General features: G+C 37.1%; 1 protein-coding gene across 1 annotated transcript; it reads right to left on the bottom strand.

The window, feature by feature from the left end:
• Positions 1-30,794: 30,794 nt before the first annotated feature.
• On the bottom strand, positions 30,795-65,146 carry TRHR (thyrotropin releasing hormone receptor). Its single transcript, XM_023223236.2, has 3 exons — positions 64,840-65,146; positions 63,418-64,294; positions 30,795-33,298 (listed from the first exon to the last, which is right to left on the bottom strand). Exons 2-3 carry the CDS (start codon positions 64,204-64,206, stop codon positions 32,891-32,893), a joined length of 1,197 nt encoding a protein of 398 aa, XP_023079004.1. The 5' UTR covers positions 64,207-64,294; positions 64,840-65,146; the 3' UTR covers positions 30,795-32,890.
• Between the last annotated feature and the right edge of the window lie 6,943 nt (positions 65,147-72,089).

Below are 72,089 nucleotides of genomic sequence, written 5' to 3'. Positions count from 1 at the left end.
TGACCGTGATGATGATGAAAAGCCAACCAAGCTACCGGAGTGGGGCTTGGACACGGGAACCCTTTGGGCCACTGGTTTTCAAAGTTTCAGCATACTGGCATCACGTGGGGCAAGGCCAACTTCATGGGTATGTGGTCTGTGTAGTCCCACAGGGTCTCATTCAAAGAAGGGCCCTGCACTCAGTTTAATGGTCTGCTGTTACCATCTTAACGCTCTTAAAATTTTAATATAAGAGCTCCATATTTTCAGTTCTCAACGGACCCTACAAATCTTGTAGCTGTCCTGCTTGGAGAATGTTTAAAAATGTTCATACCTGAGTCCCACTTTTCATCAGTTAAACCAGAATCTCTGAGGTTGAGACCACAGATTCTTATTTTTTAAAGCTCCACAGGAAGCCTTACCTATAGCAAAGTTGAGAACCAGTGCCTTAGTTTTCTGGTTGATTGACAGCAGTCCAGGAAATTTCTTGTCTCAGTGACCTATATAACCTTGGTGGGAGAAACATTGTTTTGATATGAGTTTCTCAATGCAAGAGAATTAACTTAAATTCTCCGACTTTGAAACCCATCTAGCACTAGGCTACACACACTGGGATGCCCACCATTCGCCACCTGGTGACAGATCTTAGAAAACTTAGTATCTTTAATCTGCGAAATGGGGCTGTAACACCTACATCCTAGGTGGTTGTGAGACTTAAAGGAGATAATGCATATTAAATGCTCACCAAAAAACCTGACACATAGTGTGTTCAATAAATGTGAGCTATTGTAAATGTTATGATTCCTACAGGTTTCTTTTGGTTTGATTTATACACAGATCCTTGGATGACCTAAAGACTCCTATCATGGGAATATCAAGATTATTTGTTTCAAAGGACATTTTTAATTATTCCTCAGAGTATAGAAGTATAGAAGGCATTTAGTCAGAGGAAGATGTATAATGGTCCGAGGCAAGCCACATCACAGCATGGGGACAAGTTGTGAATAATTTACTTATGCTGCCAAGCTGTCAAATGACTGTAGGGTTTTCCAAGGCAGCATCGGACCTAATTTCTCAGACCCTCCTCCTTTAAGGAAGACATGGCTAATTGGAAGGAAAAAAAATGTCCTCAGTCCTCATGCTCTGTGCACATCAGCACATGCCATCTGTCACTCTTCTCTCAGGCACTACCCCAGCCAACAGCATCTATCCATCATCAATTGATGCACGTACACTTGTTCCTTGATCATTATTTTCCTGTTTATTCTTATGTTCTTCATTTTTAATGATAAAACAAAATGGATCCTATAAGTCACTTTGTTTAGAGCCTCAAATACTGCTACAATGCACATAGATAGGTTTTAAGCCTTAAAAGGGAATGAGGACAAAAGGAAATAGAAATACTATTGTCTCAAAGCATAAACAAGCCATAAACTTATGGGCTTAATTTTGCAGTTGGAAATTTTAATATACTATTTTCCTCCATTTGAGAAATAACTGGCATTTTTTGAGTACCCTAGGGAGAAAAAAGTTATGAATGACTTTTACTGGAAAATTATAAAGAGCTGTGTAAACACTAATTTAATTAGAATGCAATAAGAAAGCCAAAATCCAGAAATGATTTGCCTGACACCTGGTTGACATGTTTATTTGGCATGTTAATTCTTAAGCTGGCAAAACTTCAGAATGACATGGCAAGCCTTTAAAAAATCATTTAAAGTGGTGGGTCCACCCATGATCAATTAAATTAGAACGCTTAGAGATGAAGTCTGGGGCATCAATATTTCAAAAATATTTCCCCAGTTGATTCTAACATGTAGCAGGGTTGACGACGTGAAATCCCTACTAGAAATGAGAGGGATCCTTGTAGAAACATCTGGGGGGCTGCATGCTTTAAGAACCTAGGAAACTACAAAAGCAGTAAAAACAAACAAATGAACCAACCACCCAACCCAACCAACCAACCAAACCAAAGAACCTAACAATAAAAAATAGCCCTATTTGATATTATGGTTGAATTGTATCTGTAAGCAAACAATAATGGTTGTATTTGGTTTTAAAAAATATATACATGAATGTACTTCCAACCTGGTAGGCACAAATAAAAATCGTTTCTTGGTAGAACTTTCTCAAAGCAACTTCAGGGTTCCCAGCTCCCTGACCCTGAGGGTATCATGACCTTAGAGAAAACTCAGGGCAAAACACATTGTGGCTTTGATTATTCATAACTTTATCTCACACTACTAGACTTCCTCCACTTAGCTAGATGTTTAGAAATCCCCTTGCATACCTCAGCTAGACCTGAGCTCCCCTGAAAAGCAGCTTCATTAATCCTCCTTTATTTCCCAGCCAAGCGTGGGATGCTTTTTTTCACTGTTTGTGTAACACAACCCCCCACCCCAACTCACTGATGCATTCATGTTGCTGAGTGACACGTACTCCTCCCAGGGACATACACTGTGTAGCATTGTCTTCTGAAGGAAACTCTTGCCCTGAGTCCCTACCTTTAGAAAACTGCCTGTACATTGTAGAGGGGATTGCAGAGGACATGTTTACCCTAATTCCTCAGAGTTTGATCAGTCTGGAACCTGCCACCTTCATCTGCCTTTTCTGGCCCCTGTCAGATTCTGGAACAAAGCAGTCCCCTAAGCTGCAAAGGCAGTCCTTCTAGGCTGACTCTATATAGAGAGACATTATAAAGGGGGAGAGAGAAGGGAGGAAGGACAGAGGTGAAAAAGCATTTAATCACTCAGTAACCCCTGACAGTGGGCTACCCAATATAAACAATCAGATTAACACTGTTTGAAGTCTTTTCATTCAGGAGCGAATGATGCTTAGTTACTTAAGTCAGATCATGTCACTCCTCCTCTCAGAAATCCCCAATCATCTCCCAATCCACTTAGAAGACAGTCCAAAGTCCTTACCATGGCACACAGACTCCAGGGGGTCTGTACCCCCTGTTTCTTGGTTTTCATCCCTTCAGGGTCCCCGGCTGTTCAGTGAAATTCAAACTTGTTGGCTTCTGCTGTTCCTGGGAAGCGCCAAGTGCTTTGGGGCCTTTGTGAGTGCTATTCTCTAGGTCTGCAAGGATTATCCCCCAGAATTCAGCAGGGTTTCTCTTTTCCTTCCTTTAGGGATAGACAAGCTGAGCCTCTTTTATTTTTAAAACTATTTTTTTGGCTTTTTATTTGCAATAATTATAGATTCACAGAAAGTCACAGATAGTGATTAATTAAATTAGTCTCTAATAAAGTTAAATATGATGTGTCAGAAGATCTCTAAAATGACGCTCCTTAGCAGATTTTTTCTCTAAAACACCAAGAACAGCTGTCCTACATTTCCGCTTGAATATCTCAGCATAGTAGTAATTGATTGTAAGACCCAACAGGGCAAGGATTCTATCTGCTGTTTTCCACGTCAATTTCTCCCCGCACCCATTTCTCCCCAGCACCCAAAGCAGTGCTCAATAAACATTTGTTGAATATATGCAAAATTGAACCCTTCCCCCTTCTTTAGCCAACCATAAATCTGGAAGTTAATCCTGATTTTTCCCTTTTCTTTATGACATACATGGAATTATATAGCTATCCTTGTGGATTGTATACCATTGATATCTATGAAATCTGTCTCTCTCCAATCCTATGGTCATCAATCTAGGTTAGGCTTTGAACATCTCACTTGAATTATTACAAATATTTCCTACTGATCTTCCTACCCTGAGTTTAGCTCCCCTCTAATTCGTTCTATAACTTGCAGCTAGAACTAAGTTTTTTTTTTTTTTTAAGTAGATCTGATTGTGTTATTTATTTATTTATTTTGGGTTAAAACCTGTTAAAGACTTCCTATAAAGTCCAAACTCTCTAATGTGGCTAATATGAATTGAATGATTGGATGAAATACTATAAATTGAATACTTTTCCTTTCTCGTATCAAATTCTGTACTGCAGACATACTGGCATTGAACTCTGTCTTAGCTTGGAAACTTTGCAGAGTGAAGTTTTTCCTGCTGTGTGACGAGGCTTATTCCCTCGTCCACATCCATACGGGTAACTACTACTACTTGCTCTCATCCCCTCTTCAAGACTGGGCTGTGTACCTTGTTGAAGCGCCTCCCTCAAACACACACATTAGTTTGTAATCCCGGTGAAGGTAAGGGTAGTGTCTAACTTGTTCTCCACTGTCTCACTAGCACCTAATACTGTCCTTGGTACATAGCAGGGATTTAGCAAATGTTTTCTGATCAATTGACCCTTGTTCAGGTATAATGATTAGGGCATGTGGTGCCTAAGAGGGCACGCTGTGTTGTTTAAGTTTAAATACTGATATGGTTTGGCTCTATGTCCTAACCCAAATCTCTTCTGGAATTGTAATCACCTGCCGAGAGAGAACAGTGATTGGATTATGGAAGTGGTTTCCCCTGTGCTGTGGTCATGATCGTGAATGAGTCTCATGAGATCTGATGGTTTTAAAAGTTGCAGTTTTTCCTGTGCTCACTCTCACTTCTCTTCTGCTGCCTGTGAAGAAGGTTCCTTGCTTCCCCTTTGCCTTCTGCCTTGATTGTAAGTTTCCTGAGGCCTCCCCAGGCATGCGGAACTGTGAGTCAATTAAACCTCTTTTCTTTATAATTTACCCAGTCTCAGGCATTTCTTGACAGCAGTGTGAGAATGGGCTAATACAAATACCTAGCACTTAGAGCAAGCCCTAAATATACATAACAGTTTGTTTCCTTAGGAGGACTGTGTAGACTGCATGCATGTATCCCCAGGGCCTAATACTGGACCTAGCACATTGTAAATGCTTAGAAAATGTTTGTGAAATGAATGTTGTATATATTATGGCAGCACTATTTTTAACTGCATTTTAGCTCAGTTCTGATAGAAAGACAAAATAGTGGCAAGAATAAGAGCTTATATAAAGGAAAAATTCAAATTATTTTGCTTTCTTTAATGTGGATAACTCGTGATTGTAGTAGAAATGGTTTTAGTACCTCATTCACCAAATAATCTCCAGTTTTACCAAATTTTCCTTTTCAAGATATCCTAAGTATTTTTTAAGGGACACACAATGTAAATATGGTATTCACAGGGTAACACACAGACACACACTATTCTAGAGTTTTAGAAAGGTAGTATAGTATAGCGGTTAAGAGGCTGAGCCTAGGAGTCAGACAGACTTAGAATTACATGTTGCTTTTATTAATTACTAGATATGGAAACTTAGTTAAATTACTGACTTTCCCAAGTCTCATTTTATTAAATTGTAAGATGGGAATAATAATAATATTACCAAAATTTTAAAAGGATCAAGTGAGATAAATGCTATACATAGCACTTGGTATATTAAATACATAGTATTTCAGTAATTGCACCTCATATTATTATGTTCATTATTATTTAAAGATAGTTACCCTTCATGTAATTGAATTCCTGTTAAGCAATAGCTCATCCTTTGTGTTTCTGGGTTTTTGTTTTGCTCTGTTTTGTTTTGTTTGAGATGGATCCTCACTCTGTTGCCCAGGCTGGAGTGCAGTGGTGTGATCTCAGCTCACTGCAACCTCCGCCTCCCAGGTTCAAGTTATTCTTCTGCCTCAGCTTCCCAAGTAGCTGGGACTACGGGTATGCACCACCATGCCTGGCCAATTTTTCTATTTTTAGTAGAGATGGGGTTTCATCATATTGGCTAGACTGGTCTCAAACTCCTGACCTCGTGATCCGCCTGCCTTGGCCTCCTAAAGTGCTGAGATTACAGTCATCCTTTGTTTTAATACCTCCCTGAAGCTCTCTAGGCATCCATTCATTCACTTTGAATTGCCTTAATACCAACTTGCAAAATATCTAAGATTTTAAGGAAGAAAATGTGAAGGATTGGCCTATAATAGTCCTAGTCAACAGAACTTCTGATGCAAAAACACAAAGATTATGCATTCTGGAAACAGAAACCCTGTGGAGATATCTGTAATGGAAACTTTAAAGTTATCAATATTGGAAACTTTATGGTGTGGGTTTTAGCTGTTTTAACATAAACAACAGACTAAGATTTGTTTTGCTATGGGGTAATTGTGTAGGTATTTTATGAACACTACCTCAGAAGATGAATGCTTAGAAATGACCAGTGGATGTATTATACATGAATGATGACAGAATGCTACACACCATTCTGTCCCTTTTACTCTCTTGAGAAAAGTGGAAAAAGCCAAAACTCACCACATAAAATGTATTAGATATATGCATATATTCACACTAATGAAATTGTATACACTAAATATATACAATTTTTATATGTCAATTATATACCAGTAGGGCTGTTAAAAAAAGAATTTCCACCAAATTAAATTTTAAAAATGTGTCAACTGATGCTCAGCAAGAAAGAGTAAAGAAACTGACTTCCTGAAAGGCATTCTCTAAGGTTCGAGTAATGAATCATTTAGAAGGAACATCTGTTGCATCTTGAAATGGACTACTGGGAGAAAAACATTCTCTGGAAAACAGAGAATTTGAACCTGTGTCAGAGAGTTTTACAGTTTCCAAGACTACAATAAAAAAGAGAATTAGATTTAGCACTCATGGCTGCCAAACCAACATTCTATGCCATCATGGCAACGTTATGGTTTTTGTTCTATTATGAGTTCTGATCTTTAAACTTCTCTTGAAATAATCAGAAATGAACTTTTAATATTATCTTATAATTTTTAAAATTATAATTAAGTGAAATCTCCTGACAAATGCCCTCGAGTCAGGACAGAGACAGAAAGCGTTATGGGTAGAAATGCATCTTGCAGCGGTCCTTTAAACTTGTGGGTGGCTAGTGTCAAATTCTGTTTTCTGATGAATAGTATTTCAGAAGGGATCTAGCGTACTTGAATGATCAGCTTAGGGGAAAAAGTTCATTAATCTTTTGTTTGACATTTGATTTGTCTGTAAAAAACCAAATATGTAAACATAATTAAGCCTGTTATTTATTGACACTTCCATGATCCAGGCACTTTTTATACACACTATTTCATTTTATCACCCCTAATTTATAGATGGAAGCTCTGAGATGAAGAGTTGGATTTTAAAACTAGTGGCAGAATCAGGGTTTAAGTCCAGCCTGTTTGATTCTAAAACCAGACATCTTTTACTTCATCACTTCCTCAAACCATTCCTTTTTCACATGTGTGAATGTTCAAGGCTACAGCATTATTTAACAATTGCTAATCAGTATATTCATATTATAATTCTACATATTTGCTTTCCTTTGCTTTGTCCTATGTTCATTTTTAACACCTGCATAGTGTCTTTAGAAGTATACATTAAATATCTACAGCTGTATATATCCTATGTCAATAAAATGGTTTACAGATTAAATAAATAATTAGAAAATGTGATCCAATTTTATGTCCAAGTTACCCAAACTCATGTTTCTAAGTTATATTCCTCTCTCCTTCTCTTCCTTCTTTCTTTCCTCCTTCCTTTTCTTCCCTCTTTTTCTTCCTCCCTTCTTCTCTCCTTCCTTTGGGCATTCTGATCCATTAAATGTTACATATGCATGTACAAACATGTATGTCTAGAAATGTAGCAAAGCACTCCAGCTGTGCATACTTACAAGTGTTAAAGTGTACCATGTCATGGAAGGACACTTTCCAAAAAAATCACAGGTTTGTAGAACATGAATAAATGATGCATGGTTGGCTGGGTGCAGTGGCTCATGCCTGTAATCCCAACACTTTGGGAGGCTGAGGCAGGAGGATTGCTTGAACCCAGGAGCTTGAGACCAGTCTGGGCAATATAGTGAGACCCTGTCTCTGAAAAAGTAAAAGAAAATAGCTCGGCATTGTGGTGCCTGCCTGTAGTCTCAGCTACTCACGAGACTGAGGTGGGAGGATTGCTTGAGCCTAGTAGTTCAAGGCTATAGTGAGACTTGATCACACCACTGTACTCCAGCCTGGGCAACTGTGAAATGCTGTCTCAAAAAAATAAAAATAAAAAATAAAAGAAGGAAGGTTGAGTTCAGAGCTTGGCTTGGAAGGGAAAGTAGATAATTGCCTATAATATGGTATAGGACATTGGAGAGCCCGTCTAATTGCCTCCACATTTGAAATGTCTATATTAAAGTTTTTCTCCTTTCAACTAAGCTGTTGCTGAATTCTAAAGCAATTTAGTGAAATAAATCATTCTGAGAATAGACTTTGTGGTGCAAGGAGTAAAGCCCCAAGGCCTGAAATCTGAAACATTAATTTTACAAATATTTATGGAGCCCGTGCTATACAGTAAACACTGAGTATTCAATGACAGAACTGATCCCTGTCTTTATGGAGCTTACAGTCCAATTGAAACAAGTATTTTTAAAATTTAGTCAGAGGGAGGAACCAGGGTGAAACTAGAGAGCTATTGTATTAGTTTGTTTCCCCACTGCTGATAAAGAGGTACTCAGGACTGTGCAATTTACAGAAGAAAGGTTTAAGTGGACTTACAGTTCCACATGGCTGGGAAAGCCTCACAGTCATGGCAGAAAGCAAGGAGGAGCAAGTCCCATCTTTCATGGATGGCAGCAGGCAAAGAGAGAATGAGGAAGTCACAAAAGCAGAAACCCCTGATAAAACCGTCAGATCTTGTGAGACTTATTTGTTACTATGAGAACAGTTTGGGGGAAACTGCCTCCATGATTCAATGATCTCCCATCGGGTCCCTCCCATAACACATGGGAATTATGGGAGTACAATTCAAGATGAGATTTGGGTGGGGACACACAGCCAAACCATATCAGTTATCCTGGTTGGATGGCCATGGTTGGGGTCCCTTTGTTGGCCTGGACAAAGAGAAGGAGCAGAGGGGAGGGACTCTTGGGGTAAGATAGCAAACTGATGCTAAGACAAACATGGTCTTCTTCCTAGTTTTACCTGTTACTAGCTCTGACCATGTGACACACATAGTATAAAATACGAACATGCATCTCTGAACCATGGTAGACTGGATCAATACCACTTCCATGTTCACTCTGTGGTTGGGCACTCCTGGGCCAGGCCAAGAGTAAAAAACCCTTCTAATTTTAGATTTGTACTATCTAAAGGAAATAAGTTATGTCTAGTAAGTTGACTGGAAGCTCTTTACTCCTTTTCCTTCTGCAGAAGCAGATATTTATTATTGAGATAAAATATACACATATATAATTTACCATCTTTATCACTTTTAAGTGTACAGTTCATTGGTAATAAATATATATATATATATACTCCCCACTTCATCCTCCCTTCTTCCTTTCCCCAGCCTCTTGTAACTGTCAATATACACTCTATCTTCATGAGATCCACTTTTTATAGCTCCTACATATGAGTAAGAACATGCAAGATTTTATCCAGTTTTCTATTTGGAAACATTTCACTAGCCATTGAACTAGAACCGTTAGGGCTTATTCATGACATACCACATAAACAGTTGAAAAATACTCTTAAATTTCTAGAAAAGGTACAAAGAGGGAGAGAATTGCAATGGAAAATGGGAAAGAAGGAAGGGTCAACATACGTACAAACTAATTGTAAAAAAGCAAAATGAAATGGATTCCAATGAAAATGGATTATCATGGATATCTGTGCTCTGGTTCTGGGCTAAAAGTTTTAGAAAAAAGAAAAATCACCTTTTTTTCTGATAAATAATTAGGAGGACATATGTTAAAACTTGAAATTAAGGTATTATTGAAAGGGAATTTTCTCTTGCCTTTTTCCATTAGAATGTCTGTGTAAAATGATTTACTAGGATCACTGGTGCAAAGGGTTCTGATTCTTTGTGTTTGGTTAGAAATTTCTCTCATTCACATAAATATCACCTGAAAACTAAAGAATTAAACTTTTGTGCAATAAAAGACATCATAAAGGCCAGGCATAGTGGTTCACGCCTGTAATACCAGCACTTTGGGAGGCTGAGGTGGGCGGATCACCTGAAGTCGGGAGTTCAAGACCAGCCTGACCAACATGGAGAAACCCAGTCTCTACTAAAAATACAAAATTAGCCTGGCGTGGTGGCATATGCCTGTAATCCCAGCTACTAGGGAGGCTGAGGCAGGAGAATCACTTGAACCATTGCACTCCAGCCTGGGCAACAAAAGCGAAACTCCATCTCAAAAAAAAGAAAAAAAAAAAAAGATATAAAAGCACATTAAAAGACTACCAAATAAAAGAAAATATGCTACAAATATACAAGGGATATTTAAAATATACAAAAAAAAAACTTCTATAAAGTTTTAAAAAATCTCAAGCAATTAAAAGAATGGACAGATGTCATGAAAAAAACTTACAGAAAATATACAAGTAGAGGATATGTAGAAATAAAGAACCTGCAATTTAAAATAATGTGCGGTGGCTCATGCCTGTAATCCTGGCATTTTTGGAGGCTGAGGAGGGCAGATCACTTGAGGTGAGGAGTTCGAAACCAGCCTGGCCAACATGGTGAAACCCAGTCTTTACTAAACATATTTTTAAAAGTTAGCAGGGTGCGATGGCAGGCACCTGTAATCCCAGCTACTCAGGAAGCTGAGGCACGAGAATTGCTTGAACCCAGGAGGCAGAGGTTGTGGTGAGCCTAGATCACACAATTGCACTCCAGCATGGGCAACAAGAGGGAAACTCCATCTCAAAAAATAAAGTAATGTGACTTTCAACCTTTCATTTAGAAAAATCTTAAAAGACTGATACTATCTAGGATGGGTGAAAGTATAGAGGAATGATTACTCTCATGTATTCTTGGTTGGGGGTATGAATAGATGTAGTGTTTTGGGAGGTCAATTTGGCAATAAAATTAAAAATGCATATGCCATTTGATTCAGCATTTCTTTTTTAAGGCTTATATCCTATAGGATTGCTGGAAGAAATGCAAGAAAAAAAGCACAACAAATTTCATGATAATGCTTACTGAAGCATTGTTTGTGATAGTAAAATGCTAGGATAAACTATGTGTCACTGATAGACGGATGTAAGTAAATCATGGTGCATCCACACAATAGAATAATATGCAGTTGACCAATGTTCTTCAACCTGAGTGATGTATGGGTCTTCTCTAAGAGATTTTTAAAAATGATTTCCAAAGGAAGCATGAAGACTGTCTTTAAGTACAGACATTAGATACTATAAAATTAACTTAAATAAGAAAAATCAAGTTACAGATTTGCATGTTTAGTACAACATTCTTTAAGAAAACAAACAAGCTATATATCTATTCTATTTCTCTGTCTCTGAATATATAGAAAAGGCTAAAAAGTACATGTACATATCACACTGTTAATAGTAATTCCCTTTTTTTTGCTCTACATGAGTCTGATTTTTAAAAATTTATTTCAATAATATTGTGTTCCTTACCAACTTCTTTAATTAATTAACCAATTTTTAAAAATTAGAGATGGGGGTCTCACTATGGTCTGGTCTCGAACCCCTGGCCTCAAGCAATCCTCCTGCCTCACAATCTTCCTGCCTCAGCCTTTCAAAGTGCTGGGATTATAGGTGTAAACCACCATGCCAGGCTGTTATTTAATTTTAAAAATGAAAGTATTTTAGAAAAAGAAACAAAAACCCTCTTATCGTAGGATTTATTTTAAAACTTTACCTTGGAATGAAATTTATGGGATTTAAGAAGTAGACCAGGCCATACTTAATCCAAATACATAAATGTAAAATGAATTTTTCATTAATGATCTCTGAAACCAAGTATGACTCAAATCAATGTGCATGAGAAAGTCAAACATTCTTTGTTAGTTTTTTTGAGGCATTGTCATGCTAGCTTGCTCTAAAATATTTATTCATTCAGCAATTTATTTGCATTACATTTAATGTAGTGCTATGGACAGAAAATGTTCAGCATTTGCTATATTTGTATAGGAAAAATGCTCCATGAGATAGTTTAATAGTAGGAATCAAGGTACCTCAAAACTCAATATAGTTAAGGCCCCAGGAATAAACCAGCGTAGAGGATAGGAAGGGTTAAATCCCATGTGAGACTTTGATTCTGACAGCACAATTAAATTATACAAATTCCTAACTTGTGTTAGATTTTGGAGTTTGCAAAAACCTACATACACATTATTCCTGTTTGTGTTCCTCGCAATCTTTTAAGATAAGGGGCACAGGAATTAATATCTCCATTTTACAACTGAAACTGAAAATTAGAGGATATCAATGAATGAAAAATCTGAGTAGCTTATCCTGCCAAGTGGCAGATTAGTTCAAGATTTCTTATTAAGTGATAAGACTTGCCAAACACTAGGAATCTGGGAAAGAAGTGAAATGTACTCAAAGAAGGATGCTTGGACCAATCTGAAAAAAAAAAAAAAAAAAAAAAAAATCAGTTCAACTGAGCGAGTAACATTTCACAGTAAGAATTAGGTTATATCAAAAATTCAGTCAATTTTTCAGTGCAGACAAGGTTAACACTAGTAGTGGTAGTGATGTGGTGGGCAGCTATCAACTTGTGAAGGGATCAGATTTGCCTGCCCAAGGAGGTTTCTTCTTTCATAGTTTCAGAAAATTCCCTTGGAGTCACTTATATTGTCATTGTCTCCAGGTGGATGTGACAAATAAATTAATGCCTTATTGGATGGTATGAAACCTTAATCACCTTTTCTCCTTTTTAAAATGGCATTTAAAACTTATAGAAATGTTGCAAGAAGAGAACAAGAAATTACTGTACCCATTTGAGAGTATGTTGAAGACATCATGCTCCTTTACCCCTAAAGGTAAGAATGCATCATGCATTTCCTAAGAATGTAAATTGTCTTAAATAACCACAGGACATTTGTCAAAATGAAGAAGTTTAACATTGACACAGTACTTTTGACTCCATATTCAAATTTTCTGAAGTGGCCTCAAACTGTCATACAGATTTTTTTAACCATGTCTAGGACTCAGTCAAGTATTACCTTTACCTATTTTTGTCTCAATAATAAATCAACTATTCCAAAAATGTTCCAGTCTTTGTATCTGTTGAGTATTGGTACAAGGTATCATAACACATAAATACAGACTAGTGTCCAAATCTCTCCTCACAGCAGATGAAAGGACGGCTGGGACTGGTTCCACCAAGGTACCCTCTTAGGTGCCAGCGTCACAGTTTGGAAAATCAGTATTTGCTAAATTTTAAGGCAAGGATTCTACCTGCTGCAGCATGGTCAGCAATCATTTTGTGAAGCAGTTAAGGTAGATTAATATCCATAATCTACAGTTGAAGAGAGATCTAGATATTAAGTGACAAAATAAAAATTTCAGCCCATGTCTTTAGTATCTCAATCCAGTTGCTTACTGATTTCCACATCACCTATCTATTCCTTTCCTAAAATCATCTTAACAAATTTTCTGCCCATTAACATTCTGTGAAGTTGTTATACTTGTTTATATTTTATGCTTTTGTCCATGAAATTCCCTTTTCTTGAAAATACTTTGATTCTTTCCTCTTTCTCGAGATTTTATTCATTTTAACAATCTTTCTCGAACATTGCTTTCTATGTAAAGGCTGTCCTGATGTCTTCAGAAAGAATGTATCACTTAGTCTGCATGGCTCTAAAGCACTTTGCAGATCTCTGTGTTAAAAAAAAATTATTTCAGTGTTAACTATATACCTGTCAATTCACAATTAAGAATGGAATGGCCTTGTCCTATCATATCGTAGGTGCCTGGTGCCTGGCATATCATAGGTGTTTAATAAATTATTACTTAATAAATGAACTTTCATTATTTATACATTCACTGACTCCAGTTGGCATGGGTCTATGAACTGGAGAAAGTGTAATCTAAACTAACCCTCAGAAGCTAATACTGTCAGGCAGCTGACATCTGAAAGATTTATAAACTAATTCATTGCCTTAAATCACAAAGTCTTATAAGAAACTGGCCTTTAAAGTCCAGCATGGCATGCTTTAATCAGATGACATCAATTTGACCATTTGGGAAATGGATTTTAGCTTGAACAATCATTTATAATCATTTAGACTTGGTTATATGCAGTCTATTGAATCATTCAGATTCAATTCTATTTTTAATGTTGGAGGCTGCTAACCTAGTGGGGGTCCTAGAGGGAAACCAAAGCTGTGTACACATGGGGAGTTAAGTTCATGGGCATGCAGCTGTGACAGGGTAGAGTCACCAGCAATTGATTTTCATGAGGGAGGGGCCTAAAAGCCTCATTGTAGTCAGCTCACCCACAATGAAGGAAAAGTCAAAAGATGAAATCTTTGCGTGAGTGCACTGGGAGTATTTTGAATTTAGCAAGAGTGTAACTTTTGGCTCAACACTACTGACACTGATTCAGTAATCTGTAAACTCAATACAACCATTTTTTTTTCTGATCATACTACTTGCATACTGATGACAGAAATACTTTTATACTTTTAGAAAGTTGTTCTCCCAAGTTGCACCAAATATAACAGTGACTCTGCAATTTTCTACATATGTAAGCTACTCCCAGGTAGTTCTTAGGCCACTACTGTTACTGATGTAGGAACGGGCTTCTGACTTTAGTTAACTCAATCAGACTAATGTGAAAGACATATTCCATCCTTGAACAGTGATTCCTCTCTCCTCCTCTGGATAGTAACGAGAGACCATGTTTTTCCAGTGGCTACTGGTTGCCATCGTATGAGTCAACTACTTCAGACAGCAGACAAGAGAGCAATCAGATAAGAGAAAGGAATAAAGAGCATCCAAATCAGTAAAAAGGAAGTCAGACTTTCACTCTTCATCAGTGATATGATCACATACCTAAAAATTCCTAAAGACTCATCCAAAAACTCCTAGATCTGACAAATGAATTCAGTAAAGTTGCAGGATACAAAATCAATATACACAAATCAGTAGCACTGCTATACACCAACAGCGACCAAGTTGAGAATCAAATCAAGAACTCAACCCTTTTTACATTAGCTGCAAAAATAAAATATTTAGAAATATACCTAGCCAAGGAGATGAAAGACCTCTATAAGGAAAACTACAAAACACTGCTAAAAGAAATCATAGATGATACAAACAAGTGGAAACACATCGCATGCTCTTGGATGGGTAGAATCGATATTGTAAAAATGATCATACTGCCAAAAGCAATCTATAAATTCAATGCAATTCCCATCAAAATACCATTAACATTCTTCACAGAACTAGAAAAAATGGGCCTAAAATTCAAATAAAACCAAAGAAGAGCCCTCGGAGCCAAAGCAAGACTAAGCATAAAGAACAAATCTGGAGGCATCACATTACCCAACTTCAAGCTATACTATAAGGCTATAGTCATCAAAACAGAATGCTACTGGCATGAAAATAGGCACATAGATCAATGGACCAGAATAGAGGACCTGGAACTAAATCGAAATAGTTACAGCCAGTTGACTTTGGACAAAGGAAACAAAATCTTGAAATGAGGAAAGGACACCCTGTTCAACAAATGGTGCTGGGATAATTGACAAGCCACATGTAGAAGAATGAAACTGGATTCCCTTCTCTCACCTTATACACAAATCAACTCAGGATGGGTCAAAGACTGAAATCTAAGACCTGAAACCATGAAAATTCTAGAAGACAACACTGGAAAAACCCTTCTAGACACTGGCTTAGGTAAAAACTTAATGAGAAAGAACCCAAAAGCAAATGCAACAAAAACAAAGATAAATAGATGGGACTTAATTAAACTAAAAAGATTCTGCACAGCAAAAGAAATAATCAAATTAAACAGACAATCCACAGAGTGGGAGAAAATCTTCACAAACTATGCATTTGACAAAGGACTAATATCCAGAATCTACAAGAAACTCAAACAAATCAGCAAGAAAAAACAAGTAATCCCATCAAAAGGAGGGTAAGGACATGAGTAGACAATTCTCAAAAGAAGATATACAAATGGCCAATAAACATGAAAAAATTGCTAACATCACTAATTATCAGGGAAATGCAAATCAAAACCACAATGTGATACTACCTTACTCCTGCAAGAATGGCCATAATTAAAAAATGAAAAAATAACAGATGTTATTGTGGATGTGGTGAAAAGGGAACACTTTTACACTGCTGGTAGGAATGTAAGCTAGTACAACCACTATGAAAAACGATGTGGAAATTCCTTAGAAAACTAAAAGTAGATATACCATTTGATCTAGCAATCCCACTACTAGGTATCTACCCAGAGAAAAATAAGTCATTATATGAAAAAGATATTTGCACATGCATGTTTATAGCATCTCAATTCACAATTGCAAAAATACGGAACCAGCCCAAATGCCAATCAGTCAACAAGTGGATAAAGAAAATGTGTGTGTGTGTGTGTCTGTGTGTATGTGTATACCATGGAATTCTACTCAGCCATAAAAACGAATGAAATAATGGCATTCACTGAAACTTGTATGGGGTTGAGACCATTAAGTAACTCAGGAATGGAAAACCAAACATTGTATATTCTCACTTATAAGTGGGAGCTAAACTCTGAGGACACAAAGGCATAAGCATGATACAGTGGACTTTGGGGACTTGTGGGGAGTGTGGTAGGGTGATGAGGGATAAAACACTACACATTGGCTACAGTGTACAGTGTACACTGCTTGGGTGATGCATGCACCAAAATCTCAGAAATCATTACTAAAGAACTTATCCATGTAACCAAACACTACCTGTTCCTCAAAAACTATTGAATTTTTATTTTAAGCAGTGGCTATAGAGTCATTCAGAACTGGTTCAGTTGGTGCCTATGCTGGAGCTGGCCAGTCCTAAATTGAAAGAGCAGATTGCATGCATGTCTTTCATATTCTGCTTCCTCTAAATTCTACACTTGGATTCCCAAGGACTATTGTCTTAGCTAAGTCAATGTTCCCAAGTGCATAACCACTGTATCCCAAAGGCGTGGTTCCAGAGAAATTTACAAAATCAGCTGCATGCAGTGTTAGAACCAGCCTTTCCACATAAACTCTTAGGCTATGTTCTTAAGACTGGGTCAAAAGCCTAGACAGCTACCCTTTTTGTCAAAGTAAATTTATTTCAGGTGCCCTGTTCCTATTTCTTGCCAATGAAACCAGATCGGAGAAATTCCAGAAAGCCCCATCAGACCTTCTTCCTAAGTTCTTCTTTCAGGCAACGGTGTTGAGGCTGTGTTCCTTTGACTTTCAGAAGTTCTCTGGGTTCCCAAGTAACTCTTCTGAGACCATGACCTGCTCCAGTTGCAAAAGGTTTTGGTTTCCTACACCATAACAACCGAAAGGGCTAAGGGCTACTCAACTGAGTCCTGGTTTGATAAAAATAAAGGGCTTTAAAAATTTCTATACAAATAATACAAGTTCAAATTACACACATATGCATGTATATAAAATCAGAATATTACACAAATGCTGCTTTATATCTTAAGTACTACTACTATATAATTTTAATGATCCCATAATATTCCATCTATAGAATTATAATTTACTAATCTTCTAATGTTGAATTTTTAGATTATTTCTAATTGCTATCTATTATAAATACTCCTCTCAATGAACACCAGAGGCATAAGTTTAAATGCTCTTAATTGTATCTTCAAAGACCTCTTTAATTTGAAAGACTGAACTCAAGGAAATCCAGAACATTTCAAAATAAATTTGAAGATTGGTTTGGAGTATGTCACCAAGTCTTACAGGGAAATTGTGAGCTAGAACCATACAACTATTCCTCTTTGTTGCAAACAATACCCAAGTAAGGGACCCTAATTCCTCTTCCTTGGCTGTTCATTTTCCCCTGGTATGTTGGATTCCATTTGCCTCTCAAATCCCCTTTCTCAACCTTTAGTTCCTTCTCCATGCTTTTGCAAAGGTGACTCTTGACCAAGACCTTCCCCATTTCTGCCAGGTAGGCATGGGGCATTTCTGAGAGCCCAGTTCAGTGCCTCCCTGCTTCTTTCTCAGCCTTTTAGAACTTCCAGTTTACACCAGCCCTGATTTCTGGAGAAGCACAAAAAGGTGAACACAGAGAAATTTGTAAATGTCCCTAGTAGGGTAGGAGTTAAGAGCAGGATCAAGAGCAGTATTGAGGTCAGGGAGTTGACAGTCCACTTTACAGTATAGATCCCACACTTTTCCTATGCACCTTCCAGCCATGACAGTTTATTTCCTATCTCTGACTCAGGCTATGTTTCAGCACCTGCCCCTGTGCTGCACATTTCATTTATTTTTATCTTCTGTTTGCAAGTGTACGGGCTCCTGTGTTTTACTGAGATCAATTGGATTCTGACCCTATTCCTCCTTTTAACCTTTCTCAGATCTCCTGAAGACCCAAGAGCCTGTTCTGTCTCTGGCTGTCTTAGTAATGAAGAGGCTGTGGTGTTGCTCCGTCATCTATTCAGTCATTCATATTCATAGAAAAGCATAAAAACAATTTTCTTAATTACAGTACTTGATGCTGCGATGTGTCTCCCAATTTTCTGTGTGCAGTTTCCTCTGTGTAACAGGCACTCTGCATGAATTTGACACCTTTAATTGATGGGGACATTTCTCCAGGAGAGGTAATAAACAAAGAGGGAAATAAGCTTCCAGGATTCCATTTAAAGAATGTTTACTTGACTTTGGTCTTACTGGGTTGGGGAAGGCTGGCTGAGCTGCTGCTTTGTGATTTGCATATACAAACTTAAGCTTCTGGTTTGCATTCTTCATTTGATTATGAAAGTTCTGTTTATTTACCTGCAGGTGGAGATTTAGACCTTACTCTCTCCTGAGATCACTGTGAAAGGAGGGAATAAATAATTTGATGGTCTCTAAAACATGGAAAGAGAAAGGCTGCAGCCTTTCACCACAAAACTGAATTTTGTGAATCTATCAGTTAACAGCTGTGGAAAGTGGAGGGTGGGTTCTGTGGCTTCCCTCCAAATGCACTAACAAAAAAAAAAAGTCAACAGGTCTAGGTTTGTTGGGTAGAATGGTTTGTAATCTCAGTCCAGTCTACAGGATTTCAAAATAACAGCTGGACGGCAGAATAAAGACCAGTGAATACATTCGTTTTTAGGATCTTAACAGTTAAATCTTCCTTTTTGATTTCAAAATTCCACCTCACCTTTATCAGATGTTAGTTGGCCACACTAAGTAGATTATTTTTCTTTTTAGTCATTTATGGTCTAATGACAGCCAAATATGTTTTGTTTCATTTTGGCTCTGCCCCTCACTCATGTCATCTGAATGCTTGAGGCTGTTGCTGATTGAAAGACATTCTGAAGTCATAAGTGATGATGTCTAATGTTAGATGGTGTTAGTACTTCTTGTTTGGGTAGGGTTGAACTCAGATTTGAAGTAAGCTAGGAATCCCTTGAGTTTTTCTTTCCTTTGACATTTACTCTTCTTCCAGGTTCCAAAAAGAAGAGGGAAACTAGCACATCTACTTTGTTTTTCAAACAGCCTGTTTTCAATACAATTGTAATTTTCACTGAACTAATACTGCAATTCAGTCTGATGTTCTGGCGAGCCAGTGCCTGCCATTATTTACTTTTATGAGTTGACTTATATTAGTGGGGAAGATATGCTAGAGATGGAAGATTTTTGTGAGTGAGTGTCTGAGAGCAGACGTGGAGGAGACAAAGGACAGGGTGGACCCAAGCTGGATTTGATCTTCTAGCAAGAGAGCATTTGCAGGTGGAAACTGAGAGCCTATTTTCATAAGAGTCATTCTTATACATAGTACAAAAGCAGTGACGTTAGAACCAAGGTTATGACAAAAGATGGTATAACATTGAAGATAGGGGATATTTACATGGAGCAGGGAAATAAGTGCAGTTCTTTATGACAATGGAAATTTTTGCAACTTTTGAAGTCAGAAGAGATGATTCCTTGGGCAAAGCTGCATTATCATGAGGGGAACCAGAAGCCATGGCAGCAAGAAATGCTGTTCTTTTGTGGCTTTGAGCCAAAGAGGAGGCTGAGATTGAAGAACAAGATAAGCCCTGAGCAGTGTGATACCCACCCTGCAGGAAATACCTGAAGGAGAGGCTGAGGTTCTCTGTTTTAGGTAGGGAGGTTAGCCACCCAGTGAAATTGCGTGTTAACCCTAATGTGAATTAGTTTGTGTCCATAGGCTGATGAAGTCCAGGGGAATACAAACTACGTTTCCTTCTATTTCACACAGTACACATATGTATTTGGGGCTTCAGATTTCAATTCACTTGAAAACAGAGGCATTAGATTTTGCCTTAGGGCACTTTGCACTAATGCCAAATTATTGGCAGAGATCATTCTTTTTTGCTGTATTTCCATTATTTCAGCACATTTGCATCGGATGATTTTTTCTAAAGTCTGACGAGATGCACTTTTCTACTTGTTTTGTGTTGTTTCAGAAATGGAAGCTTGCAGAATGTGAAATCCTACTGGGGTAATAAACAAATGCAGAAATTGCTTCTGGCAGATGATAGTGTCTGGAATGAGTTAGTTGCCTTTTTTTTAACAAGAGGGATGTGAGTGGAAGGTGAGGGATGTCTGAAAGGCAACTTGTGAACTTACGGAAGTTTTGATGAGACTTCTAGAAAGTGAACTTATAGTGAGAACAGTGGGAGGAAAAAGTGTGCCAAGAGTAACCCTAAAAGCATTTTTAAAGAGCATTTAAGTCATTGTTTAGCAACTTAAATATTCAAATAATATCTGCTTATCTGTCTGGCCGGGTTGATCTGTTTCTCTATCTCTCTATCTGTTCATCAATCTATCCATTAATCCTCCTTAAATATATAAAGTCAATCTTTAATTGAATAAAGATCTTTACTTCAATCTGCAATAACAGATATAGAGAAAGTATAGCTTTATGTTTATGTGTTTTTAATGTTAAAAATTATAAATTTAAGTTCTGGCATAGATTGCTTTTTTTTTGGTCAAAGCAGTGATAAATTGAATAAACTTTTAGAATCTATTCTGGGAAATATTTCCTAATTAGGAAAATAGTGCTTGATTAAAGTAAGAAGAATCTCTATTAATAAGCCCACTTTGTCCCTCCCTGATGTTTTAGTACCATGTTTTAAATAACACTCTGTGAAGGATCAGAAAGAGAATGAATAGGAAAAAAATAATGATAGAGAAGGAGGTAGAGAAGAAAGAGAAAAATAATGAGAAAGATCAGAAGACATTTTAAAGCTGCCTTGAGGCCATCATGGTAAATAAGCTTGTAGCTCCTGTGACATTTTGATGCAGCAGCTTGTCCCAGTGGTTTTGGAGCAGGCACTTTTGACTCAATCTAAGAGAAGAAAATTATGAAATGATTGGTATATTTTATTACCAAAAAAAAATGTTTGAAACAAATATTCTCACCCCCATCTTTAAGTTTTACCTCTTTGAGTTGTGTATTGGGCATGAGGTAGGGGTTGAGATGGTTTGGAAGAGGAGAACAAAACTCAAGGCTGAGGAGAGGAAGAGAGGGCTATTAGATATCACCTCTATACAAAGCACATAAAACCAAGACAGAAATGCTTATTAATTTTCCATTCTCAGAAGGCACAGACAATTGTTTTAAGCACAGACACGTTTTAGTCTTGGAGAATTCCCTAGAATTATAAATGGTCTCCATCTGACTACTTATTTGTTGCCTTCAATTAATTATGTGTTTGACGTTTTCCCTACTGGATTGAATTCTTTCTCTGCTTCCACAGATAGATGACCATCACCTCAACACTTTCCTTTTAGTGTCTGCTTTACGTAGGCAGCAGTTTTGATGCTAGGTCCCAAATCCTCTAGCTCTTCTGTTTGACTATATCTTATCAATCATAATCCATGGCAATGTTAATTTTGATAAAAGTCCCAAACATATGCAACTGACATAAATCAAAGAATAGCATTTTATACTAGTCATCTTCATTGCCATTTCTGATCAACAAGCAGAATGGCATTGTGAGATGCAGCCTAGATGATCAATAAGTGATGGCAAACTCAGCAACCACCCAATTTGCCCAAGTTGTAGTTTGCCACCTGGCCATGGAAATCAGTGTTTTCACATCCTTCATATCTTGGCATTAAAAGATGTGTTCAATATTCCAAGCAAAGGGACAGATTCTGTCAATTTTCTCAGATCCTTCTGCTGGCCAATTGCATTCCTCCCCAAGAAAATGACTGATTGCAAATGAAATAATGGTAGTCATGTGAAATATTTAATATTAAACTCTTAAAAACCATTCCCCCAATAAATCTAACCAAGAATATGCTATTTGGGAGACTTCTTATTGATCTTTTTTAATTTCTATTTTTCTTCTCTTTATCTGTCTGTTGGGATAATGTCTCAAAATAGTTTTGTACACATCTGTCCAACCATAACAAATAGGACTTAGAAGCTAAACAAACAACTATTCTAATTGTTGGATTATTGCCTATTTTTCAGAGTTTTTTCAGCTCATGAGTTAGTCTTCCTTAAAAGTTAGAAGTCATCACAACCATGTCAACCTGTAGTAATAGCCAAGGTCATGAGACATTTAACATTCAAGGTATAGAGTGTGGAATGAAAGTTGAAATCCATTTAATTATCAATGATCGAGTTTCTCTGAGGATAACTTGGCAAAGCCAGAGTCATTAGGAACTGTTAATGAAATGAAATTAGAAACTGCTAATGAAATGGAGTCAATCTGTGTCCATTTCATATTGCAGAAGCATAACCAAAGTCATAAGTGGTAGGTAGGTTATATATTTTAGTTGATGAGTAAATGTGTGTATGAAGTGAAGAAAGAAAGATGTTTGTGTTCACTCTGTGCTTCCTATGATTTATAATTCTGAAAATTCTGTAATTTCGTTGTGTGTGTGTGTGTGTGTGTGTGTGTATTTGGAGTTGAGATGGACTTTTCTGGCTTTTATTGCTACATAAGGAAATATGAAACTGACTGACTTTAGGGATAGTCATTAATAAAAGCCCTACTACACTCGAATTATGGTTTAAGAATTATGAACATTGTTAGTCATTTTGAAAAGAGAATTTAAATAATTTTGCCATTTGGTTAATTAAAAAAAAACTTTTAGTGCCAAAACAATCTGGGGCCTTATCAGAGAAATATTCTAGATCAAATCTTTTCTTTTGGACTTCTATTACCAACCTTTATTTATTTAGTAAACATATTCTTTTGGAACAATTTTAGATTTATAGAAAAGTTGCCAAGATACTACTACCATTATTCTAAACCAGAAAAAAAGTTAAGCAAAATAGTGTTATTATTACTACCATGCTTTATATTTTCAGAAAAAAATTCTTAGTTTGAAAGTAAGACATAACCCAGCTAAATTGATTTCTTTCTTAATTTCTTTCTTTCTTAATTTCCTTTCCTTTCCCTTTCTCTCTCTCTTTCTCTCTTTCTCTCTTTTTGTCTTTCTTTCCCTTCTTTCCTTCCTTCCTTCTTTCCTTCCTTCCTTCCTTCCTTCCTTCCTTCCTTCCTTCCTTCCTTCCTTCCTTCCTCCCTCCCTCCTTCCCTCCCTCCCTCCCTTCCTTTCTTTTGTCTTTCTCCCTCCCTCCCTGTCTTTCTTCTTTCCTTCCTTTCCTTCTTTCGTCTCACTTGGTTGCCCACACTGGATTGCAGTGGTGCAATCATGGCTCACTGCAGCCTCAGCCTCCTGGGATCAAGCTATTCTCCCATCTCAGCCTCCTAAGGAGCTGGGTCTACAGGCACATGCCACCATACCTGGCAGCTTTTTAAATTTTTGGTAGAGATGAGGGGTCTCACTATGTTGCCCAGGTTGGTCTCAAACTTCTGAGCTAAAGTGATCCTCCGGCCTTTGCTTACTAAAGTGCTGGGATTACAAGAGTGAGCCACTGCACTTGGCCCTAAATTTCCTTTTTGAATGAGCATTACTTTAGCACTATTCCACTCTTGATATTCTATTGTAAACAAGTGAATTTTCCAGTTTCTATCTCACTTCTCTGTCTCCACACAATCTTATCCCTTCTCATTACTTTAGCTCAGACATTTTTTGAATGTCTCCTTTCTGCCTACTCCACCCCATACCTACTCTGCCCTTTCACATTTCACTACCATTTAACATTCAGCACATATCCCACTGCCTCCTCAAAGTCTTTTCTTGCTAGCTGCTGTGATCTGAAGATTTGTGGCTCCTTACCACCACCAAATTCATACGTTGAAATCTAATTACCAGTGTGCCAGTATTAGGAGGTGGGCCCTTTGGGAGATGATTAAATCTTGAGGATGGAGCTCTGATGAACAGGATTAGTGTCCTCATAAAATAGGCCCAAGGAACCTCCTTTGGCTCTTCTGCCATGTGAGGACATAACAGGAAAGCACCATCTATGAACCTAGGAAGCAGCCCTCACCAGACTCCAAATGTACCAGTGCCTTGGAGTTGAACTTTCCAGACTCTAGAACTGTGAGACATACGTTGTTGTTGTTTATAAGCTACCCTGCTCTGATATTTTGTTGTAGCAGGTAACAAAATAAGATACTAAGTTAGAGTTGAGTAACTTATTTCTCTCTTCTGAAATTTCATGACCATTATTGTTTATGTTAATAATTGGGGAGTTTATCAGGTACTTCCTTTTTTCTTCTCTTGGTGTCTTAGACTGCTAGTTAAACCTTGTACTGTCACCTAAATTTAAAATGTTTGTATTTGGTCTCTTCAGCCAGATTGTAAGATTCTTGAGGACAATTCTTATTTCCTCTTTTGTCTTATTGTAGCACTAAGGAAGGTGCCTTGTACCCAGCATTTATCAACAAATATTTATGGCTTCAGATGGTTGGAATTCTTTTTATTAAGTTTAATTAGTAATTGTTAGGAAATATTGAGTGCAAACTATGGGCCTTGTATCTTATAACTACTTTTAAAAGTAATTTAATTTAATTCTCATAATTCATTCATGATATGGAGAAACAACTATTTTTTTCTGCAATTCATAAAATTTGTTCTATATTAGAAGTATTTTAGCTGACATACATATGCAATGTTACCTCTTCAATAGTTTAGAAGGCAACTTACGATTGGAAATGCAAATGGTCCCTGACTTTCCATAGTTTGACTCATAGTACTTATGATTTTTTGACTTTACTGTGGCACAAAAGCAATACAGATTCAGTAGAAACTGTACTTTGGTACAATATCCAATAAATTACAGGAGATATTCAGCACTCTTTCATAAATAGGCTTTGTGTTAGATGATTTTGCTTAACTATAAGCTACTGTCAGTGTTCCGAGCATGTTTAATGCAGGCTAGGTTAAGCTACGATGTTCAGTAGTTTAGGTGTATTAAATACATCTTCAACCTACAGTATTTTCAACTTTGTGAAAATGAGGAAGTTCAAATAGTGGGATGAAAAAGGAGGAAAAGTTGGTGAAGGGTATATGAGTTGGCTTCCAGTATGAAGAAATAGGGGCTCAGTAATGCTGAGGACCTTTTGAAGAATCATTTTGAAGATGCCTCAGAAATATTCCATTAGAAGATAAGAGCCTGAAACATTTTTCTTTTGGTTTTTATTTCCCACTTTTTGATTGGTGTCCCTAGGGGCATTAACTCCCTTGAAGTCCTTGGCTACCTGTGCTTATACTGAGTGGTGTAACACAGCTTGGGAGAACTCTGCCACTTCAGTTTGCTGAAGATGGGAGAATGACAATGCATATGGAATGGTCTACCACGGCTGTGCTGAAATCATGGGACCAAAGAGGAGATGTGGCATGAGGAGCCACAAGTGGCTACTACCATTGGTTTATTTGTATAGATTTGTCTACATTATCTCGGCTTTTCGAATAAATGTATCAGTAGAATGGGAAGTTATGTGGAGTGGATGGGATGGACACATTCAATTTATTATTAAAATTAAAATGTCTATTTGCATATTACTTACACTTATTTTGAAAAACCACCAGTGGTACATGTGGATGGCACTGAATTAAAATGAAGTCTTTGGGGCAAGTGGTTTAAGATCCAATCACACCAAAAATGAAATGATTTGGAAGAAAAAGAAAGCTAAAGAGCCAGGTCTTTCAGTTTGATGCTTTATTGCTCACCATACAATATTAGAACAGACACACAGTTTCTCACAGTAAAGCACATAATACTGCACTTTCTTAAAAAAGTGTTTGTCCCACAAGGACACAATGATTAATTCCCAAATGATGAAGTGAGTCGGCATACAACTTTCTAAAGCTGATAGAAGGAAGCCAAAACATTCCAAGGCACGTTATAAGCAACATGCAAGTCAACAATGTTATCACAGTAGCCTGAAGCTAATCACTACGTGTTTCTCAATTTCATGTTTAATGTTGAAGTTTACGTTCATGAAGAGCCTAGGTCCCTGAGCTAGCTCTGATCTCTATGTGTAGCATAATTGGATAAATCCAGAGTCATTTAGGACCCCTGAATAATATACACATATATAAATATTTTAAATATATGATGACAATATTATATAGAAAAAGATAAATATATACACATATATTTTTCACTTGGAAAATTAGGACTATAAGAATACTTTTAGAATTACAACATAAGACAAATAGTATACTGTATTTTCTATAGATAATGAGATTCACAAAGGTTAGAAAATATACATAGCAGATTTATATACATTTCTACTTTATATTCTTGTGTATGAGTGACATTTCCTAACCAAATGTAAGTACAGGTTGGCCCCTTCCTTTGTCAGGTTTTTTTTTTTTTTGGACTAGCTGCCTTCCTTAATCAATCCCTGATGAATGGATTTGCTCTGGATACACAATCTTAATATCAAGAGCCTTGCTTTAAGATTTATTTATGTCTCCTTTCCTTTACTCATCTTATTTTTCTCACATGGCTCATCTTTTCTTTAACTGTCTAAATCAAATCTATCCTTGAAGGACATCCTACCTTCTCTACAAAGCCCTCCTTAACGACTCCAAGCCCCATGGATGCCCCCTTCCCACTGAAGAACTCAAGTGTTTATAGTCTGAAATCATATAATTTGGCTTCCAATTATGTGTTATATTTTTTCTGGCATGTTTCTGTGTTAATATGTTATCACTAAGTTGTAATCTCCTTGAAAGCAGAAGCAATGTTTTAGTCTTCCTTTTTCTCATTAAATTGGATGATGGACATGAGAGTATCATTGAAATTGTCATGCATGTTACATACATAAGAGATTGTTCTGACCATCGTCTGGCACACTTCATGCAGTGCCTTTCAATGAGCCAGGAGAACTATTTAAAAAGTAAAACCAGCACAATGAGTTATCTGATTGTGAAGATAGAGCTATAGGCAAATTGGATATTATATCAAAAGTTTAGAATGTATTTCTGAGCTGGGATTAATTTATTCATTCATTCCACAGATGTTTAGGGACATCATCCAATAGATAATAATAATTAGCTAAATAATAGTTTAGATAATTTGTGGAATATAAAGATGAAATAGACTTACCCTTAAGGATTTTTCCATTTAATTGCTTATTAAGAATTATGTGATAAGCAAGAGCCTTGAAGGCTCTATCTGAGGGCCTGAACTCAGTGATTTTCAAGGTGTACTCAGAAGACTATAGGTATCAAAATCATCTAATAAATGAAAATTTCTTAGGGCAAGACCAAAAGAAAGTGCATTTTAAGATAAGCTCCTAGGTAACTCTTATGTATATGAAAGTAGGAATGTTTTACGATTCTTAACTAGGGATTAAATATTTGGCCTCCTTACTACAGCATCTTGTGACATTTCAGGAATATAATGTTCTTATTGACTTCTGAATTCAGAACTCTGATTAAATGGAGTCTTACTCTGCTGCCTTGTATTTATTTCTTTTTTTTTCTCGAAAGACTCCGCCTTTATCAATATCAGTCCATAGCATTTTTGAGGAAGTTCATACTCTCTTTTCTGGAAGTCAGAGAACAGACACATGCATAAGAATTAAGTTCATTATTCTGTGAGGAATGAAACAACCACTTACAGGTGCTGCTTCAGGGCTCAAATGCACTGAAAGAGCTCCAGCTGACTCCTCTTTATCCCACTCTTTTAACTTTTATAATTTGCAAAGTACTTTCATTTCCATTATTCCATTTGAGAGCCTGTAGTATGGACCCAGATGCTTCTTCATGAGGCCAGGCAGGCAATCAGTGTGAATTCACTGTTTATTGGCCATTAAAACTATCCTTTGTTTCCTTGCTGGATCCAGGTTTGAAAATTCTGGACAATGTACTGTCTTAGCTGTACTATTTCATTTAGCTCTTTTATTTTTCCAGATGTCATTTCCAAAATATGAATTAATAACTTTATGTTGGCTTTATCATGAATGTGCTTGGTGTAGAAGAATGTAAATAGGCCCAACGATATTGTACACAAACATTCCTGATCCCTCTTTTCGAAAGAGGTTACAATAGTTGCCCCTTACACACAGTTTGGTTTGGTTTTCTGCGGTGTCAGTTACCTGCAGTCAACCTCTACACAAAAATATTGCATGGAAAATTCCAGAAATAAGCAATGTATAAGTTTTAACTTGAGAGGCATTCTGAGTGGCATGATAAAATCTTGTGTCATCCCACCCATAACGTGAATCATCTGTGTCCAGTGTATTCATGCTGTGCACTCTGCCTGCCTGCTGCTAGTCATTTAGTAGCCATCTTGGTTATCAGATCGAAAAAACATAGCATATACAGAGTTTGGTACTATCCATGGTTTCAGGCATCCACTAGGGGTCTTGAAATGGATCCCCGGAGGACATGGAGGAGCACTGTGTTTGAATATTAGAAGCAGAACCCTGTAGACTTAGTTTATGTCAGCATTGTCATCATTTGGTGTTAACCATGTCAGTAACAAAATTGTTCTCCAGTGTGAAACTCCTGTAAATGAGGTTTACTGCTGAGTAGTGAGATTATACTTATAGACTAAACATATCAGAAAAATAGTACAGGGTCTTATCTGAACTTATTTTCCTCTGTAATCAGTGAAGAATTAACAGATACTTCTCATTAGAGTCCATAAAGTAGAATGAGAATATGTAAAATTGATCCTTATATTAAAAGTCATCTTATGATATTTCAAATGGACCATTAACAATTGCTTCTTTAAATTATATTTCTTGACAGCTCAGATTTGTATTCTAAATACTGCCAAACAGTTATATCTTCAGGTGATGACATGTTGGTCTTCTTCTTCTCGTAGGATTGTGAGCTTCATAAGAATGGGAAGATTCTTTTGTCTGCTGAAACAAGTTTCTGCAGCAATTTTGCACACATTGAGTATTCTTTGATAAGTTTCTGACCAAAACCTCCAAAATGCCAAGCTTGTACTTTCTTCTGTGAGGGAAAAAGCCATATTAAACTTTTCAAATCTATACATGATTCCTACCATGTCAATGAGGACATAAAGAGAACTCGAATTTAAAGCATCAGTTTTTCTATGTTTAAAAGTGATTTCATGAAAATGAAAGTTTGCAAAATAACGGCATACTTTTATACGTAAATATATTTGAAAGAACATTTGTATTTTTACTTAAGGTATGTCATGTCCAGGTTTAGTCTTGAATGAAGTTAAGTAAATCTTCCTGCTATGAGGAAAGTGATGATTGTGGAGTGATGAGAGTTTGATGGGGAGAGAGAAAAGAGAGAAAAATACTTATGACCACAGAGCTCTGTAAGATTTCTTAATGTGTATTATTCTGAAAGCTTGTGTTGACTCAGTCAAATCTTGGTTTGATGGCTATTTATTTTAAACACCTACCGATACATAAGAAATAAATTGCGGATACATAAGAGATATTCATGTTTGCTTCCCCCTAGGGGAATGAGTGACTTAAAACATTTGAAAACATTTTTTATTGACTCTGGAACTGACTAGTTCCTCTTAGGTGTACTCTCATTCACACTGAGTTTCCCTACTTCATATATAAATATTCCAATCCCTGTTTTAATTGTAAATGGAAGATGATATTAAATATAATATTTATAGAATTCATACATTGATGGGTTAGCCACATAAAATCTTTTCCTTCAGAAAGTTAATGTTTTCTCTTTATCATGTTTACAGATTTAACATAGTTTAGGATGATATAAATTCTTGTATTCTTTAAGAGCCAACCAAAACTATGTCGACCCAGCTTTTACTAAGACATATTGTTCTTATTATTCCAACATAATCTTCTGAAAATAAAACACTTCAAATATTCATGAAGACTTAGTTGCACTAAACTAAGTTTTATGACTGTAGCTTTTCCTTTGACATTGTTAATTGTTTAGCCAAATCAGCCATTGATTTTGGTATATTATCAAGGTGTGTTGTTCTGTACATTCAATTTTGTTTTAAGAATGACTGTAGAGTTTGGACTTTTCTTACTTTTCTTCAGCATTTAGAATATTTGCCTTGAATGTTAAGGTCTAGAAATATACTCACAGCCCTTAGTTTCTAAGAGGGAATTTATGTTTGTTGATTTTATTCATGACCTGTGCCCTTTACTCAATTACCTCAGGTGTGACATCTAAACAAAGACCCTCAACAATTAAAGAAATTGGAAGTTACAAAAGAACACAGGGAATTTTTATTAAGGAGGGCTCTTAATAACATCATTTCACCAGCAAATTTTAATCTAGCTCTTTATTTCTCATTTAGTGGTATATTAAGTTTTGATTCCTTATGGAAATATTTTATGATTGAGTATAGTGCGATAAAGAATATTTTAAAAAGTTATGTCTCTTCTGTGTAAATTCAAATATCTATTGGACATTACATAGGAACATTTAATTTTAAAATGGCATTTGCTTTAGAGTTAAAACACTATGAACTGAGTTCTTATGAATTTCCCATGTGGTCTAAAACTAACAGATTATTGGCAAATAACTTTTTAAAAATTAGAGTAGAAGAATTCAGCCCATACATTAAATTTCCAAAGATAAGAAGGGCATCTTTGTATTTTGTGTATATCATGTTAAACTAATTGTATTTTTTAACACCTGATATGATCATTCTGCAAAATCCATAACTTTTTGTTAATTAGGAATTAGGTCACAGGAATACTGGTCTTATCATCAGAGAAATCATAGCTGTAGAGAAATTGTGATGTAGATAATGTTGATTGACTACCTACCAGCATACCTGAGACATAGTAGATGCTCAATGCTATTATTTCCTTTCCGTAATGAAAAAATCTCATATATTACAATCCCCTTTTTCACCAATTTATGAACATGTGGGTATGTGTTTATAAACACACATGTGCTTGTGTGATTTGGGGTTGCGTCACTCTGGTGCTCTATTTATACGATGCCAAGATTAATATTTATACCAGAATGAAAAGTCAGTTAACATAGATTGCTTACTGTTATGTAGGTCCGGTTTTAGGGTATTTCCTGCAAATATTTGCTTGCATTCGTCTACTGTTATAGTAACAGGATAAAAATGTCTTGCTGGAGTAGATAAGGCCAATTTTCAAAAAAAAAAAAAAGCATACTCTAGAATAAGGTTCTGGACAGCAGAGTCTCCATGAAACAGCACTTAAAAACAAGTTTCAAAAGTAAAATGGTATATTCTTTATTAAGAAGGTGGGAGGCGTAATTATCATTAGCAATTAGGTTCTAGAAAAGTCCATAAAATAGGGATATAGGCTGGAGAGGGAAAATGCCAGCCTATGGGGCATGTACAGGTATGGGTATTTTTGATCTAGTCATTAAAAATCAGTGACGACTGAACCATCACCAAGGGCAATTTTTGCCCTTGGAAATTCTGGTTGACCAAATCTAGTAGGTAGGAGATTCAAGTAGGAGCTGACAAGTGTCCTGGACAGATTCATTCACAAGTCTCTAATAATCACTGGCATAGCAGATGTCAGTCATAAATATAAACATGATATATTGATAATATGATGAAATCAGTTTTAACTCTGCTGAAAATAAAGCCAACAGAATTTTGCATTGCTTTTAGAATCTGTAAACAAAATATCACTAGCATTTGAGAAGAACAAAAAAAGAACCTACAAACGACAAGTAGATAGGAAAGACAATTGCAGCCAAGGTAAAATCCATAGACTACAATTCTCAGTGGGAGGTCTTCATCTGGAAGAGGGATACCAGGATTTTGGCTGACTTAGAATAACAATGAACGTTTGAAAATCTTTCAGACTTTTGAGCTAGATTTTGCTTGAATGATTTGCTTGACATGGCTGAGTAGTTTATAAACAAGAATGTTCAAAAAGACTTTCTTGTTTAAAAGCTTCAGAGAAGAAGCAAAATCTAATTATAAATACTTTTGTCTTGGCTATACTTTTGGAAATTAATTGTATGTTAGTTTGTATCTTCACAGTTACTTAATCTGGTTTTTTACCTTGTTCCACACATCATGTGGGAGGCTGGAAGAGTTGATAAGAGTTGGATTTATCTTAAAATCTACATTTCTCCTTAATTAATAATTTCAGATATTTTGAGATTTATTTTCCATTAAAGTTGAATGATGATTTTCTACCTTCTAAGATATAAAAATCACTCAGAATTTTATAAACATTATGGCAATTTTTAAAATACAGTTAACATGTATGTCCAAAATCTTATTATTACTCAATACAATGTTTCTGTAATATTTTCCCCTTTAATTTCAGATATTCATGAACTAGCCCTGTCCTATGTTAAAATGAATACTAAATGCAAACATTTAAAAATCTGTGCCTTGTCAAATTATCGAATGTATAAATAACCTGGAGGGTTGAAAAGTGACATTTGATATGGTTACTATGAATGATATAAATTGATGTCTAGATTTTATTGAAACTCTATAAGCCCAGAAAATATAGTGAATTTCTTAAGTTAAACGAAAAGGGCTAAACTTTAAGTTTCCATCATTTAGCTATTTCACAGATCTGCTCCATTTTTAGTGATACTAGTTTGTAAGAAGGAAAGTCTGAATCATCTTCATGGGTTACAGTATCTAGGGTCAGGACTTGTTAGAGCATTGACAAAGACTGATCTGCTCTGTCTTCACATATGACTATTGGCCATGTTCTCCCTTTTGCTGATGGCTGCACAGATTCTCATTTTCTTTGTGGTCCATTTTCTTCTAATTCATGAATCAACTTTGGCTAAAGGATACCTCAGAAGCCAAGCAGGTGTCATCAAAAGACACTTTTGTGGCAGACAGGTAAGTGTCAGTGACAGTGATATCATCAAGCTCTGTGCTGAAATGGTCTGACTCCTTGATGACACTGTAATTTAGGGCCACACTGTAGTTAGCAGGTTTCTCTGTTGGCTTCTGCTTGCAGTTGCAGAGCTTTCTGAAGGCTGCACGGAACTTCTGGGACATGAGATTGTAAATCACCGGGTTGATGGCACTGTTGAGATAAATGCAAATTCTGCAAAAGAGCAAAAACCAATTTTCTTGGAAAGGACTGGAGAGAAATGAGTTGACAACCACAAGAGTCCTGTAGGGCATCCATAAAAGGGCAAACAGAATTACAACCACTGCCAGCATCTTGGTGACCTACAGAGAAATAGAGAGAAATGCTGTACAAACACAAATGAAAACAAAACAAAACACCCTTTCTTCTCTCACCCAAACCTTTAGTTCCCAAAATGTAGTCTGAGACAAGGAGGTAGGTGCAAGTCATTTATTGTGGAGGTGATCCCAGGAAGCAAGATTAAGGGTTATTAATTAGAAGAGAATGCCATTGACAAGGAAAAGCCAAAGTACGGTGTGTTATTGAGATAGCTCCCCCTATAGCCAACTCTGGCTCAAGTAATGCAATTGAGAATTGTCTGTCAGAAGTAAGAGAATGAAAGACAGTGTCCATTCATTAAAAGGTATTGTTAAGGACTTTAACTCCTGTGTACTTCCAGGATTCTCTTGCCTGAAAACTCCTAGAGCCTTTAGAGAGACCCTTGAGGCCAAGTAGAAGAGAGACAAATGGTACAGTGGATGCCTGAAGTGGGATATTTCCTGCTGCAGGAACTATCTACTGCAGGTATGGCTGAAATCAGAGTCTTGTAAGAGGATATTAGCACAGGGCACCAAAAGTATCTGTGACAAGCATTAGGAGACTTAGGGTCAAACCTCTTCTTTGCTTACCCTATGTGTGGCCTAAGAAATTACCTTAACCTATCTTATAGCTTATCTGTAAAATGGAGCCAACATTGTCCTCCCAAATCAAATGAGGTAACAGTGGATGAAAAGAATAATGCAATAAAAGCCAGTGTTTATTGAATGTTTAGTGACTGCTATGTGCCAAACACTATCCAAGGTGTTTGTTATTTGTTATCATGTTTAAACAGTTTTAAACATCCTAAAATAGGTATTGTATCCAATACTTTTTCAAATTAGAAAATAGATACAGAGGCTCTTAAGTACTTTGGTGGAAGCTGTGGAGTCTTGGGGCCGGGATTAATATCCAAATGAGCTTGAATTCAAAGTTTTTGCACTCTTTCAGGTTAAAGGGAAATGAAAGAGAGAGAAAGCAAATGCTGGAATTTTACCTAATGTGGAAGCCACTCCTAAGTATAAGCAATGCACAGGAAATAAGACAATAGGTAGGATGAAGTCAATATCCCACATTGCTCACTGCTCACTGAACTTCATTCTGATGCGATGCATGTAGGATACTAAGGCTACATATTTTACCACTAGGAGTAGAAAAATTGTTCAGTGAAAATATGTGGTTTCACATTGGTTCATATAACACCAAGTAAGACATTCCAGAGATTCTGACTTCTTTTAGAGCCAAGGAGGGTCTACTTAGCAAAGGGGTTAACTGAAACATATTTTTTCCTAAGTAGACTTGAAAAAATATATAAGTAAGTATTTTATTTGGTCATAGGAAATCAAAGTGATAAATGTTCTAAGCTTTGGAAGGAGAGGTAGTGATTATCATCTTCACTGTCATCATTGCCATGATCTTCATCATTATGAACCACATCCCTGCCTTTATTCTCTGCTTGGTACCCCAGGCTCTCTGAAATGAGATCACTGCTTCACACTTGTCAACATTCTCCCACTCCCTGTCAGGGGCAAAGCATCCTACACTGAAATACCTAGTTTCATTTATAATTAGATCTATACCATCACATTTTAGTCCTTTAAGATGGCCCAGGTAATCTGAAAAGTGCTATATAAACATTATCTTATTTAATGCTTATAGTAATTCCACGAGTAAGCTAGTATTCATTTCATTTTGCATATGAAGAAATTGAGGTTTAGGTAATTTATATGATTTACCTACAGACACATGAGTAGTAAGTGACGGAGCTGTGATTCAAATCTGTCTACTTAAGACAAAGGACATGCTCCTTCCTTTATACTTTGCCCTTTCCATGAAAGTTTCTTGTATTTTCAATAACATTTCTACTGTGTTATTTCCATTATGATCACCCAAACACTTAACTTCTTCAATGTATAAACCCGACAACACTTACTGCTGCTAAATTTCAGAAGAAAGGTTGAATTTCGTCTACCTTTATCTTTCCCTACAACTGTCAGCTAAAATGTTGAATCCACAAGTAACATCTACCTGCCTCTTTTCACTGAATGTCAGTGAAGGGAGCAACTTTCATTGTGTTGGAGAAGAGCAACCTGTTTCAAGGTTAGTGTCTCTCCTGTGCATTTCCACAGTGCCTCCAGGCATACTTTGACATCATTCCCAAACATTTCATTGCAGTGACCTATACTTGTTCATCTCTCCAATAGACAGTAAACTTCTTCAGGGTATGGGTAAATTTCTTCATCTCCCTACTCTCAGGGATTTAGTGCACTATGTGACATAAAGTGACCCTAAGAAAAACTTGAATACATTCTGGCATGGAAGGAATCGTTTTAAAATATGTAACCATGATCATTTACTGTGCAGTAATACTCTGCTATATTGTTAGAGGGTTTTTGCAAGAATATATTATTTAATAATTTTTAAACTCTCTTAAATGGAGATTAGGTCAATTAGTAAAATGAGTCTTTAATACATTTCAATTTTTTGTTTAAAATGTATTTTTGAAATGTTAAGGAGATGTGAAAAGGAACAAATATAATGATGTTTCTAGGATTTACCCAGAGGAAAGTATACCTCCAGTGAGATGACAGAGACTATCTTTAATCCTACCCATACCTTTCTTTAGTTAATTTCAAATTTTTGATTTAGTTTAATCACTTTTTTAAATGTTCACAAGTTTTTATGGTAGCTATAGCTTGGATTTCAACAGCTCTTATTCAATATAAGAACAAACACCTAGAAAAGAAATATCCTGAAGACTGTCTTTTATACTCATGTAATTTCACTGTGGTTTTTGAACTTTTATTTCTGCTATTATTCCTTATCCTGAAAATGTGACATAAATGTAGATTTGAAATACATCTTTAAAATCTCATCGTTTTTAAGCATTGTTTTTAAGCATTGATGTTTTCGACAGAGTAGCGCAGAGGATGCATGGTGATATGAAAGACAGCTTCTTTACAGCAGCCTCTGCCCTAAGATTTAGAGGTCCTTGAGAAATAGCATGACACAATCTTTGAGTGAAAATGATCTTGTACTATGCTTTTGATTGGGAAGGAATCTATCCATCCATTCTAAGTTATCTATTTGCATCCCTACTGTGTATCAGTCAATGTTCTGGCTCTTGATGATTTGACAGTGATCCAGAGAGACATGGTAATGCATTCATGTACCTTAAATCTGATGAACAATTATAATACAATGTGACAACTGCTAATACAGAGGAATGTTCTGGTTCTAAGAGAACCCTTGATATAAACTTGGGGTTGAGAGGTCATTAGCAGGGGCTTTCTGGTGCAGTCAAAATCTTAAGATAAAGAGAGATGAGAGACTGTTCTTGTGGAGATTAAGTATGCGTGACAATCTGGAAGTGTAATAGTGGGTATATCATGGTACTAGAAGTAATTTAGTATGCAAATTCCAATTTCAGACCATGTAATGAAGTGGCACAATCTATCTCTTTTTCTAGGAATCTTGTGGAAACCACTACAAAGCCATTACTTTTATATGATGAAGTGACGTTATACTCCATGGAGTGCTTGCCTTCCATTCCTTCTGTCTTCCCTACAGAAAGAGAGATACAGCTGCCAAAAGGGGTACAGGCACATTGAGTTCTGAAAATGTCGGCTCTATGGAGTCATTTTAGTTAACATAGAAGTAGGCAGCCATTTTTGTAGAGTGTATTGAAAGCAAGCAAAAGAGATTGCAAGAATTAATGGATTAATTTTTAGTATTTAGAGAGTGAGCTTGCCGGCAGAGATAGCTGAGGAGAAGGGCAGATGAGAACAGGAGGGTCTAGGCTTGATGGCTTATCCTTGGCCACCCTAGCTAAATGTTATCTTCTTTGTGAATATCAGCTGGAAATTTTGATACCAAACTCTGCTATATGTCTTTCAGTCTTCACTGTATTTAAATATGTAGAATAAGTGGCATAAACCTCTCACAAAATTTGGATTCAGTCCTTCTCAACACACCCTTTTGTCATCTTTATAAAGTCACTAGATGAGCATCCTATTCAGGGAGTTATCTTTTATAAATGTGAATTGTACAGATTTCTATCTTATTGTTAAAATTAAGATTATAGTTCCTCAAGTGGGCTATATATGCAGTTCAACCCTGTGTATATGTGCTGCATGGAAGAAACAGGCTAATTGAGTTCTCTTTTCTAGCATGCTTACGAATCTTCTATTACTCACTACTATCATTGTAACTACTGCTATGACTCTTACTACAAGTTCTGAAATGATTAGCTAGCATCTGTATGTTGCCTTTTTGTTTTTAGAATAGTATTAGATTTATAGAAGAGTTGTAAATACAATGCAGAGAGTGTCTATATACCCCACACCAAAGTCCTTCTATGATTCACCCCTTGCATTAGTATGGCAGATTAGTCACAATTAACAAATCCATGTCAATAATTTTTATATGGAGTTAGTTAGCTCCATGCTTTATTCAGATTTCCTTACATTTTTCCCAAAGTCCCTTTTCTGTTCCAGGATTCCCATCCAGAATACCACATTATCTTTAATTGTCACAGCTCCTTAGGTTCCTCTGGGCTGAGACAATTTCTCTGACTTCATCGTTTTGATGGTCTTGATAGTTTTGAGGAATACATTAGGTATTGTATAGAATGCACTTTAAGTTGAGGTTGGCTGATGTTTTTCTCATGGTTAGACTGAGGTTATGAATTTTTGAGAGGATGGCCACAGGAGTGACATGCCTCTTGAACCTGCTCCAAACAGGCTTGCCAGAATGGGAGAAGATGTGAAGTTAGCGATAGTAATAGCCATAGCCCAGTTAATAGTATGCCATTTATTAGGTTCTGGTTACATAATATCTGGAGTCATTTTGATTATTTGTCAGAGATTAACTTATTAGTTTGCCTAGGGAGTCATAAGGATTTGATTCATACCTCAATTCCCTAGAAGTTTTAGTCGAAATTTTTGTACTGATTCAGAAAAAATTCTATGCATGTGCATGGGTCTTGGTAGTATCTGGATACTCTTGCTTTGGAGATAAAGACTGTGGCTTTGTCCTTCTCTGTGTTATTGAATGACAATAGGTAGTAGGTATGGAAGAAAGAGTTGGAATTTGCATTCAGCATCTTGAATTCACGGTCCTATTCTGCTTCTGAAGACACTGGGCAGGTCATATGCCTTTTGTCTGAACCTTATCTAAATTCCAGGGCAATCTTAAGTTGTGAAAAGGCTCTGTTAGTACTAAGAAGCAAAGTCATATACCAGATGGTCACAACTTTATCATTAAACTTGTATTTGAAGACTATTTATTTTATAATGAGTGATTTTTAAGGGTATTATAAGCAGATAACTTTAATTTGTGAATAGACTCTTTATCAATTTTGGATCCCACTTTGTATAATGCCAAAATCCTTTTTTGACTTCATTCACAAAGTAAATCAACAAAAAACCTTCACTTCATCTCTACTGCACAAAAGGTAGGGAGAAGTCTTTAGTACATATGCCTGGCACATAAGTACTCAAAGCACAGTTAAATTATTATTGAGTAAATACTTATTTTTCACAAATGTTATAATTGTGGAGTTATGCATCGATTTAGAATTCTTTAAATTAACAAAAACACTCTAGTTCTTGTATTTCTTCTGGCTGGAATACTCTCCTTTTCAGAAATATACTTCTTTCTGGAAATATTTTCTTGTTAATGAATACAAAACATTTAGTCTTTAATATTCTAATGCCATTCTTCAGAGGGTAACAATACATTCTGTGCTTGGACTCTGCCCATGTTCTCCAATATTTCTGCACATTTACAAAGTGTACTGTAACTGGGAATATTTTACTCTCAGATGGCCCTCAGCAAAGTGATCAATGGCTATTTAAATTTTGTTACAATAATTGGGCCAGTTGAATGAACTTGACATGATAATTAAACAAATCTGAATTTTGCCAAGCTTCCACACTAATTGGAAGCTCTGGGAATTTCTTCTTGCAGATTATTTTGCTTTGTTTTGACTTATTTCTGGACATTCATTTTTTTTTTATTTTTTGAGATAGAGTTTTACTCTGTTACCCAGGCTGGAGTGCAGTGGCGTGATCTCAGCTCACTGCAAACTCCGCCTCCCGGGTTCAAGCGATTCTCCTGCATCACCTCTCAAGTAGCTGGGATTATATGTGTGCACCACTATGTCAGCTAATTTTTGTATTTTTGGTAGAGATGGGGTTTTATCATGTTGGCCAGGCTGGTCTTGAACTCCGGATCTCAAGTGATTCACCTGCCTTGGCCTCCCAAAGTGCTGGGAGTACAGATGTGAGCCACCACACCCAACTGACATTCAGTTTTTAAAAGACAGGTATAATCAATACCTGTAGGGTGCTTCATGTCATGGAGTGAGATCATTGATGGGGCTTAAAAGTTGAATGATGGGGCCACAAAAGGGCTTGACATCAACTTGTCAGTTACTGTGTAATAAAAGTGAATAAAGGCTGAATGATAATTCATGGTGGAGAGACTGTGGACTGACATACTCTGTGTTGTGCATTACTTATGGATTTCTTCCAAGAAGACACCCAGGGTTGCTAATGCATAAGTTCTTGACTTCACTTGTCAAGTACTGAACCTAAATGTTTCATTCGTTCCTTTCCGGCAAGCATTATGGAGTGTTTTCTGGGCTCTATTCTGATGAAAAATGCTCAAGAGAATATTAGCAGGGATTCACTATAGAGAAACTTTGGTTGTATGTGATAAGGCTTGAGGAAAGAGAAGAAGGGCTAAAGAAGAAAAAAAAAGTGACACAGGATTTTTATTGTTTTTCTCACAGACAAGGTATTGATGTCACCCAGGCTGGAGTACAGTGGTGTAATCATAGCTCACTGTAAACTTGAACTCCTAGGCTCAAGCAGTCTTCCCATCTTGGTCTCCCAAAGTGTTGGGATTATAGGTGAGCAAAAAAGCTTTTTCTTCACAATTCTAGAGTGTGCTGAGAAAGACAGGCGGAGTTCTTTTATGAGCAAGACATTTGTGGGGGAAAGGAAACTATACTTTATATCTCGGGGCAGGGGGCTGCATGCACCAGTAGGGCCATGAGTTGACACTGTCATCTGGAGGATATCAGAGCCCAGATGACAGTAGGAGTTACAGGATGACATGAAGCTAGGTAGAACACGACATGACCCTTCCTCTGTGACACCTTCAGTTCTCTAGGAAAATAACTTAGCATCACCAAATGCAAATGTGAAGGCACTTCCAGTGGAAAATCAACAGAGCTCTGCTTCTCACTCTGATGTGGGATGAACCCTCAAAGCCTTGTACATTCTTTCAAGAAGAAAGTTAGAGAGAGGCACACACACATGAAGAGTGGGAAGTGATGGGACTTTGAGCTGTCCTGGTTAGTGGAACTGGGGTTCAATGCTAAGTTGCACCAACATTTCTCAGTGTGAGAGGCTCCAAGTGATACTGAGCCTTGCTTTCTGAGAATCAATGACAGTCTATGTGAGATGGGAACTATGCAGTGCTTTCTGAACATCTTTTAATCTAGAATGGAAAAAACTAGATGAAAATTGAAGGTATTCTAATCTAAGTAATAGGAATTTGCAAATTAAAGGATGAAAGATAATTAAAATATATGAAATACTTAGTATGCACCAGGCAAGGTATATTCTTCATAATGGCCCTCCTTTTTACAGAGGATAAGACTGATGTCAGAAAGTTTATATGCTGGTGATCAAAAGCCATACTTTTGATGCATTGGTATATCAAAGTGATATATTGGACTCCAACATCATCCTTTTCTCTTTACTGTTATGAATTAAATTTTGGGAAGGATTTTTTTCCTGAAATTTGAAAACCTAAAAACAAAACTTGGGCTTAAAGGTTGGAATTGGTGGAGGTCGTATGTGGGAGGGGAGCAGGGAGAATGAAAACTAACTCTTATTTCTATACAAGAGTTTATGCATATCGCACCTAACAAAGATATTCCTATTCACACTGTGATACTAAGACCTTATGGAACATATTTTTTAAATGTTTCTGATCTCGGGGTTCTTCTTCAAAGAATGGAAAACAGCTGTGTGCTAGGTAAGACTTGCATCTAGACTTAAGGATTAGATGTAACACTTTCTGCAATACTAGCAACTATTGTAGTGGTGAGATTTCAGTATTGATTATGGAGTCTGGTAATCATGAATGATGAGAGGCTGGTCTTTCTCTATTGCTGAGATGTTTTCTTCACAGGAGGTGAAGATTTGGAAGCACGCTGAGAAAGAAAAACTCAACTGGCAGAATTTGGATTCAAATTAAAATAACATCTAAATTTAGAAAATAAAATGTCATTTTGAATTTTTTTATGAGTCACACTGGAAAAACGCTACAGTTGATCTGCCATGGGCTGAGTTTGCTCTTTAGCCTTTTCTAAGTATTCTCTCTTCCAGGTAAATTACTGGTAAATAGCTAAGCCTGTGGAAAAGTCTGCCCTAATATAGCTTGCTTTAATTTTCTTAACTTTGCTCTCTAGAGTATGGTTACCTCTCCTGGTTATATTTTCATTTGGAACTAGTTTTTAGGAATTCTAATTGGGCATCTTGGCTGGCTCTGAGCTGCTAGCTGTAGCACTGCCCTGAAGACACCAATCTTTCCCAAGGGAGATATTTCACAGCCTCTTTTCTTCCTTGTGCTTCCCTGGCTATACAGTCTGGTAAGGGTGACATTGTAAACAGAAACACAGATAAGTGATTCCTCAGCTGCTTACCCAGTAGGGGCTGGGAAATCAAAGGGGATATTTTAAAATGTAGAATGCAAATGATGGAGAAGGAGAGAGATGATGGTGATCCTTAAATAGAAGTAAAATTATCAGAGCTGCCAGATTTTTAAGAGGGCACTTAGTTGTCTTGCTTCTAAAAATCTTAGACAAAGTCCCTCATCGTAGAGCTGGGAGCACCTGGGAGGCATCAGACTCCTTCTCCACGTGTGTCTCTCCCAAGGGAGATAGCCTGTACTATGCTCAGGCCTGGAGTTACAGAGCTAATTTTCTAGCTGTCCTAGAAGAACTCACAGAGTCAGCCAAGGGGTAGGCACATTTTCTTTCCTTCAGCAAACCATACATTCAATGTTTTCCACTGATTTCAGCTTTCTGATGAATTAAACATGGTATTCAAAATCAGAAGCCTTGGTTTTAAATTTCAGCTTTACAAACCATTGCTACTCAAAGATTTTTGAGCCTTAACCTCTGCATTTAATGTGTGAAAATATATGAATGAGGATTCATAAAAACACATTGTAATATGTGCTATACCTTTCTAATATAAGGGACTGTTATATTCTTTATCTTGTCTTGAAATCTGCATCCTTGATAAGAGGTGCCAGCTTTACCACTCTGTGTTAACCTAACAGACTGAATGGAGTTTCTTTGCACTTACCTGCTTCTTCACTACTTGACTAAAAACATGATTTGAGCCTACAAACCATGCTGGCCCTGGCTATGAGTTCCAACCATTCAACACAGATTACTACTGCATCAGAGTCTCTTTTGGATGATACGGTCAGAGTTGGTTTGTAGTATCAGTATAGTGATGAAGCAAACAGGCTACGGAGGCAGACCTAGCTGGAATCTATGTCTAGTTCTGCCACTTACTATCTGTATGGCACCAGACAAGATATTTCACCCTTGTAAGCCTCAGTATATACGTCTGAGAAATACAAAGAGATATGAAGAATAAATGATGTAGTTTAGGTAATGCACCAGCATAGGGTATGGTTCTCAATAAAATACAGCTAATTTTCCATAGTTTAAGGGGATGAGATTTCCCGTCACTAGGTAAATGTGTAGTATTTAACCAAATGACAGATGAAGCCTTTGATAATAAATAATAATATCCTATTGAACACTTTATATTTTAAACATAGAACCAGGGACTTTATTGAATTATTTAATTTTTATAGTATTTATGAGGCAGGTATTCTAGTCTCTTTATTATAAAAATTAAGAAAAACAGATTCTGAGACATTAATAATTCTGGAGAGTGGTAAATATTAATCCTTCTTCAAGTTACTTTCCCTCATGTCTCCCTGTGTATTCATTTGTGCTAATATTTACAACCTGAAAGGATCCTGTTCCTTCACTGGTTTACTTATATATTGTCTCATTATTCCATAGAATGATGCCTCCTTGAGGGTTGCCACTCAAGGGGCAACATGAGGCTCTGGCACTTAGTAGGTGCAATAAACATTCAGGAAATGAATGAATGAATAAGCAAATGAGAAAAACAGTTCATGAATGCTAGTCTAAATGCTTCTGCCTCTGTGAAGTTCCATGTTGCCATTTGACATTTCCATTTCTAATCACAAATGTCATTATTATATTGTGTCTGGTTTCTTTCCCAGTATATAAGAGGGCAGGATATGTATTGCATATTTTTATCTCTAACTTTTAAAACAAGTTTGGCATCAAAAATACTTGCATTTAAAAATTAGAATCATTGTGTAAAGATTCCTTCTCAGAAAAGGACATGATTGATAGATCAGAGTGCAATTACAGTGAAGAAAATTTTTTTGGGGAACAGTCTGTTATTCCGTAGAAATAAAGAATTACTGGCTATACTGTTATGAAGAACTTAGGAAAAATAAAGAGCTGAGGGAATGCTAACTCAATATGATTTATGCTAAGTTCATTTCCTATTACTGAATATTGATCGGCACTATGTTAATATATGCCAACCTAAAATGGGATTTGCCTCCAAAAGATACAAAGCTCACTTTGACAGGTATTCTTGCTCTGTTCTGTCAGCTGTTGCATTCAATCTTTTGTTGCTCCTCCTTCACTCATGAAGTTGTAGAAGGCTATTTCTCATGATGCCATTCTGCATCTTTAGATTATAAATTGGTATTTTTAGGGCCTGTTGAAATAAGCAGGCTCTAACATAACACAGAAAGCATTTTGGTTTTTTTTAGGAGATAAAGAGTTAAAATGAAAGCAGGGTATGAATTAGCTGCTAGTTTAGGCTGCCTGTGATAAGCTTGATCTTTCCTGTATTTGACAATTTTGTGCAATGCAAACATATTTATTTAATGTGTATTTATAATTATTAAACAATTATCAAACACCAGTACATGTACTAAGTATATAATTATTTTCACAAAAAAATTGTTAAGTAGGAATGGCTCAGAAGTCAGCAAGCTTTTACTGTAAAGGGCTAGATAGTAAATATTTTAGCCTTTGTGGGCCATACAATCTCTGTCACAACTACTTAGCTCTGCCAGTGTAGTGAGAAAGCAGCCATGGTCAATAAATAAGGCAACAGGCATGGCTTTTTAAGTTCTACTAAAAATTTAATTGGGAAAACAAGCAGTAGAACTCCTTTTGCCCCATGATTGCAGTTTACCAACGAGTGGAGTAGTTGAACACTTTTAATACAACAGACAAATGCATATCATCTGTTTCAAACTACTGTTGATATTTATGACTAACTTTTTTCAAATTCTTAATTATCAACGTAGCCAATGAGTAATATGAACCATATTATGCTGGCTCTTAGTTTGTGAACCAAAGTTTTGATTTAGAATTTTATTTCTCTTATGACACAATCATAATTTGCATTGTCTCTCTACCAACACCTAAAAGAATCATGGTATCATTATACTTTTAATGATCATGAGAGCTCTTTTCCAGAAGATATGTACTCTCATGCATGGTTAAATCAAATGTAGTGTAGAAACCCATGCAGAAACCTCTTGGAGAAGATACATGTGCAAATTGATGGTAGTTGGCCCTCTGGGCCCACAGCAAGCCAGTCCCTTGGATTTTGTATCAGACTGTCTTAATTTACCAATATAAAAGACTCTCCTTTTTTATCGCAGTCCCTCTGGATATCCTGGTTCCAGCACTCACCAGTTGTTAGGCCTTGGGCCCATTACTGTTTGGGAGTTTCAGTTTTTTCTTCAGTAAAATGGTGACAGAAATTTTCATGTGCCTCACAGGGTTGCTGTGTGAATAAATGTGGTAAGTGCTTATGCTAGTGCTGGCAACATAGCAAATTTGAGAAAAGTAAAACTATTTTTGAAACTAATAATAGAAAACATCCATTATTTACCATGCACCAAGTTCCGTTCTAAGTATTTCATATATATTAACTCATTTAATCTCCACAATAACACTACAAGGAAGATACTATTATCTTCATTTTACAAATGAAGAAACTCATACACCACTTACAAATGGTAAAATGAGATTTGAACCAGGCAGAAGAGTCTCTTGTTCAGTCTATCCCTATAAAGGTAACTATTTCTTATTCCCAGGTGAGAAAGACTGGATAGAGATTGCCATACTTTCTCTTACAAAAATGAAGAGAGCTAAGACCTATTTGAATAAGGGAACATCTATCACAAACTTCTCTTCATTAATGACCTACTGAAAGGTTCTTATTCCACCACTGGAAAATGTTGTTGCAGTTTTGAATTAGAATGTAGAATGTTTTTTCTTTTAGAATAAGTATTATAAAATATAGTTAAATAGTATCGCTAATGCTATATTTCTTGCACATAGAAGCCAAATGACTTATGTAGGCCAGCCTGGTGTCTTAACATTGCATCAATGGGAAAGACTCAGGTTTTAATGTAAAAGTTTCAGGTATTGATGTATAAATGACGTTCACCAGTGCCTGAATATGGATTCAGTACAACAACATGCTCTGAAAATGGGCTGTTTATTTAATATCACTGACTGCTGTATTTAAATTAGACCCATCTCGTTTCAGCATTTAATTATTTCCCTTATTTGCTTGATTTTTCTCCACCATCAGACAGGCCACAAACTGATATAATATGAGCATTTGTTTTTTATTCCCTGTTTCCCCGTTTCTCCTTAGAAAGCTCCATGCAACAGGGATGTTTGTCATATTTGTTCATTGCTGTGTTCCCAAGGTCTAAAAGAGTGCTCGGGATTCAGAAATGTGCAAGTATTCAACATATTTTTGTGGAACGAATGAATGAATTTAATTTTCACACATATAAGATAATGTTCCCTTTTTCTTGGGCAGATACATCCTCTATCTCTGCACCTCATTTCTGTGATGTTTGTACCAGGGGCAAGTGTGTGAGGAAGCAGAGAATAGTGTTGGCATCAAAGACTTTGGATTAGATTCTAGGAATTAGACTTTTTGCTTTTCCATTTTTTTGAATGGGTGACCATGAGCTTAATATCACTAAATCTTATAGCACTCATCTTTAAAAATCACAGGATAAATTACACTTATGTCATAGATACAAATGAGATGATGTGTGAAAATCCCTTCGCACCACCATGCCTGGCACATATAACAGCTCAGCAATATTATCTATTATAAAGTTTAACTAATGATGGACACATATGCAAATGGGACAGATTATTTTCTGGATTATATTATTAGAAAGATAATCAGACATGTAATCTGTTGCATTAAATATATTTATTCAAGAGATGGGGTATTTCTATGTTGCTCAGGCTGCTCTTGAACTCCTGGGCTCAAGCGATCCTCCCTCCCACCTCAGCTTTCCAAGTAGCTGGGATTACAGGCATGAGCCCCGGTGCTCAGTTACCAAATGTGCTATTAACTGAAGAATTTAAGCTAGAATATTTAAACAGTGGTTCTTGAACTGGGGTGGGGAAGTTTTGTGAAGGTTGTAGAAATCACTTGAGGGGATTTTCAAAACTCTCCATGCTTTCTGGAGAGTCTGCAATGTTGCCTCATCTTTAGAATTTGTATTGGGATGTACCTCTGCTACTGACTGGAAAATGTCCTGTTCTTCAGGGTTTTGGGGTGAAATGTTGACAACAACAAATTTGTAATATATAAATTTACAAGGTATTATATTAAAATACAAAACATTCAAATCTCCCATAATGACTGTAACATGGCAATAAATATAAAATATTGGCCAGGTAGTATACAAGGAAATCACTACTCATTCCAAAGGCTTTTGTGCATAGCATTTCTCCTAGCAGTACTACATAACAGTTTACCGAGATGTTTTACTTCTGAACGTAGACATTTCTATTTCTCTTTGGGAAAAAATGGTTTAGTGAATTTTGTCCTTGCTAATCATCCATTTTTCAAGTTGTCTTTATGATACATTTTTGGTGCTTTTGAAAGAATATTTTATATTGCTCAGTGTTACTAAGCAACTTGACTCTCTAGCATTAATTTTTGGAATTGTGTTTGGTCACTTTAGCTGAAGAAGAAACATGATCTTACTGAATATGTAGAATTCCGACAGTAATAATTTTCTACTGTAACGCTTTAAACATAGTGGGCTACCTAGCAGTGGGCTTACATGTAGGAATCAATTTGCAAAAATTTAGTCTACCTTCCTTAAAGGCTACCAAGATCTTTTTAATGAGCACTAAACATTATTTGAGTTGATAATTCATTTCATCACAACCCAGAAGTTTCTGTTTTTTGACTAACAAGGCATATAAGAACATGAATTTTCTTTCTTCTGGTGCCTCAGTGTTCATGCTTTTTTAAAAAAAATCAAGATTGTTTTCTCTACTTGTGGTATATGCATGGGCATTGGTCTGATTTAAAACATGTTAATGATGGGAACAATGTGCCTGGTGTGATTTAATAACCTTTCCCGATTGATTATCCTGAGGAAGTGGATGGAGTTGAGGAGGAGCCAGCGACAGAAACTGTTATTCATTAGCTTAAAAGCCATGATCAGGCAGTTTTCCACCTGTCTCAATTTTGGGTTTGCATTGCATTTTGAGTGGCTGACACAGGCTTCTTGAGTTGGGAGAGCTCCCCTAAGGAACAACCAAACATTCTGCATGATGCTCAAGTGTGAAGAGTGGTAGATTGATAGAGAAAGCCTTTCTGGCTTTTGATGGTTTTGGTGAGGCACAAAAAACCCAGTATACTTGCACATGAAAAGAAGAGTCAAGCACCCTTGATCGATCCTGTTTATTAAGAGCATTTGTACCTCACACTATTACATTCCTTTGAGGTTAAGGCAGTAGCAAAGTAAAGTCAAGTACTGTGCGCAAAATGGAGTGTGCTGCTTTTGTCACAAGGCTAATTGAATTGCTTCTAAATGTGTTTCTAGAATTCTTTAAAGATAAAATGGAAACAGCCAAGATATTTGAGGGGAAGGAAAAAAGTAGACTGTGAACATAAGACATATCATCAGGGAATGCTGATAAAGGAAAGACCTAGTTTAAGATTGTGAGGACAGAGCTATTACTCATAAGTTGGCCTTGTTTACATATTTTTGAATAAGGGATGTACCGAGACACTTAGCTTCTATTGATTGGGAATTAGGGCTTTAGATGGAATTTTTTGGCAAATGAAGAAATCCCTGCCCTGTGGATATGCATCCAATATGATTCAGTCTGGCCTTTAATTATAAGATCCTTGCTTCAGTGAAGGGGAATAGAGTGTTAAATATGAGATCGTACCTGTTGTGGGTGTGTCACTGGCTGCAACAGCAAAGGAAACAACCTTGAGGACCATGCCAGCTAGCTACTGGCTAATAAAATGGCTCCTCTAAATATGGTTTATTGGGAATGAGTCCCAGAACAGACTTACTGGAAAGTGTTTAGATGTCACAAAGAAATTCACATCAGCTGTAATTTACTACCATACCAATTAACTTTTTTTAAATGAATGAAACTTAATTTGTTAGCAGTCTACCCATCCCTACTTCTCCCATTTCCCACAATTAACAGCCATGCCTTTTCTCCTTGCCATTACCCTCATTCTCAATCAATGACTTTCCATTCTAGTTCACTGAAAAAATAGAGCCCAGCTTGCTAAACTCACAACTTTCTTCCTCATTACTTAAAATTAATCTGCAACCATGATCATCCTTATTTCTTTTCTTTGCATCTCATTCATTTATTCTTTAATTCACTCATTTATCTATTTATTGGGCAAACATGTATTGGATACGTCCATGTACCAGATACTGTGCTAGGTGCTGCAGACAGATCAGTGAATTAGACACAATCCTTTCTGACTAGAAAAAGAAAGATGAGCCCTATCCTATTCCTTTCTGCCTCCTCAGGAACCATGCACCATCAATATCAAGTCTTGCTTGTGCATCTACAAATAATTCCTTCCACTCTACTAGCTCTTTCCCATCAAAATTTAACCAGACATAGATTTCTTCTATCTTAAGAAGCAAAATAAAGCAAACAAAAATACCTTGCCTTGTTTCTTCATGTTATTACTGTTCTCTCTCATAATCAAATTTGTTAAAACAGCAGTATATTCTTACCCTCTTTTTAGTTTTTCCTCCATTCATCATTCACCAACATCATGCAATCTTATTTATTTCCCCAACACCTTATGGAAACTGCATTCACAAACTGGGTGCTTTTCAGTCCTTATCTTTACATTTGTCATTGACCACTACTGAAATAGTCTCCTTCTTTGATTTCTGTGACTCTTTCTCCTGGTTTTCCTCCTCCCTCTCTGAATAGTCCTTCTCTGTTTATTTCAAAGGCTCTTCATCTCATTCTCCTAGAATTCTAGCTATGCCAGGGTTTCTTTTCTACATTACAAAATTTCCTCTAGTGATTACATCTACTCTGGTGTCTTCAACAAACCATCTGTATACTAATTACTCCCAAAGCTGTATCTCCAGTCTATATGTTTCTTCTGAGCCTTAAATTTATATTTCTATTTGTATCCTGGTATTTTATAGACACTTCAAGTACAACATGGACAAAACTAAACCTGACATGCTTGCCCTACTGAAATATGTTTCTTCTCTACTGTTGTCAACATTTACATAAGTTACACTATTCAATTAATAATAACAGTAGCTAACATTTATTATTTCCATGTTCCAGGCACAGAAGTTACACTATTCAATTAATAATAACAGTAGCTAACATTTATTATTTCCATGTTGCAGGCACTGTGAGAAGTATTACATATGAAATTTTACACTCAACCCTAATAACTACCTTGTGAGATAGGTACTGTTATTCTTTTTACAGATATGCAAACCGAGGCTCAAGGTTGTAAGTTAACTTGTTCACATCACATAGTCAGCAGCCAACCCTGGCTCTCATTCCAAGGGGTGAAACTGGAATTCAGGCTCTCAACAGTCACACCACTTTCTCTCTCCATGGTTCAAGTAAAGTCACTTTGACTCCTTTCGATTCCACTTTCTACACATCTACTCACACCAAATCTATTGATTCTGTTCCAAATGTATCATTTTCTTCCCTATCCTAAATGCTATTTACCTTATTCTGTTAGGCCCTTGGAGATTGATTCATATCTTGCCCATATTGTTCCAGACTTCTCCTAACTAATGGCTTTGACTTTGGTTCAATTATTTGGCCACATTGAAGACAGAGTGGTCTTCCCCACGCTTAACTCTGATTATAACACTCTTTGCCTTGTAATCTCCCAATATATTTCCATAGCCTTTAGAAGCTTGCCCAAATCCTTCATATATATACTAAATAAAGGCCTTATTTCCTGATCTCTGCTTACGTCACTAGTCTCGCCTTTTGTTGCCCAGACTTAAGGAGCTACTTGCCGTATTATGGACTGATTGTGTTATTTCTAGATTTCTGGTCTTCATCTGTGTAGTTCCTAGTATATAAACCATCTTCCTTCCCTTTACCTACAAAATGCCTATGAATTCACAATGCTCAGCTTAAGAGTGCTCATTTCCAGAAAGCCTTTCTGGTGCCCATCTCTCTCCAAGCCATGTAGATCAGGTGCCACTAATCTGTGTGTTTTCACTATGATAACATTTGTTTCTTTATGACTTTATCAGTTTACTATTCTGTCTTCTGTATTAGACTGTGAACATTTTGTGAGCATAAGCTTTGTTTTAATCATTTTTGTATCCTAATGCCTAATAGAATCCCTGACATTTAGTATCATTTTAAATAAATCATAGGTGAGGAGATGCAAATCTGTCTGAATCTATCTGCTCCTTAATTTCACCATTTTCCTGTCGCATATAATATAACATGCTGGAAGGGATTGTAATAATAGAATTACTATTTTGGAATTCAGAAGCAGACCATACTTAATTCCAGGATAGCACTTCTACTGTGTACTGCAGTTGCTTTATGCCAATGTATCAATTCGATTGCTTTTAACTTATTCAGAGAGATTTCCAACGGATTCCTAAAGAAATCCCTGGAGGTCTATCCTAGCCCCTTATAATCTCTAGTTAAATATTTCTCCTGTAAATATACTCTGAATATGAGCCTATTCCTATTTTTCCTGGTAAAACAGAAAATCTACCAGTGAATTACTTTCTCCTGCCCTCCCCTACTGAATTTTATGTGTGCATAATCTTTCAAATGTTTGTCAAGTAAAATTAGTCACAAAGCTGAACTCCTATCAGAAGAAACGTGGCAGGGTGTCAGTTTTGCACATTGCCAGGGGCTTGAGTCACTTAACTATACAAAAATGATCTTTAAAAATTCATGGGGTGCTCTGCATTCACCCTGCCGCTGTCCTCTCTCACTCTCACAGTGGTGCCACCTCTCTCACTGAGCCACTTCCTTATTTTCTAAGCTAAGAGCTGCTGCCCACAGAAAATATGCTGAGTTTCCCCATAGTCATAAATCCTCATAAAACTCAAACAACAAAGGCCCACAATGGAGAGTCATAGGATGCTTTACTTTCTTGCAGCTACTATATAATTATGTTCAGAGCAATCTCTCCAAGGGTTATAGCCAAAAGTCACCAGTGTTGTTTATGAAAGGTTGCAGTGTTTTCTTTTTGAAATGTTATCTATTTTTATTTCAACTGAATATGGCTGTCAAGTGTTTCCCATTATACATCCTAATCCATGTGCATATGTATGTGGCCTTGTTTAATTTTCAGAGCTAATTTAGCTTTAAATTTATTCGAGTTCTTCTCATGTACTTCCATGCAGCTCTCAAGTGTCGTGTTTGACTCCAGTGGCAAGACCGTGACTTCTGTTTTAGATAAATACACTTATTCTTTTAACTGCGTTTTCCCTTGCTCCTTGGCTCATTTTCATTTCTTTAATTTTTCTCCCAACTGAGAGAATCTACTAAAACATGTCTTTGGCCCGCTAGCTATGTCCAAGAGGAGAAAATAGATCCTTTTATTTCTAGCTAAGTCTCCTATCCCATTTTAGCCTCCTATTTGTAAACATTCTTCTAGACCTCAGTGTTTGTCAGTCTGTTCTTCATACTTTAAATTCACCCCCCACCACACCTTCTTTCTATTATTATATTGATTCACAAATCCACTTTATGTGATCCTGACCACTCATTTCCAATCCTATATTTCCAACGCCTCCATAAAACTCCTCCTCTTAATATCTCTGTTTAATATCTCTCCCTTACCATTTCTTTCAATAATTCTACCATTTTCTGTTTCCTGAAAAACATCTTTAGAGTCATATTTGATTCTCCCACGTTCTTATCCTGTATATCCAGGCTTTACTAGTTTAGTCATTTATCAATATGTCCCTGGGCACCACAGAGGCACCGTGGACACAACAATAAATAGGATCACGTTTCTACCACTGTGGGATGCACAGTCTGCTGAGAGAAAGGGGCATTGGAACAAATTATTAACAGCAAAATGGTGAACCATACAGATGAATGCACAAAATGATACAACGCGAAGGGAGAAACACCAAACCCTACCAGTGGTGGTCAGGAAAGCCTGCTCTGAGAGGTGACCTACCACAGGGAGGATAGAGAGAAACAGGTCAAATAAGGGGCTAGCGAGTGCTCAAGCCTGGAGGAGTCTGCATGCTGGTTGGCAGGCATGAGAGAGTGTAACAGTGACGGAAACTGCCTGTATGAGGGTGTGTTGGGGGACACAGGGCAGATGAGTTTGGGAAAGTAAGCAGGGAGCAGATCATAAATGTCCTAATATGCCAATATAGTGACTTGGTATTTCAACATATAGAAAATGGGAAGATTGAAGGATTTCAGGCAGCATAGCGATGGTATCAAGTTTACATTTTAGATTATTCTAGCAGCAAGCACCCTGGAAGAAGAACTGGAGAAGGGCAATCAAGAGGCAGGGTGCGGGTTGGGGGATGTGATGGCTGATGGCTGTAATCCTAGCACTTTGGGAGGGCAAGGTAGGAGAATCCTTTGAGCCCAGGAGTTTTTAGAGCAGCCTGAGCAACATAGTGAGACCTCGTCTTTATACAAAAATGAACAAAATTAGACAGGCATGGTGGCACACAGCACACACCTATAGTCCCAGCTATTCAGGAGGCTGACGTTGGAGAATTGCTTGAGCTCAGGAAGTTGAGGCTGAGATCAAACCACTGCACCCCAGTCTGAGTGACAAAGCAAGACTGTCTCAAAAAAAAAAAAAAAAAAAAAAGGCAGGGGGATTGGAAGGAGGCTTCTTCATATGTGGCAAGGCAGGAGATCAGCCTTCTTGCCTACAGTGCAGAGAGGACACAATGGGACTGGAACTGTAGTCATAACAATAGAAGGGAGATATTAGGTGTGTGAGAAATTTCAGAGGAAAGAATTCCATGTATAGTGACACAAGGACAGTAGGGAATTTTGAAATAGGCATTTAAGACATAAAAAGAGGAAACTGATTATGGTTCTGCAAATGGATAGACAGAAATCCCTGAGGACCCATTTGGAATGGAAACTCCAAGGATGAAGAAGCCACTGTCTGTAGAATGTGATATTCTCTGGCATTGCTCAATAGCTTGAAGAGAAAACTAAGAAGGCAGGTGTTGATGATGGTCTTGGGCTTTGTTTTTCTGGCCTCATTGACTACTTCTGCGGGTTGGAAGGTCTTCTTGTATTTCACATTGGCCTGGTGAATGCCTACTCATTTTTCAAGCCTGAGAGTGACTTGTATCCCACTGGGGGCTTGCTCTTCAACATTACGCACAATAAGTACCATTTTCTTATCTCTTCTGTACACTGCACAGCTTAACCTTGTGTTTTAATGTAGATCTTTCATATTCTACTGAATGTTCTAGAAGAGAGTATTATTGGTTCTTTAGGCAGTATTTGGCATAAAATTGGTGCTTAATAAATGTTTATTGAATTGAAGAGATAATGGATGAAGAAAGAAAAGTGATGAAAGGGTCATATTTTAAAGGGTGTTGAAAGCCCTCAGAGAAGCTGGGAGATATATATATATATAATTTTTTTTAAGAAGATGAATGTGTGAAAACTGTTTAAGGAAAATTAGTCACATAGGAGCACTCAGATGGATTTGTTCTCATCTTTGTACCTCTCTTCATTTTGTTTCCCTTCCCTGGGCTGTCATTTCTCTGCCTCTCTATGCCTTCTGTCCAAGGTAGCTATCTTATTGTGGAGGGAATTTAAAGGTTCATGGGAAAGCCAACAGGTTATTGTACAATGAAGTCAATTATCTGAGTGTGCCATGTTTCCAAATCAGCCTGTCCTATTTGGAGGGGGAAATCTTCCTAAAACATCTGTACTAACACAATCACCATTGTGCTGGCTAGTTGCACTATTGTTATTTTGGGAATTCATAAATGATTTAATAAAAGACAAGGAGATTTTAATTAAAATCAGAAGAATATGTCACATGTAAAGGATAATTTTTCAGGAAGCAAAATAGAGTGTTGGACCTGACCGAGTCCCTAAGTCTGTACGAATGTTTTCTTTCATACTTTCTTTTACTACATTTGTAAAATTACGTATTTTATATATATACACATATATGTTTTTATATATACATGCACACACTAACACAAAAGTGTGCTGATAAGTATTTAACAACCAACTCTCCACAAAAAAAAGGGGACCCTGGCTTGTCATATTTGCTGATTTTGTAAAGTAATTCAACCATGACCAATTTGAAGCCAACAGTGTGATGGCACTGAATGTGGAATTGGGGAGTGAGACTAATCACCTGCTCTTGCAAAGCCTGTACTCCTTGGCAGCTAAACACCACTGAGTGTGTGCACTTTTGGGAACCTACTGTATACCAAACACAGGGCTGAGGGTACCAGAATATAGGGCCCTACTCTTTGGGATGTTAATGAGAGTGGGAAGACATGCTACCAATTATGAGGACAAAGAATTACTAAAGCACATGTGTATGCAAAGTACTGTGGAAACATAGGAAGAACACCTACCTTACATGTAGTTAGGAATGTAGCTATATAAATCTACCTGAGAAATTCAGTTGAGGTTTGATGGGGCAGCTGGGTATCATTTGATTTATGACTTGAAAGATAATTGGGGGTTTGCCAGATGAAGGGTGTTCCAGCTGAGAGAATGCAGCAAGTTCAGAGAACTACAAATAATTCAGAATTGCTGGAGCATAATGTGTAAGTTGCGAGAGCCATGTGAGAGGAAGCCGAAAATGTAGGAAAGGGACAAGTTCTTATTTATGATTCTAAGGAGTTAAAACTCCAGCGCTCAGGGGACTGTAAAAATTATGCTGATAGTATTTCTGTGTTAGAGAGATCCCTTAGTGAGTAATGTGCAGAATGATTTGGAGGAGAGTGCCATGGGAGCAAGAGAAGCTGGTAAGGTATGCAGTGAAATAGGGCAGTGAGAGGCGGTGAACCAGGGCAGCAGCGGTGCGAGTGGAGAAGTAGGTCAGCAGGAGAATAATGAGCTGGAATCACTAGGACATGGTTATTGCTTAGCTATGGGGAGCAGGGGGATAACAGGAGATGAAGGCCCTTAGAAGGACCCCCAGGTTTCTGGTTTGGGAATCTAACGCAGGAAAGAAATAAAGAGGTAGAGGTTTATAAGGCAAAATAATGTGTTTTGTTTTAGACCTATTGGATATGATGTAATTATGTGATGTCCAAAAAACAATTGTATTTATGGGTCGGGAGATGTCTTTTCTGAAGCTATATACTGAAGACTCAGGTGAAAGTTGTAAGCATGGCCATAGAAGAAAGCATGTAGAATGACAAGGGACAGGATGGGGAGGAGAGGTGGGAATTAGGTGTAGCAGGACTACAATCTGGCTCAGACTTCTTCTGTAGACACTGGCCTTCCAAAGCTTGCTTCAACAATACCAGATTACTCCCACTCTGAACATGCCCAGTCTTCTCCTATCTACTTCCCCCTTTCTGTTGAACTTTCCTTCTTTTCTCTCTGACTATTGCTGCTTGCAGGCATTCATCCCACCTTTATAGGTCCAGTTCAAATACTATGTACTCCAAAAGCCTTCCCCCATTTTCCTTCTTTCATGGATGCCATGTTCTCTCTCATAGAATGTAGTGGTATGCTCAGAATTATTTGTGTACGTGGCCCATAGTAAGCTCCTTGAAGATAAAGAGTTTGTCTTTATAGATCCCTGTAGCCTCTATACCTAGGATAGTGCTAGGGGCTTTTTGGATGTGAATGAATGTTTAATTAAATTAGGGAACATATCGAATAAGAATGATCTGTTGCAAAATTTTGTTCAACACTGACCCAGCTCAAGTATTATAACTGTTGCTTTTTTCCCCAACTCATTAAAAAAAAAAAAAAAAACCTAAAGGAAACTAAGAACATACTTACCAACCAGACTTCATGTGTCTGGAACTTGTGTGCATGTTGTATCTGTGTGCATGTTGAAGAATTCATGAGAGGCTATGTAAAGAAGTATAAAGTAGTTTGTCATCTTCAATTTTAGCTGATTTTATGATGTTTCTTGTGTGAACAGATTGAATTCTATAGGAGCATTGTTCTTTCTTTTTTGTAGGCATATAGAATAATTTATTTTTCTCTGCTAGTGAACTTATGGCTCAATTATTCATAAATACACATTATTTATTTCTAATTTTATATTTGCAGTTTTTATGCAAATATAAAATTAGGAATAACCAATGTGTATTTATCTAAATCAAAGCACACAAAACACACAACTTTAGGAGATAATTTATAGGATATGTACAAAATCTTTTCTTATATAGGATGTGAATCAGAAAATAGATAACTATTCTTTAATAAAAATAAAATGGCACATGTAGCTGTGAGCTGTCACAAAAAATTATACATGTTTCTCCTGAACTTAGAGATATTTACACTATTAAGTATATAGTTGAACCCAGGCATTGGAACAAATAAAACAATTAAAAATAAAAGATGAGCTGGGCACAACAGTGTGCACCTGTAGTCCCAGCTACTTGGGAGACTGAAGCAGGATGATTTCTTGAACTCAGGAGGTAGAGGTTTCAGTGAGCTATGATTGCACCACTACCCTCCAGCCTGCATGACAGAGCAAGGCCCCCGTCTCTAAAAAAAAAACTGAAAAAAAATTAAAAAAAAATAAAATGAAAGATGAGTCTGTAGTCTCAGTACTTGGGAAACCTCTAATTTAGGCCTAATGCTGAAGAGTTTAATATCATTAATTTGCCTTGTGAGCTTAATCATTGCTTAAGCTACCTGGGGAGAAGAATGAATCTGTTGAGTAAAGGTTCTCTTAGATGTAGGTGGAACTGGCAGTTGCTTACGTTTATAATTTATGAGATTTTATGGTCCCAAATGTCAGCCCTACTGCCTGACATTCCAACAATGCGCCTCCTTTCCTATGTGTCTTGCAGGTTTTACATAGCCTCTCATGAATTCTTCAAAATGCAAACTTGGGGTATCCAAGCACTAGACAGGTGAAGGCTGGTCAGTAACTATCTTCTTAGTCTCCTTTCCTTTTTCTTTTTTGTTTTTTTTTTTAATGAGTTGGAGGGAAAGCAAAAGTTCTAAAGCTAGAGCTGGGTCCACATTAAGTAAAATTTTGCAGTAGGTCATTATTGTTCAATATCTTCCCCCAATTTAATGAAACATTCATTCACACCCCAAAACATGTATTCTTTAAAACGTAAATAGGCCGGGCATGGTGGCTCATGCCTGTAATCCCAGCACTTTGGGAGGCCAAGGCTGGCGGATCATGAGGTCAGGAGATCAAGACCATCCTGGCCAACGTGGTGAAACCCCGTCTCCACTAAAAATACAAAAATTAGCTGGCCATGGTGGCGCATGCTTGTAATCTCAGCTACTCGGGAGGCTGAGGCAGGAGATTCACTTGAACCTAGGAGTCGGAGGTTGCAGTGAGCCGAGATCGCGCCACTGCACTCTAGCCTGGTGACAGGGCGAGACTCTGTCTCAAAAAAAAAAAAAAAAAAAAAAAGAAAATGTAAATAGCACTAGAGGTAGGAGTTGGAGCGAGGCAGGGGAGAAGAGGGAAGATACATGGAAGCCAGTTCTTTATCTGAGTGTCTTCATTTTCCATGAGCATTTTATGACTGAGGTGTGCTTAAGAGAGGGTTGGGAGGGTGCCCAGTGAGGTGGGGATCACTGAGACGCATAGGAGAGAGGGAAGAGTAGGTAGCTGGACAGGTGGGAGGAAAGCAAACCTGAATTTTGTCTGTTATATCTGATATGACTTCAGCAACAGCACTATGAGGTCATTGTTTTTCTTATTTTATTGATGAGAAAACTGAGGCTCAGAGAAACGATCTCAATCCTGATCATTTCCTTTTGCTTTGCCTTGTGCTTTCCCTTTGAGAATATTATTCCCAAAACTTTATATGGAATACCTGGAAGCCAAAACTACATATACATTTGACTATAATTGTGTTTAAAAAAAAAGATCCAGTGAAAACATAAGAAAAGCAATATAACAAAATGATACTGATTTTGGTCCTTGAGAGATGGGGTCAGGAGGTAAGAGATGGCTTTTTCCTATTCTAGTTTTCTATATTTTCCATAATACACATGATTGCTTTTATAGCATCAGTGTCATCATCACCAATAACAGCAAAAGGTATGCATTACTTTAAAAAGGAAAGTTGTGCCAGGTGCGGTGGCTCAAGCCTGTAATCCCAGCACTTTGGGAGGCAGAGACTGGCGGATCAACTGAGGTCAAGAGTTCAAGACCAGCCTGGCCAACATGGTGAAACCCTGTCTCTACTAAAAATACAAAACATTAGCCAGGTGTGTTGGTGCACACTTGTAATCCCAGCTACTCGGGGGGTTGAGGCAGAAGAATCTCTAGAACTCTGGGGGCAGAGGTTGCAGTGAGCTGAGATACCGCCACTGCATTCCAGCCTGGACTACAGAGGGAGACTCCATCTCAAAAATAAATAAATAAATATAAATAAATAAAAAGGAAAGTTGTTTTTGTTTCTTGGGTTACCAATATTCCTTCTAGATATTTAATAGTTTCCTGGAAACAAAGACTGTTTGATATTTTTATGACTTGATGAGTCAAGTGAATTCCATAGTAAGAATTCTGCCATTACTCTTAGAGCTTCTATTAAGACTATGTTACATGGTTTCTCTACTAGGTATTCCGTAAGAATTAGGAAAAAAATATTAAAGTAACTCTATTGAAAATAAAACTGGTAGCCTGTTTTATAAATCTATAAAATATTCTGCATATTTCTGCATCCTGTAGAAAGTATTTATTTGAATTGAATGTATTTATTGATATTACATTTTACTAAGATGTTCAGGTGTTTCTGTGCTTTCAAAACACCAAAAATCCAATCAATTACATAGAAATACACAGTCAATAATAGGGAGATTGTATCTACATAATGTGGAACCCCTGAATTGACTGAAATGAGGCACTCTTGAGGCATTGTGTAGATAGAGCTGAAATGAGGCAAGTATGAAAATTTAAACAATGCCTCTTTTATATTAAAACAACCAACTATAAAAGCAATATATTTAGTCAATGAGATAATCCTTTTGGTTTACACAATTCCAAGCCATAAGTTTGGGTAATTTATCTTACTTAATTTACCCAACATTTAGATGGTTTCCTAAAACATAATTGAATCTCTGGAAAAAAGAAAACAAAGATTCTGGCCTGGATTTTCTGCATAGAGAATGTTAAGTTAAAAACAAATAAGCAAGGAAAAAACTCACATTTGTCCTTTACATGTAAATGCTCTTTTACTTCCTTTTTAAATGTGACTCTTTTAGGCTATGCACATTTGAATGTAAGAACTTGATTAGAAAGACCTGAACCTGATGAGTATTTATTAAACTGTAAATTAAACTTGCCTAAAAGAAAAAAATGCAGAGAATATTAAAATTAAAGTCCTTTGGCTATAGAAGGTGGAGGTTTGAACCTTTCAAAGATTTAAGAAAATAACTATTTTAGAAGAAGAAAAAAGCAGGTCACTAATTTTGTACAAAACTGGCTCCCCTTCACTGTTCTTATTTCCATTGATCAGGGGCACCACATTCTTCTAGACTCAGAATCCTGAGGCTGTGCTGAATTGTCCTTTCTTCATCCTTTATGTCGAATATGTTTACATCACACCGTTTCTTTCTTTGAAACATCTTTCTGGTTTACTCTTTACTTTAAATTCTCCTGATAGATGATTTTACTGCCTCATGCCTGTATCGCTACTAACAACTTCCAAAGTGGTCTTTCTGCCACCGATCTCTCTCTCTTCAAATCTGCCTCCCCAAGAACTGTCAGATTTCTCATCCCTAAATACCATTTCATCATCACTGCTCCCTGCTCATCACTCACATTCTTTGTTGCCTCTGCATTAAGTTCCAATTCCTTTCTTTGCCCGATTGTCTGGATCCTCCACAGCCTTCTCTGTCTCTTTCTCTTCTTTCACTCTCATACACTTCTATCAGTCCAGTCTTACTTTTTACCACTCCCCTAAATACATCATTCATTTCAGACAACTAAGTCGCTCCATCCCATAAGTCCCACTCTATATGCCCCTACTTGGTCCCTCTCCAAACCCACGCCATTCTCATCCCACCCACTATGTCTTGTGCTTTATGCATGGGATACTGTCCTTCTTGACTTCTACTTTTCAAATTATCTTCATCCTTCCAGAGCCATCTTAAAAGCCACCTCTTCCTTGAAGACTTCTCTGATTCCTGTAGCCCGGTAATTTTCCTTCTTTTCTCTGAACTCCCATCCCATCTATAATCGGGGTTGCATTACAAGACACATTGCTCAAATACACTCCTCTTGGCTTATATGTCACTCCATGTTTCTCAGTTAGGGTGTTATTGGTGTTTGCAATAAGGGAACTTCATTCCTTATTCTTGGAGGCTGACAGTGGTGTTAATGTGACAACCCCAAATGCTCAGAATGTATTTCCAAATGCTCTAATTATTAAAAAAAAAAACTCCGTAAAGAAGTTACCATGTCATATACACATTTGTTCAACAAGTAATCTTCGATAAAGCAGTGAATGTGTATTTTTAAGGAAAAACCTGTAGTTCCCTCACAATTGCCAAAATATATTTTTAAAATTAAGAAGGGGCCTAGTTAACACTCAAGCATTAATCACCACTCCACTTTAGGCATCTTTCAGGAAGTATTTCATGGGTCCTCACACGGATCATGGATATTGCTACTTATCTCATTTTATAGATGACAAAACTAAGGCTCACAGAGTTCTGCTTATCCAAGGTTATAGAGTTTGAACAGAATCCTGGCATTTAAGCCCAAGTTTGTTTGGAGCCAAAGCTTTGGCTTTTTCTTCTATCATACAGCCTCTGTAAAGACAGCGTATCGGTAACAGTTTTGAAATAAGAGTGTGAATATGTAACACAATTAGCAAATTAAAACATATTAATGCTGATAGGTAGTAATGACTGTAATGGAAAGAAAGGACATTAGGCAGGACAAACAAGTTTTAAAAATTTATAACAGGAATGCAAATTAGAGTCTAATGAATGAATTTACTCCCTGACCTTCCTTGCTGCTGACATTAACCCATGTTTGGTGTCTAATTGAGATGTACATATTCTTTACTTTCTTATTATATTATCAACGTTTGTCTTGGAAGATAGTCAATAGATCTCTAAATTTCCATTAATCAAATTTTGGGTAAAAAATGGCCAAATAAGCCTTAGAGTAGGTAGCACTGCTAGATCCAAGGCAAAAGAAATCTAAGAGCTGGCAATAGTTGCTTAGGTCTTCTCTCCTGTCATCTAGTTATTTTAAGTAATAAGTGTCATATAAACCAAGTATTACAGCGCCATTTAAAATGCAGTATATGTTTCCTTTAAGTTATGGCTCATTATTCATTTCATGCATATCTAAAACTCTTAACTTTTTTAGCAGTTTATTTCGCTGTGTCTGGTTACAATGCATATATCAACTAGAATTTATGAAGTAACAGTGGGAATGATTCATATATATACTTTTTTACAAAGTACACTCAGTTTCAAACTAGGTACACAGAAAGAACTATATTCCTTGCAAGAAATATGAGAAAATTCAACCCATTTAAAAGAATCAGCATGTTGATTTCAAGTTTAGCTTTCTTTGTTAACTATGAGAATAAATATTTATCATCTGTTCATTATATTTACCAAACAAGGAAAAGAAACTTAAAGCTAAGTTTATAAGTAACTTAGAACAAGTGTATAAATCTAGATAAATGTGTAAATGATATAAAAGTATTTTATTCCTATATCATTTTATAAATCATATGTACTGCAATAAAGTTTTGGTTCACTAGTGAAACACTATTCAACTAATTATATGGGCATTCAGGTGATCTAAAAGCATAAAAGAATTTTTAGGAAAAAAACATATTTTTTTAGAAAAATTGAGTCATTCTTTATGAAAAATTGAGCTTGATGTTGTCTTTTTTATTAGAACATTTCCTAAGCAAAATGCATTTTCAGCTTCTGCATGCTGGGATACTGTGCAAGGAGCTGGAGGAGAGGGTGATAGAATCTTCCCCCACTAAGCCTACCAAAAATAAGTCCAGGAAACTTTGTCAGGTATATGTCTCCATTGTGAGTAACTGTAGAATGGCAAAGAAAGTTTCATTTATTTTTTAACTAACCTGTTTTCAAACTGTCCTGTCAAATATTTGTTGTGCAATGGATTTTTAAGATAATTCTTTATCATGCAATACAACTCTTTTCTACAGAAGCCAGAAATTGTCCAAATATCCTGATAACATTTCCAGAGAGGCACAAACATATTAAAGGTGAACTTCCAGAGTTTCTGTTTATATTTCTTTGTATCTTAATAGCACCTGAATTGATACCTGCTGATGTGCTATCAAATTTACCCTATCTATTTTTAGATCTCCAGTTGCTTTAGAGATGGATTTAATATGTTAGGCAGAAGCTTACACTGTGAAACATTTGCATGATTGTATTTTGGTTTTGCCATCAGTTAAACAGGGCAAAGTTGTTCCCATCTCCAAGGAACTCTATCCCACATTTTCTCTATTGATTTGGAGTTTCAGTTTTGCTTACCTGCTTCCTTGAAGAGACTGTGCTGTTGAAACATCTATTAGAGGTATTTAAATTCAAATTTGTGTTCTGATGGGTTGAGTCATTTTTCCACGTCTTAGAGTTTTCTTTAGGATCTGAAGGAATGGGATTTAAGAAAAGGATTCTAGCTATGAATCCATAGAGGACGGTAGCCAGGATCATTGGCACAACATAAAAGACACCAAAGTCCATTAGGTAAATAGGTGAGTAGTAATTCCTGGAGATCTTGTAGCCACAGGATATCACAATAGCATCTTTGTAGGTGCTAATATTGAGATCCAGCAAGAAGAACCAGAGCATACAGTAAATAGATGTGAAAGCCCAGACAAAGATGATAATCTTTTTGGCTCTGGAAAACGTGCAGAGAAACTGGGCTTTGATGGGGTGACAGATTGCTATATACCTCTCAATGGTAAAGGCTGTTATTGAACAAGAGGATGCATTAATTCCCAAATACTGGAGGTAAGTAATGCAGAGGCATCCAACATAGCCATAGACCCAGGAACCATAGATACTGTCTGTTATGTTGGGGAGGCCTGCGGCCACCAAAACCATGAGATCAGCTACTGCCAGGCTCACCAGGTAGCAGTTTGTGGGGGTCCTCATGTGCTTGGTTCTCATGACAACCAGGACTACCATGATGTTGCCTACAATGCCCAGGCCGCAAATAATGAGCACGAGTAAGATGGTGACCACCTGGTATTCTAAGGCCACTGCTGCTCGTGGCTGAAGCTGCGTTTGGTTCAGTTCACTGACTGTCTCGTTTTCCATCTTTAGTGGCTTAAAGTTTCTCGGAAACACTGACTTCTCAAAACATCTTCTTTCCAGTGCCCACCTTTATTGCAGCAGTTCCATCCCCCTGTGAAGGGTCACAATACATATTCATTAATAGTGTTACAATTCCTGATCAAGTCCCAATCACAAATAACCCTCACTTCCACTCCTTTCGCTTCCCGTTTTTCTATGGGAATAGGGCTCATGTGTACTTCTTAAAACTTCCTTTATTGCGTCTCTAGTGTAGAATGGAGTAACTGTTTTGACCAGCTCACATTAAGAGGGATCAGTTCCCTCTTAATGGAGAAAAATGCTTAAGGAAAGAGAAACAGTAAAAACTCCTTGTTTTGAAACAGTACCCAATCGAAAAAAAATTAAATAATATCTGCTAACTGAAAAATAAATACTAATACACCTCTTAGATGCCTGGCAAAAGTATGATGAAGAAGAAAAAGATACCAGAGGAAAAAGCCAAGAAGCTCGATAATCAAGCTTGTTACAAATTTAGCTGTTGCCTCTTTTGCTCTCAGAGGGTGAGATGTCTTTGGTGTAAAATAGAAAGCCATTGAGATGACATTTCCCCATGCCCCCTGCCCCATAGATACAAGAGAGGACAATTTCTTCTCTTACCTTATCCTCTGTAGCACTGCCTGATTTTCTGGGTAGATGAAGTGGTAATAGTTCCAAGTTTCTAATCTTGCAGAAAATCTCATCTACTCTATTTGAGATGGAGACCACTTAGCAGTGCTCAGTCTTTAAAACTGCAGTTTCTGCAAACCCTCACAGCCCTTTCCAACTAATGACAAACCATACAGCTGCAGCAGAAGCAGGAGCAGCAGCAGGAGCAGCAGCAGTGAGGCTGTCAAATCATAGATCGTCCCCTAATGAGAACATACACGCTCGCTCGCTCGCTCGCTCTCTCACACACAGACACACACACACACACTCACAAATGCCAGTCAGTCCTCACTGACTCAGAGTCTTCTGCTCTTGGAGGATTTACTATTAAATGTGCTGATGAGACCGTCTTTAATTTGGAAAGCTGAAATCATAAGCCAGGGGTCTAGAAGCAGCTGGCCTTGTCTTTGTTGATCATCTAAGTTCTGCAGAAACTCCAGTACTTAAGCTGCTCTGAAATACATTTACACTCCTTGTTTGATAGGACTTTGGGGTTAGCAAATCCTTCTCAGTCTAGACACGGCCCTTGAAGCTTGAAATATCTGTCTGAGCTGAAATCAACCTCTTTCTCTACTATGAAAACCCTTGTACTGTTTCTCAAGTGAATCCGTACCATTGGCTTCCTCCTCTCGTATTTTGTGAATGGAAAATGAGTTAAAATTGATTTCAAACCATTTCACCTGCAATCTGCTGATGCTTATAACAATTATTTTTAAAAGGCCTCTTTGAGCTAGGAACATCAATTTAAACTGCATAAGGTCTGTTAAGTTTTTCAACTCCTATTTCTGGACCACTTTATAGAATCTATCGGCCCTGGGTGCTTTTCCCCTTCGCCTGTCCTCTGGATTTCCAATCACATGAACCACCTAGCAATGTTTTGTCTCAGTTTATTTCTAGGTGGAAAAATCATCTAGTAAAAATCTATACCAGTGCCTTTGTTACCAAACCTCTGAAATGAAAATTTATAGACACATCTTTTGAAGAAAAGTACGCTTCAGCTTTATTATTCCTCTAAAGTAGCCAGTGGGGAAATCTATACTTTTTTTTTTTTTTTTTTTTTTTTTTTTAAGACAGGATCTCACTCTGTCACCCAGACTGGAGTACAGTGGCATGATCACAGCTCACTGCAACCTTGACCTACTGGGCTCAAGTGATCCTCCCACCTCAGCCTCCCGTGTAGCAGAGACTACAGGCACACACCACCACACTCAGCTAATTTTTGTATTCTTTTGTAGAGATGGGGTTTTGTTATTTTGCCCAGGCTGGTCTTGAACTTCTGGGCTCAAATGACCCACCCACCTCAGCCTTCCAAAGTGCTGGGATTACAGGTGTGAGGCACTATGCCTGGTCTTAAATCTGTATTTTTTTAATGGAAGCTCAGAAAACACGTGTCTTTTCTCAAGATAACAACTGAATACATGAAATGCTAATGGTTCTCCACTTTTATTTTATTAACTGACAATGAAAAAATGCCCTTAGCTAAATTTCCTGTAAGGTATCTGGTGGATTAAGAATAGACCTGGAGGCCGGGCACGGTGACTCACGCCTGTGATCCCACCAGTATTTTGGGAGGCTGAGGTGGGTGGATCACCAGAGGTCAGGAGTTTGAGACCAACCTTGCCAACATGGCGAAACCCTGTGTCTACTAAAAATACAAAAATTAGCTGGGCTTGGTGGCATGTGCCTGTAATCCTAACTACTCGGGAGGCTGAGGCAGGAGAATTGCTTGAACTTGGGAGGCAGAGGTTGCAGTGAGCCAAGATCATGCCATTATACTCCAGCGTGGGTGACAAGAGCAAAACTCCATCTCAAAAAATAATAAAATAAAATAATAAAACCCTCTAGAAGGGGTCAATGGAAGAGTCTGTTTTGAGTAGACGGGACCATAGGGATATCAAAAATATGCCCAAATCTGGGTAATAATGAGATGAAGGTAAAGGTGAAGTTCTGGATGATACTGAATGACTTTGACCCATTGAACCGCTGAGGAATCCTTGAATATCCATTTCTCCTTCCCAATTATTTGTAGTTACAAATTAATGACGTGTGACCCCACATTCAGCCTTCAGACATGTATTGTTTGGTCTGTACATGGTAGGCCCAAGGGATTTAACATAGTTTATTATTTTTTACCTTTCAAAATAGAGAAATTGAATGTTAAATTGGGATTGTTATCATAAACATTTGAAAGGTCTGGCAATGAGGGGGTTTGCATATTTTCACAGAAATAATCATTTATGGCTGAGTGGGTGTTGTGGTCAGGAGTTTGTAGGGGTCCCTGGTGCAGGACGTGCATCCTGTTCCTCACTCCACACTACCTCCAGCATCTCTCAGTCATGCATACCTGCCCTCTGCCGCCATTTGAGTTCTGATCCCTGCCTCAAACCCAAGTTCCTGAGAGAGACAGGTGAGGGCACCATCCAAATGCACATTCTTTTATCCCAAGCAGGATTTTTGTCTGAGTTCTAGTTTTCTCCCCCACCTGGTTTAGCACGCTGGACAATGGATATCCCCTATGCCTTTCTCCCTGGCCTAGACGACAGAGATTACTCTGAAAAGCTTGTCTCTTGTCTAGCCTCCTGCTTTTCAGAATGAAAAATGCTTTCTAAAATGAAGATGTTTCCTCCTTACTGCGCCCTACCCCCACCACTTCCAAACCAAAATTCCTCTCGAAAAGTCTTACTTCGTAAAGCCCATCTTCCCATCTTGTTCCCCCAAGGAGTTTAGTTACCCTTCAGGCCTCATAAAAACAGCTTACTTCAATTCTTATAGCTAAGTAGTCAAGATGAGAGGAGAGAACCCATATAATGCTACCTGCTGTCTCAATTCCACCTCCACTCCAATTCTTTTCTTATGCCATTCTTCAACACGTACAGGCAAGGCCATTATTCAGAGTCTCTTTTCTGTGTCTCTTTTTTTTTTTTTTTTTTTTTTAACACATAATTATTAAGCTCCTACTATGTGTCAGGCAGCTAGTACATAAAATTTTGTTTTTACCTCCAAGTAGGTTGTGGTCTATTGGGAGCAGCAGGTTTGTAAACAGTTACAGTGAGATATGCACTAAAAATGTGCACTCATAGGGTTTGGACTATGAAGGGAAGGCATTTGTGGGTGGTCAGGGCAGTCAACTGAGGCACAGAGAGGGCTTCTGAGGCAACATAACACCTGAGAACGGTCTTGAAGAAAAGCACAGCTTTCCTTTGAAAAGTGGGGAAAGTGAAGACATTCTGACTAGAAGTGATAGATTACAAGAGTCAGCTGTGTAAAATGGCCAGGGATTTGGGGAGACAGGAGAGTGATTTTCTGACTCAACTTTGGCCATGAAGCATTTGAGCTTGTGATGAGACAACCATCTGATGACCACCAGGCAGGTTTTCTAATAAGGCAGTTTCCCTTGTGCACTGACTCAGACTGTCCTTGGTCCCACTTCTTTCTCCCCCTAAACTTGTTCTTTCAACTCTGGAGAGGCTACATTTCTGAGTTTACCACCCCAGATTTGCCTATTCAGTATGGTACTATCAGTCAACTTTCATCTTCTCAATAAACTTTCAATCAACTTCATGCTCTTTGCAAAATTATATTTTCAAATCGTGATTTCATAAGGTAGGTTTTCTATTTATAAACTCAGATAATATCTAATAAATGCTCCCTATAGTGTGTAGAAGGCCAGAATTGAGGTTTGGAAACCTCTACCTAGATTTCAGAGGATGTGTGGAAAAGCCTGAATATCCAGGCAGAAGTCTGCTACAGGGGCACAGCCTTCATGGAGAGCCTCTACTAGAGCAGTGCAGAGGGGAAATGTGGAGTTGGAGCCCCCACACAGAGTCCCCACTGTGGCACTGCCTAGTGGAGCTGTGAGAAGAGGGCCACCATCCTCTAGACCCCAGAATGATAGATCCACTGATAGCTTGCACTGTGCACCTGCAAAAGCCACACGCACTCAATGCCAGTCCATGAAGGCAGCTGTAGGGGCTGTACCCTGCAGAGCCACAGAGGTGGATCTACCCAAGGTCTTGGGAATATACCTCTTGCATCAGCATTCCCTGGCTGTGAGACATGGAGTCAGAGGAGATTATTTTGGAGCTTTAAGATTTAATGGCTGTCCTTCTAGATTTTCCACTTGTATGAGGCCTGTACCCTTTCTGTTTTGGCCAATTTCTCCCATTTGGAACAAGAGCATTTACCCAATACCTGTATCCCCATTGTATCTTGGAAGTAGCTAACTTGTTTTTGATTATCCAGGCTCATAGGCAGAAGGGGCTTGCCTTATCTCTGATGAGAGTTTGGACTTGGACTTTTGATTTAATGTTGGAATGAGTTACAACTCTGGGGGACTGTTGGGAAGGAAGAGTTGTATATTAAAATGTGAGAAGGACATGAGATTTGGGAGGGGCCAGGCACAGAATAATATGGTTTGGCTCTGTGTCTCCACCCAAATCTCATGTCGAATTCTAATCCTCATACGTCAGGGGAGGGACCTGGTGGGAGATGATTGGATCATGGGGATGGATTTACCCCATGCTGTTTTCATGACAGTGAGTTCTCATGAGACCTAATGGTTTGAATGTGTGGCACTTCCCCTCTCACTCTCTCTCTCCTGCCACCTTGTGAAGAAGGTGCCTACTTCCCCTTCACCTTCCTCCATGATTATCAGTTTCCTGAGGCCTCCCCAGCCATGTGGAACTGTGAGTCAATTAAACTTCTTTTCTTTATAAATTACCCAGTTTCAGGTAGTTCTTTTTTTATAATGTCTTTGTCTGTTTTTTTAACAAGTCAACACTGACCTGATAAAGTTGATAAGTCTTCCCATTTCCTATATATTTTGAAATATTTTTCATAGGATTAGTATCATTTCCTGTTTAAGTATGTGGTAGAGTTCATCAGTAAAGTCATATGAACATGGAGTTCTCTTTGTTGAAAGGTTTTTAATTAGAAATGTGATTTTTATTTGGAGCTATTCACGTTATCTATGTCTTCGTAAGTAGTTTTGATTACTTTGTCTTTCAATGAATTTATCCTGTTTAGCTAATGTTATCTATTTTATTTGCATTAAGTTTTCAGAATATTTCCCTCTTTATAATATCTGCTCAATGTATAGTGATGTTCACTCTTATTTTTTCTATTGGAAATTCATGCAATCTCCTTATTTTCATAATAACTCTAGCTATAGGTTTATTTATTTTATTGACATTTACAAATGATCAACCTTTAGTTTAATTGTTTATGATTTTCTCTATTATTATTTCTCTTCTTCTTACTTTGGCTTCAATTTGCTCCTTTTAAAAAATAATTATAACATATTTGGTTCACTAAACACACAAATATAAAATGAGGAAGACATGGTTTATTATGCATACATGTAGAAAAGGTATGAGAAATAATTATTTTAAGGGGACTATTTTTCTTTTTAATTTTTCAGCTCAGGGGTACAAGTGGAGGTTTGTTGCACAGGTAAACTTGTATCACAGGGGTTTGTTGCACAGATTATTTCATCACCCAGATATTAAGCCTATTACCCAATAGTTATCTTTCCTGATCCTCTCCCTCCCCTGACCACCTTCCCATTTGCTTCTTATGGTAAAAGCTTAGATCACTGATTTATAACTCATTTTAAAATGTAAGCATTTAGGACTATACATTTCCCTCCCAATATTACTTTAAGTTTCATTAATTTTGATATGTTGTATTTTTATTTTCATTCAATTAAATATACTTTCCAGTTTTCCTTTTATGTCATCTTTTAGTCTTTAGAAGTGTGCCATTTAACTTTCACATATTTGCAGATTTTCCATACAGGGTTTTGTTATTGATTTCAACTTTAATTCTATTGTGGACAAAAGATATACTCTGCATGATGTCAATCCTTTTCCACTTATGGAAATTTATTTTATAGACTATCATATAGTCTATCTTGATGAATTCTCCATATGTTCTGCTTTGGTTGAGTAGAGCATTCTGTAATGTCGATTAGTTCAAGATGGATTGTAGGGCTAAGTATTCTATATCACTATTGATTTTTCTGTTCACTTGTTTTATCAATTACAGAGATATTGTGCAAAAGTATCCAAAGATAACTGTGGAGTTTCCTATTTCTTATTTTCACTTCTGTCACTTCTTGAACCACGTCCTGTGAAACTTTGTTATTAGATGTCTCCTTGATTAATTGTCCCTTTTACTATTATGAAATGTTTCTCCTTATCCCTAATATAACTTATCTTGAAGTTTATTTACCTGGTATTGGTGTAGTCACTCTAGCTTACTTATAATTAGTTTCTTCATTTGGATTCCTTTCTATCCTTTTACCTTTCTGTATATTTACTCTAAATGGGTTCTTGTAATAACATATAGTTGAATATTACTTTTTTACTCAATCTTATAACATGTGACTTTCAATCAAAGTGTTTAAATCATTTCACTTAATGTAGTTATCACTGGGGTTAGGTTTAAATCTATTATGTGGCTACTTATTTTATATTTATTTCCTCATATGCTGTATCCTTTCCTGCACAAAACATTCCTTTCTTAAATATATCTTTCTTCAATAGACAAAATAATATTGAAATCAACTTAACTTCACATTTTTAATGCTTTAGAAATATTTTATGTGAAGTGTTTGTACATGTTTACCTTTTGAAGCTAGTGTTTTTCTTATTTATTTGTTTGAACTCATTATATAAAAGATATATCCATTAAATTATCCATTCAATGTATCTGTGGTTTTACATCATTGTCTTCTTACATACAGAGCTTTTTAATATTACATAGTGTAAAATTTTAATCTTTTCTTCTGTCACTACAGACCTCAAATCTTATTTCCTAATATTTCAGCAATTTCATTTTAAAATTTAATTCTTTAATTCATCTAGCATCTATTTTGATTTAAGATACAGATCTCAATTTATATTTTACTAATATACTTGTATTTAAAAAGATAACATTTGTAAAGGTACAATACAGTGTCAACAGAAAGCCTGTTATTTTTTAAGATGTTAGCATACTTTGTCAACTTTTTTTCTTTTTGTTCTATTTTTATTAATATTATCTCATAATGATGATCATGATCAAGAACAGCTGTTGATTATTAAGCACTTATTAAGTCTTAAGCACTGTATAAGCATTATACTTTTTTTTTTTTGAGACAGAGTCTCTCTCTGTCGCCCAGGCTGGAGTGCAATGGTGTGATCTCGGCTCACTGCAACGTT

Source organism: Piliocolobus tephrosceles, chromosome 7 (genome assembly GCF_002776525.5).
Source record: "Piliocolobus tephrosceles isolate RC106 chromosome 7, ASM277652v3, whole genome shotgun sequence".
NCBI classification, from domain to species: Eukaryota; Metazoa; Chordata; class Mammalia; order Primates; family Cercopithecidae; genus Piliocolobus; species Piliocolobus tephrosceles.
Note: the sequence above shows the minus strand (reverse complement) of the source record. Positions and strands in the feature narration are given on the sequence as shown.

Coding starts and splice junctions, on each gene's coding strand:
- TRHR (XM_023223236.2), bottom strand. CDS start 64,206: ATGGAAAACGAGACAGTCAGTGAACTGAACCAAACGCAGCTTCAGCCA. Junction 33,299..63,417: donor CAGTCTCTTCAAGGAAGCAG/GTAAGCAAAACT, acceptor ATTTCTCTGTAG/GTCACCAAGATGCTGGCAGT.